This window comes from Doryrhamphus excisus, chromosome 1 (assembly GCF_030265055.1).
Source record: "Doryrhamphus excisus isolate RoL2022-K1 chromosome 1, RoL_Dexc_1.0, whole genome shotgun sequence".
Lineage (NCBI taxonomy): Eukaryota > Metazoa > Chordata > Actinopteri > Syngnathiformes > Syngnathidae > Doryrhamphus > Doryrhamphus excisus.
In genome coordinates, this window is record NC_080466.1 from 2,485,001 (window position 1) to 2,547,135 (window position 62,135).

The 62,135-nt window shown below is 39.6% G+C and overlaps 3 protein-coding genes across 9 annotated transcripts; all 3 read right to left on the reverse strand.

The window, feature by feature from the left end:
* Window positions 1–25,217: 25,217 nt before the first annotated feature.
* rps15a (ribosomal protein S15a) lies at window positions 25,218–30,762 on the reverse strand. Of its 2 annotated transcripts, none has more exons than XM_058070687.1 (5): window positions 30,622–30,762; window positions 29,732–29,869; window positions 29,568–29,647; window positions 29,337–29,422; window positions 25,218–25,352 (listed from the first exon to the last, which is right to left on the reverse strand). In XM_058070687.1, exons 2-5 carry the CDS (start codon window positions 29,862–29,864, stop codon window positions 25,259–25,261), a joined length of 393 nt encoding a protein of 130 aa, XP_057926670.1. In that variant the 5' UTR covers window positions 29,865–29,869; window positions 30,622–30,762; the 3' UTR covers window positions 25,218–25,258. The 2 variants fall into 2 exon arrangements, with proteins under 2 accessions (XP_057926670.1, XP_057926677.1); XM_058070694.1 differs by having other exon boundaries at window positions 30,502–30,622.
* Window positions 30,763–31,111: 349 nt separating this feature from the next.
* notum2 (notum pectinacetylesterase 2) lies at window positions 31,112–50,843 on the reverse strand. Of its 5 annotated transcripts, none has more exons than XM_058089843.1 (13): window positions 49,550–50,843; window positions 41,862–41,952; window positions 41,461–41,773; window positions 41,289–41,341; window positions 40,811–40,906; window positions 40,668–40,728; window positions 38,212–38,318; window positions 38,034–38,136; window positions 35,487–35,675; window positions 34,807–34,907; window positions 33,567–33,714; window positions 33,427–33,474; window positions 31,112–32,121 (listed from the first exon to the last, which is right to left on the reverse strand). In XM_058089843.1, exons 3-13 carry the CDS (start codon window positions 41,769–41,771, stop codon window positions 31,818–31,820), a joined length of 1,521 nt encoding a protein of 506 aa, XP_057945826.1. In that variant the 5' UTR covers window positions 41,772–41,773; window positions 41,862–41,952; window positions 49,550–50,843; the 3' UTR covers window positions 31,112–31,817. The 5 variants fall into 5 exon arrangements, with proteins under 5 accessions (XP_057945826.1, XP_057945812.1, XP_057945806.1 ...); XM_058089829.1 differs by having other exon boundaries at window positions 41,848–42,027; XM_058089823.1 differs by having other exon boundaries at window positions 31,113–32,121; window positions 41,862–42,027.
* A 2,402-nt stretch (window positions 50,844–53,245) lies between these two features.
* On the reverse strand, window positions 53,246–56,557 carry coq7 (coenzyme Q7 homolog, ubiquinone (yeast)). Of its 2 annotated transcripts, XM_058076991.1 has the most exons (6): window positions 56,352–56,557; window positions 55,541–55,716; window positions 54,169–54,283; window positions 53,814–53,953; window positions 53,670–53,738; window positions 53,246–53,605 (listed from the first exon to the last, which is right to left on the reverse strand). In XM_058076991.1, exons 1-6 carry the CDS (start codon window positions 56,434–56,436, stop codon window positions 53,528–53,530), a joined length of 663 nt encoding a protein of 220 aa, XP_057932974.1. In that variant the 5' UTR covers window positions 56,437–56,557; the 3' UTR covers window positions 53,246–53,527. The 2 variants fall into 2 exon arrangements, with proteins under 2 accessions (XP_057932974.1, XP_057932966.1); XM_058076983.1 differs by having other exon boundaries at window positions 53,568–53,738.
* Between the last annotated feature and the right edge of the window lie 5,578 nt (window positions 56,558–62,135).

The window sequence follows — 62,135 nt, forward strand, 5'->3', positions numbered from 1 at the left end:
TCACTGAGCTGGTGTAATGAAAGAACAGCCATTATTCCAAGCTGTGCCGCGAGTTGAAAAAGGTCCAAATATGTGAAAATTGCAGGGATGGACCCATACTGCTGTTTGTTTTTGCAGCGTAGCAATAACAAAAGCAGCAGGATAATAAGCATCAGTGGCTTGTATTTCTTCAAAGAAGATTAATAAAGCCCCCCCACCCCCCACCCCTCAGAACTCATATCTGCATGATGCCCGGCACATCTCAGTGGGCACTTTTCTTCTTCCCCCCATACATACATTTATGAATCCTGCATATGAACTCGTGTTTGTCCTCTCCGCTGGTTCGACTCCCCCTGCCTCTGTGCCTCTCTCACACTTTACTAGCAAAGTGTCTAAGTAGACACTCAACAGTTGTGCCTCTCTGGTCATTGACGTGCTTCTCGCCCTTAACATTCCGACTGCTCTTTATCGGACTCGTTGCTGATGTTTCCCGGACGTTTCTTGGTGTAACAGCAACCTGTCACCTTCCTCTGCAGCTCCCCGCGGCGTCTCTTCCTTCCATCGCATTGTTATTAAAATATTTACAGCCACTCCGGCTCTCAAGAGCGTCTTGTCTTTCTTCTGTCTGGTTGGAAATAAATAAACTCACTGGACACTGCATTAGGTACCCCAGGTACTGTTGGCGAGGCTCCGGATAAAGGTGCGAATATTTGCCACTTGAGTAACTATATTATATTACTCGTTAAAAATCGCGGATATGTCCAAGTGTTATGTAAGAGAACAGCATGGTGTGCGTTAAGAATTGAACATGTTGGATATATTACTCGTTAAAAATCGCGGATATGTCCAAGTGTTATGTAAGAGAACAGCATGGTGTGCGTTAAGAATTGAACATGTTGGATATGTGCATTCATTTTCCTTGTGCCCCCACCCGACTGGAACACATTAATTGTAACACAAGCATGACTTTTATTTATGTCTTAAATACTTTCTCTGATTACAACTACTATACAAGGTAATAAAGGTGACTATAGGGGTGTTATATCATGTCTAGAGGGCTCTAATAATGTTACAGGGTGGTACAAGTCGTTTTCTATAGATCGGACGAGGAAAATATTCAATTCACTATCCCAATTAACTTCGATAAAAGAAGGATTACTGTATTGATCTACATTGCATTGGTTTTAGCATATTTATACATATACAGTAAACCTCGGATATATCGGATTCAATTGTTCCCACTGGTTTTGTCCGATATAAGCGAAATCCGTTATATGCGTATACCGGAAAATGTCCGTTTTACGCATATATCGGATTTATATCCGGTATATGCGTAAATCGGATTTTATCCGTTATAAAAAGGCACTTCCTTGACTATGTTTCCAATGTACCTGGACGCGCAGGCAACGCTGCAAACGCTGCAAATGACGTCGTATAGCGGCCTGTCACGATTCGGCGAATCGGAGCGCCACGATGCGGCCATCCGATATATGCGAGGGAAATTGAATGGAAATGCATTGGAACGGGACTGGAGATTTTGTCCGAAATGGGCGAAATCCGTTATAAAAAATCCGATATATGCAATGAATTTTTATTGGAAATGCATTACAGAAAAATCGTTTTTTTTTTATCTGTCCGTTGTGAGCGAATTTCCGATATATCCGAGTCCGATATATCCGAGGTTTACTGTATGTACAAAATGCATCAAAGTGGCTCCTGCATCCTTAGAATTTTCTTCATTCAGCCCTCAGAAGAAAAAGCTAGAGTTGTATTTTTTGATGCATGAAAAAAGATGACATTAAATGCTTTTTTGGGGGGGGGTGCAATTGTAATAGGGCGGCTTGAGTCTTCATTGCAGTTTTGTACGTTTCGGCTTTATCCTATAGAGCACATATTATCTATCGCATTAGTCCAGATGTGGGATGTGTACTGAAGGCGTGCGGATGTTCAGGAACTATTCCACCATATTGCAGGCAGTGAATGCAATCGATGATACGAATGCATTTCAAACAGGAAAACACAAGTTGTCCACTTAATAGAGAGGCAACCTTTTTATGCAGCTTTAGAGGGAGAATGTCAGCTTTTAGGATTGCTTCAGTGCTCGTGTCAGAAATCAGAGACCCTGTGTCCATATTGAATGACTTTCCAAACAAGGACAAAGGGCCCATCTGCGGCCAGATGGACGCTCCGTGCTTTTATGTTCTTTTTCTCAATGGGCACTTGATATAGCAGACAGTTGTATTGTGACATGGTGTGAAACTTGACCGATAATGTCTTCGCAACTCTGTAGAGACGGGATATCCTGCAGAGTGAGACATCTGTGTTGCTTTCAAACAATTGGATGACTGAAAACTAATTTATAACTTCTGTATGAGACAGTTTGATTTTGTCATGGTCTATTCCTGATGTACAGATATGATTAATAAAACAGCAGTAGAACCTCCAAGGTCAAACATATTTATGAGGTTCTATGATGTTGGCCAAATTCCAGATTGTTGCAGGGGTCGTGGATTCTATGCGCTGTTACAAGGAGAAGGATATTCTAGCTTGGGACGATATTTTAAGAAGGTAGCCTATGGAGAGAAATGTGTGTCTTTTTATTGGCATTCAAAAGACCCATACAAAGACTTAACATGTAGTGTTCTACACTGGTCACTAGGTGTCAGTAATGTTACATCGATGAGACAATAGCCACCAGGAAGTACACAGTCCACAACAACTCAACAATTTTCGGTGATTATGTTCTACTATATTGGGTACTACCAGTCTAAAAGTGACTATAGGGGTGTTATTTGGTAATGGTAATGGTTTTATTTCATTTGAACATGCATCAGATTACAATTGTGTGCATCACATAATCAGTTCCCAGTTCCACATGTCCAAAAGGAGTAGGAAGAAGCAAAGCTTATTAAATCCTACCCCTCCATCTGGTACTTTTACAATCAGTAACTGTTACATTTGTTCACTTCCTGCTTTCCTAATATAGTTGAAGTTTTATTTTTGTCACGTACCGAAGTACGAGGTAATATGACCATACAATGACATAATGGGTACCATAGTCAGTGTCAGTATAGTGATATGTATAGCACTTCATGACATTTGTTCACTTCCTGTTTTCTATAATAGTTTAAGGGGGTTTTTTTCGTTTTTTTTTTAGTAATGCACCTCGTACCGAAGTACAAGGTGATATGAGCATCCAATGACATAATGGGTACCATAGTAAGTGTCAGTATAGTGATATGTATAGCACATCATGACATTTGTTCACTTCCTGCTTTCTATAATACAGTTTAAGGGTTTTTTTTTTTTTTTTTTTTTTTAGTAATGCACCTCGTACCAAAGTACAAGGTGATATGAGCATCCAATGACATAATGGGTACCATAGTAAGTGTCAATATAGTGATATATATAGCACATCATGACTGGTTCAAGACTCTTCATCCTTGTATTTAGCAAATTTATTTTATTTATTAATTTCTTAATTTATTTTGGTATTAATTTTTTTTAATTTTGAAATTTTTTTTACATTTACATCCTTGTATTTAGCAAATTTCTTTTATTTATTAATTTTTTTAATTAATTTTTTTTAGTTTTTCTGAAATGACTCTTCATCCTTGTATTTAGCAAACATCAACTGCTTGTATTGTTTCTTGAATTGGCTCATCGTTGTGCATTGTTTGATTTCCTTACTCAATCCATTCCATAGTTTGATTCCACATACTGAAATGCTATGGCTTTTTAAAGTAGTCCTAGCATAGAAGTGTTTCAAATGTAGTTTTTCCCTGAGATCATATTTCTCCTCTCTTGTAGAGAAGTATTGGATCACATTTTTAGGTAATCGGTTGTTTTTAGCCTTATGCATTATTTTTAGCTGTTAACTATAAATTAACTATATCAGCAAGTTTTTTCATTGTGAATTATTTCAGGTCTAGAAGGCTGTAATGATGTCAAAAAGTGTGTTTAGAAGGTCTTCTGTGCTCTAAGTACGGAAATCTTTACAACTAAAGGAATCCTTTTCTGCGGAAATTGCCCCCCCGAATGATTATTTCAAAAGAAAGACAAGCTACAAGAAGAGGAAAGGAGTTCATCAAAGATGTTGCAGGAGAGGCGTGAAAAGGACAGTTAAGCAGACCTTGTCAGTGATTCATTGAAGAATCAATACGATCCCCATGCAGACATCAGAGAGGTTAAAGAAAGTCTTTGGAGAAGAAGGTGAATGATAGAAGCTTTCACTTTTAATTTGGGATTAAGAGTGACACTTTTTAAGATCTCCTTTGCTTTCTCATCATTTGTTTCTTTTGGGATATTAGAATTGGAATGCGCAGGTTTCTAAAGCTTAAGTGTTGGTCGGCGATCCAAGATTGCCTTATAATGATTTGTTATCTTCAACCGAGGATATATTGTTGTGTTTCAACGGAAAGGATGGAATCCCCTGAGCCAGTCGGTGGGTCACGTGTGCCTCATCAGCGTCCGTTTGTGTGCTTCGTCCGAAGGGATGGAACGATAGATGTCACGAAGACTGATGGTGGCTGCGTTAAAGTGTGGCGACATTACCGCCTCATCGCTCGCTCTTCTTCTGTCAGCCTCTTCTTGCCTTCCTTACTGACATTTTGCCGTGCGTACGAGGCGCTCGCTGGTCAAAATGTCATTCCAAGATTTAGAGCCTTGAACACTGACTGACATTAGTGCCGTTTACACTTACTTTATCCCTGCAGTTGTACGCAAAAAAATTGGTGTGAAGTATGTGTAAACAAAGCGGGGCTAAGTGCCAGTGTGCAAAGAAACATTTTAAAAGGCACCCATAATTTTTGTGATTATTTGTGAATGCAACGTGAACGCACCGCAACTTATGAGCAAACAAACACATGACAAAAAAATATAAACATGTCATGACACTTTTTGTTTTTGCTCCCACTTTTTATGAGCGGAACTCAAGGATCTAAAACAGGGGTGGGCAAACTACGGCCCGGGGGCCACATCCGGCCCGCCAAGTGTTTGAATACGGCCCGTCCGTTCTTTCCAAAGTATTTCATTTAAACTCAACATACGAACTGGCATCATGGCTTGAGCCAACCTTTTGATGGTTTTATCAATTTTGTTATTTGATGTGGTCTGTTGTTTACAAAGTGCTCCTGAAAAAAGGGACACAAGCATAGTGATGATAATAATAATAATAATAATACATTTTAAAATATTTAAATATAAAATATTTAAATATAAAATATTTAAATAAAAATATTTAAATAAAAAATATTTAAATAAAAAATATTTAAATATAAAATATTTAAATATAAATATAAAACAATAAATAATAATAGCAGATTGCATGACACTTTTACAGATACAATAATACCAGGTGGACTGTTACGTGTAAAATATATAGTCTGCCCGCCCCGTTGTACACAAAACACCTTTCTTGATCAAATATTTTTCACAAATCTGTGTTATTGAACATTTATGATTCATAATCTAGCCAAGTGTGGCATGTCAACACGCTAATGAGACAGCATGATTGCATGATTTAATATAAAAAATGTAAAAAAAAATGTAAAAAAAAATAAAAAATGTAAAAAAAAAAGTAAAAACTCAAAAAAAGTATAAATTAATAAATTAATAAATAAAAGAAATTTGCTAAATACAAGGATGTAAATGTAAAAAAAAGTTTTAAATTTTTTTGTTTTTTTTTTAATTAATAAATTCATAAATAAAATAAATTTGCTAAATACAAGGATGAAGAATCTTGAACCATTCATGATGTGCTATATATATCACTATATTGACACTTACTATGGTACCCATTATGTCATTGGATGCTCATATCACCTCCTACTTTGGTACGTGACAAAAATTAAAAAAAAAAAAAAACTTAAATTATATTAGGAAAGCAGGAAGTGAACAAATGTAACAGTTACTGATTGTAAAAGTACCAGATGGAGGGGTAGGATTTAATAAGCTTTGCTTCTTCCTACTCCTTTTGGACATGTGGAACTGGGAACTGATTATGGGATGCATTCAATTGTAATCTGATGCATGTTCAAATGAAATAAAACCATTACCAAATTTACAACAAAAAAAAAAAATCATAAAGGTGGTGGTACAGTAACTAAATAGAGCACCATAATAAACAAAAGGAGAATAAATAACCGAAAGGCAGATTCCATGATGATTTTGTGTAGCGTTACCCCATCATGCGATGAAACGTTCTTTTATTAATGCAGGATCGGCTCACACAGACAACACATGAAAATATCAAACGGCGCTAAGAAGGCACAGCTAGGGTTAACGTAAACTCACCATTTACGAGATGGGAACAGGAATGTGCATCGGTAGGAGAATAAAACTCATGTACAAGAAAACCGCTAACAGAGATGCAGTGGAATGATTCCAAAAACACAAAGTATGGAGTCCCAGGAAAACTAAGATACTGAGATGCAAACAGGGCGCTTTGAGTACGAGCAAAAACACAATGAGCCATTAGCTGAAGCCCCAGCTGAGCTGAATAACTCTCTAATTACAATTCAGGACCAGGTGCCCTCCCAGCTCCAGTCAACAAGAGTAGACATGCTGCATATGGCGCCAGGCAGGAAGCAGAAATAACAAAACAAAAGTACCAAATAGGAAATTATGGGGGGACGGAGAAAGACCCAAAATACAAATACCCCTCGATATTAATATCAAAATATTTCTGTATCAATTATGCACATTAAACACATGACTGATATTCTAAGGTACAGAGCGTTCTTATATTATTTTTATTATCATAACAGGCAACTGTACCAGCTAACCAGTTTGTAATATTTTGTCCCTTTCATGTTGATAAATGCAGTAACCAATATGGCTCAGGGGATAATTTTTTATTTGTTTTTTTTTTGTAATTAGTCGTGCAAGTGTACCTAATCAAGTGTCCAATGCATATACAGTATAAGGAACACACTTCCCTTCGCCCCCCTAGGCTCCTCACCTTTAGAAAAAAATACTATTACCTTTATAAATGAAAAAAAAAATTATATATTTTTAAGGCTGGGCTGCACGGTGGTCGAGTGGTTACCGCGCAGACCTCACAGCTAGGAGACTATGGTTCAATTCCATGCTAGGTTAATCGCCGACTCCAAATTATCCATAGGTATGAATGTGAGTGTGAATGGTTGTTTGTCTATATGTGCCCTGTGATTGGCTGGCCACCAGTCCAGGGTGTACCCCGCCTCTCGCCCGAAGCCAGCTGGGATAGGCTCCAGCACCCCTGTGAAAAAAGTGGAAAAGCGGTAGAAAATTAATGAATGAATATATAGTATTGGCTGCATGGTGACTGAGTGGTTAGCACGCAGGCCTCACAGCTAGGAGAACCGAGTTCAATTCCACCCTCGGCCATCTCTGTGTGGAGTTTGCATGTTCTCCCCGTGCATGTGTGGGTTTTCTCCGGGTACTCCGGTTTCCTCCCACATTCCAAAAACATGCTAGGTTAATTAGCGACTCCAAATTGTCCATAGGTATGAATGTGAGTGTGAATGGTTGTTTGTCTATATGTGCCCTGTGATTGGCTGGCCACCAGTCCAGGGTGTACCTTGCCTTTCACCAGAAGACAGCTGGGATAGGCTCCAGCACCCCCCGCGACCATTGTGAGGATAAGCAGTAGAAAATGAATGAATGAAAGAATTTTTAATTTAGTCAAATACTTTTGTGTCATATTTTTCCCTACAAAAAAACATATGAGTATCGTTCTCCCTGAGATTGATTGAAAACTATACTTCATGCTTTTGGGAAGAATGACACTGAGCAATAAAAGTTGCTTTCGGAAAAGCTTTTCGGAAAGCTGTGACACATAAGAGAAATACGGTGGAAATATCACCCGCTTACTGTCACCTGACATGAATCGCCGTAATTCTTTTATGATGGAATTTATTTTCTATGGCAACAAGCAGCGATAGCAAAGTGACATCCTTGACTCCCCCTTCAATCACCAGTTCACCAAGGTTGTGTATTCACTGCCACTGGTGCCACCAGGCTGTTTTTCTTCAACGTCCCCCTCCTGTCAAAATGTGTTTTTCTTCTTTGCTCCTACAGGCGATTGTCACCGTGTCAATATGTTGAATCTGTGCAGAGTTTGACACCACTCAGATATTTTTTTTACAATCGGTAATGAAAGTGTAAATTTCCCCTGTGGACAACGAGAATCCCATTTTAAGAGTCTGATGGTGGAAATGTGACATCATACACGCTTACTTTGAAAGCTGACAAACAGCTAGGAAGTCTGCAGAGCACAAACATGGGAGACATTTGTGACGAGTAGGAATGGAAAATGGAGTCATGTTTATTTGGCAAAGAGTCTACGGTTTTTATTTTGTTTGTTTTGTTTTTCAGGACTAATAAATTAGGTAAGTCAAGTTTTTTTGCAGTGGAATCTCTGAGGTCGAACACAGTCGTTAGTTGAAGGGCATTTGTTAAGTTCTTCCAAAGGGTGCTTTTTGGGTGCTGGACTACATGATGCTCCAGAAATGATAGTGTACAGCAATGGTAGGGAAACTACGGCTCGAGAGCCAGATGTGGCTCTTTTGATTCTCAGACATTTCTTAACATGATAAAATTGATGGATTGATTTGAATTTTTTTCATTAATATTACAGAACTCACAGTATTAAATATAACATTCAAAGTAGAAAACGTTCAATCCATCCATGGGGGAATTTTTCCATCTTTGGGTCTCGCCGGGGCCCCCTCCAATGAATGTGTGGTAGGTCCCCCCTTCTGCTGGACCAGAAAAGTGTACTTTCAGCACCTATTTTGTGGAAAATAGAGAAAAATAGTAATACAAAAATATGCTTGTTTTAAATAAATAAATATAAAATAAACATATGTAAAATATTGTTTTAAATAATGGCCAATAGTTCTGAAATTATATCCTTTTACATAAAAGTTGATGCAATTATCGTTGTAGTTGCACATGGAATCGTTTATCACCGAGAGATTTCCGCTACTTATTATAGCTTAAAAACGTATTATTATTTGCGATTAAATGTGATTAACTCTGAGTTAACTATGGATGAAACATAATTAATTGCAATCAAATATTTTAATCGATTTTTTGATTGATTTAATTTAATTTAATTTAATTTAATTTAATTTAATTTAATTTAATTTAATTTAATTTAATTTAATTTAATTTAATTTAATTTAATTTAATTTAATTTAATTTAATTTAATTTAATTTAATTTAATTTAATTTAATTTAATTAACTGAGTTAACTATGGATAAAACATAATTAATTGCAATCAAATATTTTAATCGATTTTTTGATTGATTGGTTAAATTAAATTAAATTAAATTGTATTTTATTAAATTTTATTAAATTTTATTAAATTAAATTAAATTAAATTAAATTAAATTTAATTTAATTTAATTTAATTTAATTTAATTTAATTTAATTTAATTTAATTTAATTTAATTTAATTTAATTAAATTTAATTTAATTTAATTTAGTTTAGTTTAGTTTAGTTTAGTTTAGTTTAGTTTAGTTTAGTTTAGTTTAGTTTAGTTTAGTTTAGTTTAGTTTAGTTTAGTTTAGTTTAGTTTAGTTTAGTTTAGTTTAGTTTTGTTTTGTTTTGTTTTGTTTTGTTTTGTTTTGTTTTGTTTTGTTTTGTTTTGTTTTGTTTTGTTTTGTTTTGTTTTATTTTATTTTATTTTATTTTATTTTATTTTATTTTATTTTATTTTATTTTATTTTATTTTATTTTATTTTATTTTATTTTATTTTATTTTATTTTATTTTATTTTATTTTATTTTATTTTATTCTAATCATGCTAACCACTCATCCACCATGTGACCCATATCAGTATGTGGCATTAAATTATAGAAAGGTTTGAGGAAAACATGATTCTCTTAAAGGAACGGTACATCATGTATATCGTGTTTGCGAAGAACCACAGTATCTGAGATGATTACCCTGAACCTTATTGCTCCTTATGAAATCGCTCCTGTAACATTCCTGCTGTGCTAAATGAGTTTCAAAGAGCAGTGGGGGGGGGGGGATGTTAACAATTTGTAGGTTGCAAAAACAAATACGGTGTCATGGGTGCCGGAGTACGTGATGACTTCCCGTCACATCTCAAGGGCGTTGCATGAAGAACGACCTTTCTCCTGGTAAACCCTCCCGCATGACCCACATAAAACACTCAGAAGGAACAACAGTCTCCACCGATGTGCTTACTGTTTGTACACTTGTCATATATCATATCACGCTGAGTGTCATCATCACATGGCGGTGACAACTTCCTCTATAGGCGCTGCGCCGCTGTTTAATGTCCGGGGTGCATCATTCCTCAGACACCGCACCGCTTTGCACCGCGCACCACCCAATGTGAAGAAGCGAGCTGTCACACGAGGCGAGGTAGCACCTAAACATGCACTGTAAATTGTTTCCTTAATGCAGTGAACTATTGCTCACAGCCGCATTCATCACATATTTCCATGTGTGTTTTTACACTGCAGGAGCCCAAGTTAAGTTTAAGAAGTTTTACAGGAGTCACCTCCTGGAGAAATCAGCTCAGTCGTAGGAAGGCAGACGTTTGTAATCATCGTCCTGATTATGATTTAGTGTGAACTCCTAGAAACACGTCCCGGAAGCTGCTTTCCTTCCACGCATCATTCCTGCTTGAATGCACAAATGAAACTTTGCTGACTATAATTGATTATCAATAAACACACAAGCTGTTAACTATTGCTTTCTATTATATACATACACCTGCGTGCATAAACACACAATGACAATTTTACGCCCGATACGGGGAGAAATGATCACGCAGGAACTTGTGGTGTTTCCTCCACTGTGAACGCCAGTGTAATGGCGGAAAGCCACATGTGCTCCCCGGGTATGTGGTCGAGACAAAAGCAATCGATCACCGGCTAATGGATGATTATTGCTACAGAGCACAGATTCACATATTTACAGGAAAATATGACTAATAACAATGAAACATGGATGTGAGTGTGAATGGTTGTTTGACTATATGTGCCCTGTGATTGGCTGGCCACCAGTCCAGGGTGTACCCCTGAAGAGAGCTGGGATGGGCACCCAAAAAAGCGATAGAAAATGAATGAATATATAGTATTGGCTGCACGGTGACTAAGTGGTTAGCACGCAGGCCTCGCAGCTAGGAGAACCGAGTTCAATTCCACCCTCGGCCATCTCTGTGTGGAGTTTGCATGTTCTCCCCGTGCATGCGTGGGTTTTCTCCGGGTACTCCGGTTTCCTCCCACATTCCAAAAACATGCTAGGCTAATTAGCGACTCCAAATTGTCCATAGGTATGAATGTGAGTGTGAATGGTTGTTTGTCTATATGTGCCCTATGATTGGCTGGCGACCATGCAGTCCAGGGTGTACCCCGCCTCTCGCCCGAAGACAGTTGGGATAGGCTCCAGCATCCCTGCGACCCTCGTGAGGAAAAGCGATAGAAAATTCATGAATGAATATATAATAATGGCTGCACGGTGACTAAGTGGTTAGCATGCAGGCCTCACAGCTAGGAGAACCGAGTTCAATTCCACCCTCGGCCATCTCTGTGTGGAGTTTGCAAGTTCTCCCCGTGCATGCGTGGGTTTTCTCCGGGTACTCCAGTTTCCAAAAACATGCTAGGTTAATTTGCGACTCCAAATTGTCCATAGGTATGAATGTGAGTGTGAATGGTTGTTTGTCTATATGTGCCCTGTGATTGGCTGGCAGGGTGTACCCCGCCTCTCACCTGAAGACAGCTGGGATAGGCTCCAGCATGCCCGCGACACTCGTGTGGATAAGCGGTACAGAAAATGGATGGATGTTTCTTGCCACTGTTTTTTTGTTCTGTTATCCTCATAATGAGCAATTAACCAATTAACACCCAGAAACAAGACATTACTGTATTTCATCCTTATTCCCACCCACACCTGTCAATGTGTTTATTTGATTCCCTTTTTCATATAAAATTGCAATTATTCCTATAAAATCCAATAAAAACGTTGACATATTGTCCAAAGTTCAAAAATAAAAACCAAGACTGAAATGCACGATCACGTCCACGTCTCCTTTTCTCTTTTCCAACACTTAATGGAGCGTCATATCCTCTTCCTATCCTCGCGAGTCGCCCTCCTCTTGTGTGCCAAGCCCCACCCGCCTCTCAGTGGCGGCTGCTCTCAGGCATCGCCAGTCATGATGAATGTGGAACAGGGCCCGGTCCAGGCTCCTGCCATTACCCCGTGACAATTTATTACCCTTTATCTGTAGGCGCAATTAACCCAAGCCCGGGAAATAGGGACTTATCAGTCCTTCATTACCAGGACCTGCCCATGTCGCCATTCTTCTTTGTCACTTGATGCACACTCACACACACACACACACACATATAGTACACTTCTCAGCGTCTCTCTATTGCTTTGAGTCACCTCCGACGCGCATGAAACGTCTTTTTCACTTTCACCTGCCTCCCTCTGTGTTCACTGTCAGGAATATTCTCCCGAGGAGCGTATTTTAATGTGTGACATTTCTTTTTTTTTTTTTTTTTAAGTACCTCACCAAAAAGAAGTCAATGTGAAATTTGTAGGAGTTGTGACTTTATTTCCACTGTCAATCATAAAAAGGTCCAACCACCTCATTCATTCATTCATTCATTCATTTTCTACCGCTTTTTCCTCACGAGGGTCGCGGGGGGTGCTGGAGCCTATCCCAGCTGTCTTCGGGCGTAAGGCGGGGTACACCCTAGACTGGTCGCCAGCCCCAACCACCTCATGTAATTGTGTAATTGTCAATTGTGCACTCATTCATTCATTCATTCATTCATTTTCTACCGCTTTTTCCTCACGAGGGTCGCGGGGGTGCTGGAGCCTATCCCAGCTGTCTTCGGGCGAGAGGCGGGGTACACCCTGGACTGGTCGCCAGCCAATCACAGGGCACACATTGAAAGGTGTGGGTGGGAATAAGGTATTCATTCATTCATTCATTTCATTTTCTACCGCTTTTCCTCACGAGGGTCGCGGGGGGTGCTGGAGCCTATCCCAGCTGTCAATTGGATTTTATAGGGATTTTATAGGGATAATGGCAATTTCATATGAAAAAAGGAATCAAATACACACATTGAAAGGTGTGGGTGGGAATAAGGTAATGGTAAGGTAATACAGTAATGTCTTGTTTCTGGGTGTTAATTGGTTAATTGAACGTCCAACCTATGAAAAAAAGTGTGACTTATAGTCCGGAAATATACGGTAAATAAACTGACACCACAATAAACTGTGAGTCTTTGTGTATGAAAGCCGGGATGAATGCATTATTATTATTATTATTATTATTATTATTATTATTATTATTATTATTATTATTATTATTATTATTATTATTATTATTATTATTATTATTATTATTATTATTATTATTATTATTATTATTATTATTATTATATCAGGGGAACATCCTCCTCATGTGCACACAATGGCTGACTATTTGCACCACAGACCAGGTTGTTTGTCGGGCTCATTCAGAGCTAATCGTCGCCCCCCCCCCTTCCAGCGACCTCCACTGGCACCCACAGCTGGCAGGTTGCTGACATTTTAGACCGTGACAGTCTACGACAAAATGGACCCAGTGCATAAAAGCCACAGTCGATCAGGTTTGAGCTGTGGACCTGGTCCGCAGTCTTATAGTCTCAGCAGTCACATTAGCTACGACTTGTAAATATTATATAAGAGTATGACGTGAACTAATGAACATGGGGCCTGTCTAGTATGCCAGGAGCAGGAGGGGCAGGTGGGGGGGTGGGGGTGTTGACGGCCAGTTTCACCATTGCAGACATTTATTAAAGCTGTTATGTATTTTGGTATATGTGGGCGTATGTTTGGAAGGTGTTCTTCATTTGCAGCACAACAAAATTCCTGTTACGTAAACCACAGAGATGGTGGTCTCTGATTTCTTCACCATCTGAAAAGTCTTCTTCTTATAGAAGACATTGTCTCGCCGTGAGTGTTTTGTGCCTGTGTATGTCAAAATAGATTAGAGTCACATACAGTATCTAATCTGTTTTGACAATGACTTCCCTGTTAAGCTGGTGGGGAGCTGATTGAAAAGCTGGGGTTCATGTGTGAGCCGCCTGATGCGGCGAGAAAGAATCTTAACAGGCAAGACTTCCTGGAGCTAACTGATACGGACGTAAACAAAAAGTCCCGGTCGCCTTCAGCTCCGCGTGGTATATTTTGACTGCATAAGGTTTTTAACATCACCAATTAGAAGCCGCATTCAGTGTAACAACCTTGGTTTGCGTCATTAATTCATTCCGGAACATGTGTCCGTAGGTATGAATTTGAGTGTGAATGGTTGTTTGTCTATATGTGGCGATACTTTTTTTTTAATGCAAACTTATCCGTTTATTTAAGCTTATACTTTTCAACATATACTTATACAGTAAACTTCGGATATATCGGACTCGGATATATCGGAAATTCGCTCACAACGGACAGATAAAAAAGAACCGATTTTTCTGTAATGTATTTCCAATAAAAATTCATTGCATATATCGGATTTTTTATAACGGATTTCGCCTATTTCGGACAAAATCTCCAGTCCCGTTCCAATGCATTTCCATGAAATTTCCCTCGCATATATCGGATGGCCGCATCGTAGCGCTTCGATTCGCCGAATCGTGACAGGCCGCTATACGACGTCATTTGCAGCGTTGCCTGCGCGTCCAGGTACATTGGAAACATAGTCAAGGAAGTGCCTTTTTATAACGGATAAAATCCGATTTACGCATATACCGGATATAAATCCGATATATGCGTAAAACGGACATTTTCCGGTATACGCATATAACGGATTTCGCTTATATCGGACAAAACCAGTGGGAACAATTGAATCCGATATATCCGAGGTTTACTGTACTGCTTTTTCTGCACTATAAGTCGCACAAGGCCAAAAATGCATAGTTAAGTAGAAAAAACATATATAAGTCGCACTGGAGTATAAGTCATTATAAGTCATAAGTTATTTTACAAACTACTTAACCAAAACAGGCATTACGTCATCTTGGAAGACAGGTTCTAACATTAATAAAATAATAGAGAACAGGCTGAATAAATGTAAGATATGCTAACACAATAGTTATTCAGCTACACAAAAAATAAACATGAACAGAAAATGTGTCCAGTGTTTATGTAACATAAACACTTTTTTTCATTTATAAGTCGCTCTGGAGTATAAGTCGCAGGAACGTCCAACCTATGAAAAAAAGTGTGAAATACGGTAAATACAAATAGCGGATAGATATAGATAGATATCAGATAGATAGATACTTTATATCTATTTAGCAGTGATAATAGCGGTACAAGCAGCAGAGGTGTTCAAGATCCCGTAAAAAAAAGCTAAGTAAATGACGATGATGATGGCTGGGTTTGCTTGAGGTCCCTAGAGAGGAGGAGAGTATCACAAGTGGATAATAAAAAATTATGAATTTACATGGGCGGCACGGCAGTCTCGTGGTTAGCGCGCAGACCTCACAGCTAGGAGACCAGGGTTCAATTCCACCCTCGGCCATCTCTGTGTGGAGTTTGCATGTTATCCCCGTGCATGCGTGGGTTTTTCTCCGGGTACTCCGGTTTCCTCCCACATTCCAAAAACATGCTAGGTTAATTAGCGACTACAAATTGTCCATAGGTATGAATGTGAGTGTGAATGGTTGTTTGTCTATATGTGCCCTGTGATTGGCTGGCCACCAGTCCAGGGTTTACGACGCCTCACGCCCGAAGACAGCTGGGATAGGCTCCAGCAACCCCCGCAAGGAAAAAGCGGTAGAAAATGAATGAATGAATGAATTTGCATTACAATCTTTGGGTTGTAGTGATTATTGTTGTCATTTACAGTATGCCTTTATCGCTAACCATTTCCAAACCACAACCATTTGAAATATTAATGTAAAAACTGTCTCATACGGAGAAAAAAAAAGTGTATATATTATCTGGGAGCAGGTTTTTGTTGGCTTTGTGCACGATTGTAGTTGTTTTGAAGACGCACTAGATCAGTGCATTGATGGTGAACTGTACTATAGTATAGTACTTGCAGGCTTAGTGAAAACATGTCTAAATTGTCCTCACAATAGAACTTCTGTTCCCGTCTACTTTGCTTGAAAAAAAAAAACCCAACAATAAAAGCGGTGTCTTGACAAAGACAAACAGAGGCTCTTAAAGCTCATAACTCCTGCTGCCAGAGGCACACCTCTAAAACGGCACCAGCCCGTGCGTTAGTCAGTTGTTGCGCTACAGAAGAAGAGAACATCCAGGCTCGCTGGAGGCAACGTGCCCAAACAAAACGTCCGCCGGAAGCCGATGTTTTTCTTTACGACGTACAAAACCGCATCTTTAAGCAAAGATTAGTTTAAGGATTACAGAGCTGGTTGCTTTTTAGCTGCTGGTGAATGCTGAGAGTTATCCTCCCTTCTTTTTTTTTTTCTTTCATCTTTTATACTCATTAAAGAGCGCGGAGATGTGTGATAGAGCAGGAAGGGGAGAAGAAGGGAGAGATTAGATTCTCTGACACCCCGCTAATTGAGCGATCTCCTTTGCACCCAACCCCCGGCTGCCAAGTTTTAATTAGCAACTAATCAAATCAATATGGAGCTCGCCATGCAAAGAGGGGGGTACCTTGATCGTGGGATAGGTGTCTGGATCACAGCTGGCTTTGACCTTTGCACTCGCGAGCAGATGGTGTGGATGAGCAACCGACGCTTTCATTCATTCATTCATTTTCTACCGCTTTTTCCTCACGAGGGTCGCGGGGGTGCTGGAGCCTATCCCAGCTGTCTTCGGGCGTGAGGCGGGGTACACCCTGGACTGGTGGCCAGCCAATCACAGGGCACATATAGACAAACAACCATTCACACTCACATTCATACCTATGGACAATTTGGAGTGGCCAATTAACCTAGCATGTTTTTGGAATGTGGGAGGAAACCGGAGTACCCGGAGAAAACCCACGCATGCACGGGGAGAACATGCAAACTCCACACAGAGATGGCCGAGGGTGGGAATTGAACCCTGGTCTCCTAGCTGTGAGGTCTGCGTGCTAACCACTCGACCGCCGTGCCGCCCCCAATGAAATTATAATTATAAAGCAACTTTCATTCATCGTTCATAATTCAATCACATTCAATCAATTCCCACCCGTGGATAAGTTTGAGACCCTCATGGTGAGAAAAGCCACATTAGAACCCACAACCATGGATGGAGGTTGTTTATTGACGGAACAAGATCTTCTTCTTTCTTTTTGGGCTTTTCCCTTCAGGGGTCGCCACAGCAAATCAATCTCCTTCATCTGCATCTGTCTCTCTTACACCAACTACCCTCATGTCCTCCTTCACTACATCCATGAACTTCCTCTTTGGTCTTCATCTACGACTTCTACCATGCAGTATCCTTCTACCAAAATATTTACTATCTCTCCTCGGGACATGTCCCCGACCATCTCAGTGTGGTCTCTCTGACTTTATCTCCAACATGTAATGTCAATCTGATGTACTCGTTCCTGATCCTATCCATCCTGGTCACTCCCAGTGAGAACCTCAGCATCCTCAACTCTGCTACCTCCAGTTCCGCTTCCTGTCTTTTCCTTATTGGCACTGTCTGGAGAGTCCAGGCCAAACGTCATGGCTGGTCTCACCACAGTTTTGTATACTTTTGTATACTTTTCCTTTCATTTTAGCTGGAACTCTTCTTGATAGAACAGGATAAGAAAAGAAAATGATTCACTATCGTTAAAAGTATTCTTTTCAAGTAGTCATCCCATTATCGTGGTTAAATGGTTCCAGACTGCGATAAGTGAATTTGAAGTACAATTAAATATTTTTGTAGTCTAAATTCAATCTTTACCATTATTATAAGCCTGTGTACATGTGTGTTGTGGACCCCAGAGCAGAAACAAAGGCAAAAATGTTGAAAAAGAAGGTCACCAAGAAGCTAAAAGTACAAACGAAAGCACAAATAAGGAAATATAGGTGGTTCAACCACTTATAGGAAAAGCAGGAAGCAAAGAATATGAATACACAAAGTATATTGGCAAAAAAATGGTAGGTGCAAATGAAGCGTAGGCAAGGCAACAATCTGGCAAGGAACAACCAGAGTGACATGGCTTAAGAAGCACTAAATGCTAATTAGCTGCGAGTGCGCAGTTCAGGGGAGGAGTCGAGGACACACAGAGCAGATCATAACACATATCGAGTTCGAGTCAATAGAAGTACTGTAGTATTAGTAGTAGTATTAAACAATGTATGCACTGAATTTTGCACAGGTTGCCAGCCGAAGCTAGTCGTTCACTTTATTACCGATTATGCCCACAACATCCCTGGAATTTATAGTTTTCCAAAAATACAAATCCCCATAGGAACCACAGCTCCCCAGTGGAGCACTCATGCAACCCTACAGCATCATTCAGTACATACAGTACATAAGTCTTTTGTTGTCACTTATTTACACAATATGTGGAATGTGTTGAGTCATTTTTAAAACTGTTCGACTATTAAGGAATCTCCCAAAACTGAATACACCCCTGATAGTTCAGCAACCATTTTATTACATATTTTCAATACTATAGAAATTAAATGTGGCTATAAAGTCACTGTCAAAAATGAGGACACCAGTTATACTTTAATAAAATGGTAGCTGAAATATTATAGAAACACATCTGCTCCGTTTGAATACATTTTCCAAATGTTAAAATGTGTTTTATGAAGAATGGACAGCATATTATTCCTGCCATCAAGCACATCTGTCCTGCATATGAATTGTTGTGTTGTGAAGCAAAGCAGCTTTTAAGCTCATGTCTGCCTAAGGAGAATGTCAACACAATGCGAATCTGACCTCCCCTGGGGGGGGTCCAGCTGGGTCGGACGTCTTCTCAAGCCCCAGGGCCACCCCAGTTCATACAGCTGTGATCTCGCTCTGTCACAAAAATACACGTTACGAGACACATTTGAATGAAGCATTCAATATTTACATACAACTTGGAACACTTGGAACAGGCTTGACAGATATCAGTGATGTGCGATGAGGTTTATGACTGGTGAAGATAACCAAGACAATCATATACTCCTCCTATCTCGTGTGGAAGTGGTAAATTTTTGGCTTCTTATTTTGTCTTTCTTACTCACTCTGTTACCTTTTCCACTCTTTCTTACCACTTCCTTAAGTTTAAAATAAATAAATTGGAGGCCAACTAGTTAGCTCGCTAGCATGCTATGCAGCCGAGGCTATCTCTTGTATCCCTGCAGTGATCCTGTTGCCCGCATATTAGCAATGCGGTGTAAACAAGATTAATAAGAGCGCGTAAAGGTGACTATAGGGGTGTTATTTCATGTCTGCAGGGCTCATATTTAAAAGTCATAAACAGGTTTTCTGTGCTCAAACTACAAAAAATATTAAATTAATTCATATTGAATCATACTTATCTGATCTGGAACCAATTAACTGCAATAAATGAGGGACGAATGTATATCTTTGCAACTATATGGGTGTTGTTTCATGTCTAGAAGGCTCTGATGATGTTAAAAAATATATTTAGAAGATTGGAAACTGTTTTTTAATCCCATAACTATGAAAAAAATTCAATTTACAAAGAAGGAATCCTACTTTGCGGAAAATCAATTACCCCATTTGGGTTTGGAACCAAGCAATGAACAAAGGATTACTGTAATAAATTAAAGAAAATATAAGAAACATCTCACAGTATGTTACAGTAAAGTTTTACTCCAAACTGCATCCACAATAATGAGTATATTGATATCTGTCAATATATTATATTGACAGATATCAGTGATGTGCGATGAGATTTATGACCGGTGAAGATAACCAAGACGACCATATGCTCCTCCTATCTCGTGTGGAAGTGGTACATTTTTGGCTTCTTATTTTGTCTTTTTTACTCACTCTCTTACCTTTTCCACTCTTTCTTACCACTTCCTTAAGTTTAAAATAAATAAATTGGAGGCCAACTAGTTAGCTCGCTAGCATGCTATGCAGCCGAGGCTATCTCTTGTATCCCTGCAGTGATCCTGTAGCCCGCATATTAGCGATGTGGTGTAAACAAGATTAATAAGAGCATGTAAAGGTGACTATAGGGGTGTTATTTCATGTCTGCAGGGCTCATATTTAAAAGTCATAAACAGGTTTTTCTGTGCTCAAACTACAAAAATATTAAATTAATTCATATTGAATCGTACTTATCTGATCTGGAACCAATTAACTGCAATAAATGAGGGACGAATGTATATCTTTGCAGCTATATGGGTGTTGTTTCATGTCAAGAAGGCTCTGATGATGTTAAAAACCATATTTAGAAGATTGGAAACTGTTTTTTTAATCCCATAACTATGAAAAACATTTACAAAGGAATCCTACTTTGCGGAAAAACAATTACCCCATTTGGGTTTGGAACCAAGCAATGAACAAAGGATTACTGTAATAAGTTATAGAAAATATAAGAAACATCTCACAGTATGTTACAGTAAAGTTTTACTCCAAACTGCATCCACAATAATGAGTATATTGATATCTGTCAATATATTATATTGACAGATATCAGTGATGCGCGATGAGGTTTATGACCGGTGAGGATAACCAAGACGACCATATGCTCCTCCTATCTCGTGTGGAAGTGGTACATTTTTGGCTTCTTATTTTGTCTTTCTTACCCACTCTGTTACCTTTTCCACTCTTTCTTACAACTTCCTTAAGTTTAAAATAAATACATCGGAGGCCAACTAGTTAGCTTGCTAGCATGTTATGCAGCCAAGGCTATCTCTTGTATCCCTACAGTGATCCTGTAGCCCGCATATTAGCAATGTGGTGTACAACAAGATTAATAAGATTAATAAGAGCGCGTAAAGGTGACTATAGGGGTGTTATTTAATGTCTGCAGGGCTCATATTTAAAAGTCATAAACAGGTTTTCTGTGCTCAAACTACAAAAATATTAAAATATTAAAAATGCAACTTTTTAGTTTAGTCCCGGTTCCCATTGATGCTCGAGACTGGATGCCAACCGTAGTGATTTGATGGCCAAGGTGATCTCCAGCAAACAAATGCATGGCCTTAGTAATAGAACCAGCCACTCGCTGTTATTATTACATGTACATTATCAGCTTGTGTTCGTTGCCTGCTAATTAACCGATGCTTAACATGCATGGAGGACCTTTGCGGCGTCGCCTCCACAGCCCCGGCACGCCAGCAGTGGGATCTCCAAGTTAATCACATAAGATTGGACTCTGTAGGAGTATGATGCCCTTGAGGGATGGGGTCCGGGATGGATGCTTCCTAACTATGTCATTCATCATATTGCCCACAACGTGTGTGTGTGTACGCCCACCCCTCGTACCACCTTAGATCAAGCTAGTCAATTAAGGCAGACAGACAGAACAAAGTGAAAAACATGAGATCATTTGATGAGTATAGTAGCCATATAGTAGTAGCCATACTATAGCCATACTGAGTATAGTAGCCATACTGTAATAATGCATCACCCTCTAGTTCACCTTCTCTGACTTGTTTGTGACAAGAACACTTTGTTCCAAATGACTCGTTCAGCCAATTCTTGGAGAAGGTCAATTTCTGTTCCAGTATGACTGCGTCCGAAAGCAAGGTCCATAAAGGAACTGTTGGATGAGTTTGGTGTGGAAGAACATGAGAGTCCTGATCCCAAACCTCTCACACACCTTAGGGATAAGTACAGTTTAAGTAAGTTTATATTGAATTATATATCAGTGTTTTTCTGTTAAATTAACAGATATATGTGTTATAGGGCGGCACGGTGGACGAGTGGTTAGCGCGCAGACCTCACAGCTAGGAGACCAGGGTTCAATTTCACCCTCGGCCATCTCTGTGTGGAGTTTGCATGTTCTCATGCTAGGTTAATTAGCCACTCCAAATTGTCCATAGGTATGAATGTGAGTGTGAATGGTTGTTTGTCTATATGTGCCCTGTGATTGGCTGGCCACCAGTCAAGAGTGTACTCCGCCTCGTGCCCAAAGAAAGCTGGGATAGGCTCCAGCACCCCCGCGACCTTCGTGAGGAAAAGCGGTAGAAAATGAATGAATGTGTGTTATATTGCGTATGTGAGTGTACCTCGCTTCTCACCCAAAGTCAGCTGGGATAGGCTCCAGCATCAGCATCCCCCGCGACCTTCATGAGGAAAAGCGATAGAAAAAGATATAAATGAATATGTGTTATATTACGTATGTGGGTGTACCTCACCTCTCATTCGAAGACAGCTGGGATAGGCTCCAGCATACCCTAGCGACCCTCGTGAGGAAAAGCGGTAGAAAACGAATGAATGTGTTATATTGCGTATGTGGGTGTACCTCGCCTCTCGCCCAAAGTCTGCTGGGATAGGCTCCAGCATCCCCCGCGACCTTCATGAGGAAAAGCAGTAGAAAATGAATGAATTAATATGTGTTATATTGCATATGCGGGTGTACATCGCCTCTTGCCCAAAGTCAGCTGGGATAGGCTCTAGCATACCCCGCGACCCTTGTGAGGAAAAAGCGGTAGAAAATGAATGAATGAATGAATGAATATGTGTTGTGTTGCTTATGTGGATGTACCTCGCCTCTCGCCCGAAGACAGCTGGGATAGGCTCCAGCACACCCGCGACCTTCATGAGGAAAAGCGGTAGAAAATGAATGAATGAATATGTGTTATATTGCGTATGTGGGTGTACCTCGCCTCTTGCCCAAAGTCAGCTGGGATAGGCTCCAGCATCCCCCGCGACCTTCGTGAGGAAAAGCAGTAGAAAATGAATTAATTAATATGTGTTATATTGCGTATGTGGGTGTACATCGCCTCTTGCCCAAAGTCAGCTGGGATAGGCTCCAGCATACCCTAGCGACCCTCGTGAGGAAAAGCGGTAGAAAACAAATGAATGTGTTATATTGCGTATGTGGGTGTACCTCGCCTCTCGCCCAAAGTCCGCTGGGATAGGCTCCAGCACCCCCGCGACCTTCATGAGGAAAAGCGGTAGAAAATGTATGAATTAATATGTGTTATATTGCGTATGTGGGTGTACCTCGCCTCTTACCCAAAGTCAGCTGGGATAGGCTCCAGCACCCCCGCGACCTTTGTGAGGAAAAGCGGTAGAAAATGAATTAATGAATATGTGTTATATTGCGTATGTGGGTGTACCTCGCCTCTCGCCCGAAGACAGCTGGGATAGGCTCCAGCATACCCTAGCGACCCTCGTGAGGAAAAGCGGTAGAAAACGAATGAATGTGTTATATTGCGTATGTGGGTGTACCTCGCCTCTCGCCCAAAGTCTGCTGGGATAGGCTCCAGCATCCCCCGCGACCTTCATGAGGAAAAGCAGTAGAAAATGAATGAATTAATATGTGTTATATTGCATATGTGGGTGTACATCGCCTCTTGCCCAAAGTCAGCTGGGATAGGCTCTAGCATACCCCGCGACCTTCATGAGGAAAAGCAGTAGAAAATGAATGAATTAATATGTGTTATATTGCGTATGTGGGTGTACCTCACCTCTTGCCCAAAGTCAGCTGGGATAGGCTCCAGCATACCCTAGCGACCCTTTTCAAGACAATACTGGTCCTGTATTTACTTGGGTTTGGATCTATACTATACCATACTGTAGTCTAATAATGTCTTCTCAGTACTATTATCTTCCACGTCTTTTTGTTCACAGCTGAAATTGAACAAGGATTAAATGCTGTCCACTTGGAAAATAATGTGTCATTGCAGGAACCAACTCTTAAAAAGCGCCTGCCACAGTAAAATGTGTTTAATACATTCTTACCCGGCCTGTTATTAAGTAATCATGAATATTTCAAGCCCAAAACCGACTTGCTGCCCGCCTTGACTTTTGCCGATCCGCTTTTCTTCACTCTTTGGGGTTCCTCTCTCATTAGTGATTTATGGCATTGAAAGAGGTGTGGACTGGATCCACGTTTCAGACCTTTGCTGCCATTCCAATAAGAACTGTGTTATCTGAGAATCAATCATAATTAGTCTTCCTGCTTGCCAAACTGCTTGGCCTGAATTGAATGCGGGCCTTGATACGTAGCGCTGCTGCCACCCTGTGGTAGGTTTAGGAAACTACATTCAGAAGTCACCTTAAACCAGCGCGGTCAAATTATCTCCACCGAGGGCCACATATTGAAAAATAAAAGAATGATGCAAGGGGCACTTTTATGTGAAATGTTATTTTCCTTATATTACATTAGTCTAAAAAAAAATAAAACTCAGGATAAGCGGCATAGAAAACGGATAGAGATTTTTTTTTTAAAGCTTACTTCAATCTATTTTTTCAATGTGTCACCTTGGACAAAGTGTTATAAAATAATAGAAAAAAATAGAAGTTAAAATAACTGCCGGAAATGAATCGATGAATAAACACAGTAGCCCAAATATAGGATAAATGATAACCCCTTAATGATCCTTTTTTTTAAATATATCACATTTATTGCTGTAAAAGAGATGCCTATCACAATTAATTAAATTCATTAGTAGCGCTGCTGCACGCTGCCTTCCATCCCAACTGGCCAAACTGTTTACTTCACATTCTATTTAATTGGAGAACAGCTTCCTCAGCAATGTTTGCATTTAAGCATCTCAAGAGATCTGGCTGACATGGTGAAGACTGCAGAACAGTTTGTACACCACCATTAGTGTCTTGGTAGTAAGGGTTCTTTAGAAGTACACCACTGTTAAGTGTCCAAAAGCATGTGATGTAGTATTTTTAGGTACTTCAGGGAAGATGGAGCATCACTTCTATCATATTTCCATCTACTGAATTAAGTCTATGCGCAGTGTAAATGTCTCCGCAGCAAAGATGATTTTTAGTGATGGGCGTACTCCAACATCTAGTGTGCTTTAAACGCTTGCCAAATCCAGTCCTTAAAAAAAAAAAAAGGCATCAGGATTAGAGGTGCTATGAAGCCATGCGGCAGGCAGGTGGTCTGTGTGCTCCCACTAGGAGCATTTGGACAAAGATGTTCCATTAGCAGCCTGTTAGCTGCTTTCCTATAGGTCACCAGAGCTCTCACAGGATGTTTGCAGACATGACTAGATACACGGACATGGAGTCCAAGACGACATGGGTAGAAATCCTCAGCACTTTACACTCGCAGCAAAGCATGTAGCAAAGAATGCCACGGTTCTTAAAAGCATTGAAGACATTCTGGTAATGTTCAATCAATGTACCAAGTGTTGAATAAAATAAGTCAGAAGGACCAAGAGCTTTTTTTCCCTGGTTGGTTTTATTTTCAGTTCTTTACATTTTTAGAAAAAGAATCCAAGGATTTTGCCTCCTGTATGTTTCCGTCTGGCCTCTTCATGGTCCATGATGCCAGCTGAGGTGGTCAGTACAATGTATCTAGAGAGAACCCAAGAATTCAGGATTAGTTTTAGTTGAATATCAGAACTCCAGGATGAATGTGTTTATACCATTTGAGCAAGCAGTTATTGCTTGTAGAACTGCTTAAGCTAAACTTACATCAAGCTTGACTAAAGAATGACTTATACTTAAAGGGAAACTGCACTTTTTGGGGGAATGTTTCACATAATTTAATCCTTACGTGAAACAAATACATTCGCCCCTTTTCGGTGCATTATACCATAAGACAAGTTAATTTCAGCCAGCTTGCAATGCTGTCATTGGGATACACATTTCTACCATGAAGCCCTAAAAACCCCGCCAACAATGTCACATGGTTTGATAATGCGTGATCACAGCATATACGATACGTACACTGATGACATGTAATAGTTCGAGGCATATTGATATATACTTATGCTAGTTCCGTTAAAGCAGCAGCGGCAGCAACATTTACGGTGTCCGTTCTCCGTGGGATAGTTGTGTGTTCCAGCACAAGACGTGTGCTCTAGTCCTTGGGTAAAAAAAATACTGACGGCACGGCACACGAGCATCTTGTTGAGTCTGACACGAAATTGAGAGGTACGCATCTACTCTTCCATCTATGAATGCCGCCAAGGCAAGCGGTCAGCGAGGTGTCTAGTTAATATCAATACACAAAGGAATAATTTTGGTAGTGTTTTAAAACGTCAAAATATAGCAAGATACTGCAATTACCACATGCTATCACTGTACATGGCAATGTATGACCGCAGCATGTACTGTATATCAAATGATGAAACACCTTGGGATCTGCTGGACAAAGTAGGAGGGAAGTCTGGGCTTCCTTGCTTAAGCTACTTCTCCCGCGACCCGACCTTGGATAAGCGGAAGATGGATGATATTTTCATAAATAGAATCCATCGGTAAGTTGAAAAGTGTACCAATTCATTCAAAATATAAATGTGCAGCTTAGGACGTTTCTTTAAAACTTGGTACCTTGCAAAGGACTCGTTTAAATGTCAAGATCAAATGTTCTTCTGCTCCAAGTACAGGAAACCATACAACTTTTGACAATTAATATTTACATGACCAAAGTATTTTTTTCCTCAAAAGAGAAACAAATGACAGGTACACACTGCCATTCTTTTAAACCCGCTTTGATGTTTTAAAACAAACATCCACCTGAAGAGCTATTTGTATTGGCGGAACTAAATCTGTCTCAAAGTTCTTTAAAATTAAAGAAATAAATTAGAAGGCCATCTTGTTTCTGGTATGAGAGTCTCATCAGTCCGTATACACATTTCACAGCACCAGGGTAAATAAATAAATCTACGACGCCGTGGCTGTGCAGGCAAATATGGCTATTGTTTACAAGAACTTCCTGCATAAGTTAGTTATCGCGTGAACGTCTGCTCTTGCAAGCATAGCTTCCGCAGCCAGAGCAACACACTGACACTTTGCAGAAAGCCGGATTAGGATCAGGGCCGCTGCCGGGACGGATCCAGTGTGAGCCCGGGTTAAGGAGTGGAATTGAGATTCAGCTGCACGAGTTACACTTTAAAAGGGCTCCTTAGTCAACTACAGTAGATTCTGGGCACAAATTTAATACAGCTGCCCGAAGTCCACAAGTTGTATTCTTAAAAATGTGCTTACAAACTGTTACAAAAAGCATTAGTGTAGTTCTGCCAACAAGCGGTTGAATTAGGTGGGATTTACAAAAAAATTGTTGGGACAATTCTCAGTCAAGGTAAGAAGAACACTAGATACATTCACTGAGATCCAACAAAGACCACAGGCACAAAGCACAAATGTAGATCTAGCATATATATTTTACTTTTCAAACAGAAATGTGCAAAGTGTACTTACACACATCGATACTTCGCCTCAAACTATGATTCAGCCTGAGGGCTTTCCCTCATGGTTACTACAGCAACTGACATCATGCCAATATGACCAAAAAATGACCAATACTAGAGTGCCCTGCTAAAACTTTTTTTCATTTCAGATCCGATTCTGATTAGGTATGGGCCGGATAGCAGTTTCAAGCTATACCAAGGTATCAAAATATCACGGTTTCAAAACTGCTAAAACCGTTCCTGCAATATGAGACAAAGTGGAGGTCCAGTACAGCCACTATGTGTAAATACTTCACGTTCCATTGTATTCCTTGCAGTCGGAACTGGGCTTCGACGTGCTTAAACCACAGGCGTCTGCTGTGCTGCCGTCAGGCATAGATATAGCGCCAGCGTTAGCTGCCTCGGTAGCAGTGAGCGGCGCCAGTTGGGCCACGTTGTCGTCAGTGGCCTTATTACATCGACTAATGAAAAACAGCTACACAGCTGAGATCCCCCTAGTCCTTGCTAAAATTGCTGTTGTGATCACATGGTTTCTGCACGCAGTGCGGCTTCGGGATAGAAGTGCTGGCATGGAGTCTAGCATTGTATCAGAATGCCAATATAGAAGATTTAAATGCAGGTGGGTATAATTTGATGTTTTTGGCTTGCATATATCTATCAATATCAGTTTGATAGACCCCCGCTCTAAAACCACAACTGCAAAATGCTTACTAGTATACCAAATAGATGCTTGTCATTGCACACAAAAATGGTTGGTGGCTACTAAATATCACAACATCACTACAATTAAAAATATATTAAAGATGGCGACCAAGAAGTACAAACTGTGGCTCAGAATGCTGTGTTGAGGGTCGATGTTAATTTTGCCATGTCGCAAGGTGTTTCTGGAGCTTACAACATCTTACACGAAGGCAAAATGGGGTGCTTGATTCGCTCAAGCTAAGCAACCTACAGCATAGTATCGCCTCATTGGAAGCAGGGCTGGACAACAATAACGATGTACCGATGGCTCGGGGCAAGTTAAAACAAAATTCGGGCAAGTAAATCAGTGATATTCCCGTCGGGAAAGTGCACTTTGGCATGCCATACTGCCAAGAGTTTTTTTTTTTTTAAGCGGTTCTTGTTGGGTGTTGGCAAAACACAGACTGCGTAATTCCGGTGGTAATTTGCAAAGCAATCCTTGCAATGGACCAATCAGAATCGTTTTAGACCGCGGTCCGTAATCCACAGTCCGCGTTTTACCCACACCCGTTGTTCGCGATCAACCAATCAGCGATCGCTTGACTACGAAAACATTCATCATGGCGTCGCTGCCAACATCGTCTAATTCTGAAGGAAACAGCAAAAAGTGATGAACCAGTGCCTCCTAAACAAGTATTTTATTAGCGGTTAGCAAATCAAATGATGGCACAGGTGAGTGAATCACATTGCTGTGACAATTTGAAGTGGTCACAATGAAACACCACCCATTAGATCCAATACCAAGTGCTGATTTTGCACAAGCTACAAAATCTAGCGGTTCAATTTCTCTGTGGATTTTTCTCACCTTTGCTTCACAAATTATTGTTTGACCATTGAGCTTTTTTTCTGGATTAAAAACACTTTACTAGTACACAAATGTGTCTATTCAATGTTGTTTCATTGTGGTGCACAACTTATAAATATCACTGCTTACTACGACTACCATGTGTAAGGTATTATTTATTATATTATTTTATTTATTTGAGATTCTCATGTGATGCCACAAAAAATTACATGATATTATGGCAGTCTTCATTTTACATGGGGCAAGTAGTTCTCACCTTAAGGATTCCCTATGGGCAAGTCATTTTGGTTTTTAATGTAGAGCCCTGGGAAGGTTTCTTTTTTTCCTAATATTACTGGTTGCCAGAGCTATTTGTTAAATGTTATTGGAATTTTTCGATATAGCATCATAATTCCGTATATTGACCAATAAGTCATGGACCCGCACTATAAAGACATCAGACTTAGATGGGATATAAGGATATAGGAGGATATACACCAATAGTAAGAAACTGTCTGGGATAACAGTACCTCAATAGGAAAAAACAGATTTCACGTTTGTGCAGTAAACATATTACTGTATGGAGTAATGAGATGGATTGTCAGGTATCTTGATTCTCACCCAAACTGTCTTGAAGGCAACAGGTTATTCTGCCACTTCTCCAGATCCTTGAGCTGGAGATCGAAACGTGGACTGATCACGCCACACTGCGAGATACACACAAAGAACACCGGTTAGTATACGACAGACACTGTTCCCCAGAGGTCTGTTTTTACTGAATAATAACTCAGTAATTAAACAGCATTGTGACTTTAAAATTAAAATGCTCAGAGACAAGTGTCAAGTCTTTACCTTGTTCAGCCTTCCTGTGAGATTGACAACTATTTTTCCGGCTCTGTGGTCATCAATGATCTCAAACTCACCAATGTAACCTGCAAACAATATTAACATTAGTGCACTATTGAAACACGGTTTACTTTTCATTTTTTTCCAGTAGAAACATTATGGACCCCTACCATGCTTCATCATGACGGTTAGGAAGCGCACAATGACCTTGGAGCAGGGTCTGATGAGGACCTGGCGTTTCCCACGCTTCTCTGCATTGTTGATGCACTTCAGAGCATCTGCGAGAACGTTCATGCGCACCATGATGCCTATGATCACAAGAGGTGACATTTCACATTGTTAGTTACATTTAATTAATTCCTAACGTAAAAAAAGGTCAGATTCTCTCTAGTTTCTCACTGAGCTTTGTGTATTTAGATTGCATGACTTGGTGACTATTTTGCATGTATTTTACATCAAATGACGAGTTAGAGGTAAAGCCAATACTTAACATAATCCAAATAGGACATTAACACCACATGCAGGGCACTATGCTTGCTCGTTACACTGCAAACTGAAGTCGAGTTGTTTCGTATTTACTTTTATAAAATATATGGCAGCAATTTAATCCCGGAACACATATACAAGATATGTAGCAAGAAACCACATCGCAGCCCATCGCGAATTGACAACTTAAGATGGCCAACGACAGCGAGCTTTTACGAGGACATTCAGTGCCCCCGTCCCAACACGTATTTACATAGAACAGTCTAATCAAAAACAACATTTAGTAATGACCATAGCTCCGAAATAGCTTACGGAACTCCGCCTGTGTTCAACAAAAAACGTGGTCTACAATACAGGGACTTTGTCGTTCCTACGGCGCGTACTGGAGTGCTTGGGCTGGGCAGAGCGAAATTACGCTAAAATGGTATTCTTCAGAGGTGGAAAAACGCCATACCGATCAAAAAGAGCTCCCATACAGATACGCTTCTAAAATATTACCGCTCTGGGACATTTAAGGAGAAGATGCACAAGATATAGAGTAGATTGTGGTTAACAATATTGAAAGACACCTTACCGGTTCTGCAATATGGCGGAAAGAGGAAGTAGTACACGCTCGCGATGCATTATGGGATACGAGAAACAGCTTTTCTAGTTAAAATTTACCGTAATTCACCATTAAATACATGTCTGTTAGGTTATCATTCTATGTGTTGTTCCGTAAATTGAAATATATGTAATATGTAGCATATTTCCAAATATTTGTGGTCTTTATTTGTGGTTTAGTGTTCACGGGATTCAAATATGTGTAATTTAAGCGAGCGCCTCTGAGCGGTGGGGATGAATAACTACAAGCATTTGTTTTTTTAACAGTCGAATATTCAAGTAAATGTGATTTTTCACATAATTTTCACCCTCCTAAAATACAATTATAAATAAAATCTTAATCATTTTATTTTATGTTATGATTGTTTGTTTGATAGTGTGTAAAAAAATTAAAAAAAACACATGAAGCACACAATACAGGGACCCGGGTATGACCATAAATGCTTTATTCTTGATAAATCACTGACATTTGATTAAAGAAAGAAACAGTATTTTTTTAATGTTTTTTTTTACTGTCAGTATTATTTAACTCATGAGTTACTGTACACCAGAGACAACATATATAAAGAGACATCCTCTTGTTTGCCCATAGGAAACTCATCATACCTATAAATTACATGCAGTAAAGTGTGCGTATGAATATGTACGTATAGTCTAATAGGCTAAAGAACAGGTCAGGAAAGTAGGGGAAAAAATGAGTTAGTCAATGTGTGTTGGTCTACATGTGTAAAATTTAGATTTAGCAATATTATGTCCCTACAACAATGAATATGAATGCAAATTTGTCAACTCGTAATAGATCTCTGACTAAGTTAAAAAATGACAAGGAAGGAATTATAAAAGCAGTGCTAACTACCAACATGCTTCGCTCCATTTGCAATTACAAATAATATTAAAGTGTGTTGTTGTCTTTACCCATTGCTATACACCTCAAAAACGCTTACCCTGTACAACTTTAAAATACTTGAGACCTAAAGATCCTGTATACTATACAGATACTGTACTGTCCAGTAGAGAGCGAACAAAACCACTCAGATCCAGAAGCTAGGAGACACAGTCAGGTAAGCATAATGGAGCAACCAATACTTTCTTTACGATTTCAACGGTCACATAAAAATGAATCACATGCCTCAACAAATCTTCTGCATCTCTTCTCTGCTTATAATGTTAGCCGCCATTGCTGACTACGCCTGCCAGGAAATTGACATCTTCTTGAGGATTCAAGCCCAGCTTCCGGAGGTCAAGACCCATGGCTGCCAGCATCTGGAGTAAGGTGAGCTTCTGCTGCGTTGCCTCGTTCACCAAGGCGGGGCAGGTGGGGTTACACTGAGGCACCTGGCAGCTGTCCACCAGATTGAACGGACAACCTTTGGATGGAGTTCTGTTGTTGCGAGTGGCTTCCAGACTCCTTTCCCAGCAGTGCAGGGCCCGTGGAAGAGAAGTGCCTTTAATTTGGAAAGTCATCCAGTTTCTAAGGGAACAACAGGCGGTACATAAGTGGAGGCAAATAAAAAATGCATATAGTGTACTTTATACATAAGAGAGGCCAATACTATACACAGTGAATTCAGATCCAATTAAAATTTTAGTCAATGACAACACAACTGAACACAAAATGTCTTTCTTAAATGAATTTTTTTATTAGTAAGGGGGGGAAAAAACCAAACCGACATGGCCCTGTGTGAAAAAGTGATTGTCCCAAAATGTGGTTAGGCCACCCTTATCAGCAACAACTGCAATCAAGCGTTTGCAATAACATCCAATGAGTCTTTTACAACTCAATGGAGGAATATTGGCCCACTCATGTTTGCAGAATTGTTGTAATTCAGCATAAAGTGCCTTTTTAAGATCATGCCACAGCATCTCAATAGGATTCAGGTCAGGACTTTGACTAGGACAATCCAAAGTCTTCATTTTGTTTCTCTTCAGAAGTGGTTTTGGATCATTGTCATGCTGCAGAACCCACATAGGTTTCAGCTTGAAAACCATCACACTACCACCACCATATTTTACTCTCGGTATGATGAAATGTAATGTTACCTTTATGCCAGATGTGATGGGACACAAATTCCAACAAAGTGGAACTTTTGTCACATCAGACCACGTAGTATTTTCCCAAAAGTTTCGAGAATCATCAAGATGTGTTTTGAGAGGAGCTTTAACATTATTTTTGTTCAGCAGTGGTTTTTGTCTTGGAACAGGCCGTTTTGTCTTTCTTATGGTGGAGTCATTAAAACTGACCTTAACTGAGGCAAGTGAGGCCTGCAGTTCTTTGCATGTTGTTGTGGGGCATTTTGTGACCTCTTGGATGAGTCGTTGCTGCTCTCTTGGGGTCATTTTAGTCAGCTGGTCAATCCTGGCAAGGTTCAGGTTTGTGGATAATGGCTCTCACTGTGGTTTGCTGGAGTCCCAAAACTTTAGAAATGGCTTTATAACCCTTTCCAGATAGATAGATCTCAATTAATCTCAGTTAAGTTATGGTTTAACGCGGGAGGGCGGGCAATTACTTTATGTAGGTTTGGGTTTTTTTTCTCCCTCTCTCTTTCCATATTTGAAGTCTTTTCAGAAAACGAAGGCAATAATTAATTTTGGTGTATTGGGAAAGCAATTACAAAAGGCCAGTTTTGGATATCAATGATACTGCTCTAGGACGGTGCCAACAGACAGGCATCAATTATCATCGGAGATGCTTAGAAGAAGAAATACAGTTGAGGTAAATAGGGCTTCAAATGTGTCCACTGTGTCATCATTACAGGAATCGAGTACTCAATCATACCTTTTGGTAATTGCTGTATGCGAGAGGCAGGAAGGGGCAAATACCGCTCTGAAGAATCAGACACAAGCTCAGTTATTTTAGTGTACTTTGGTCAATGTTATTATATTGCAAAGCATTTTTTTTTTCCATTGGCAACATACGTGACATCTCTCAGGGAGTTCTTCATCTCCCTGCCCAGGTTTTGTATGTACTGCCACTGTTCCTCGCTCATGTGCTGTCCTCCGAAGTAGATGTTTTCCACCTTCAGAAGTTCCTCGTCAAACAGCCACTGCACAACAAACAGGGGGGCTGCAAAGAGAGAGAGAGATTAAAACATTAAGGTCTTTTAATTGAGGCCCTGCCTACCATTTGAGTGGACACCGAGTTGGCACGTGCTGACAGTTTTTTGGCATGTCGCTGATAATTATCCATAATGGCCTTCTACAGTCTGTATTTATAACTGTATTTAATGTACTGTAAGTATGACATCATTATCATTTCTAATAAAAATACATCTGACTTTCATACGGGAGGCACTTGCAGTAATGCTGCATCCTGGAGGGGTGAATACACTTGTCAAAATAAGAGCACCATTTGCCCCATGTCTAAGTGTATAAACAAAATAAGCATGTCATAAAAAAAATATCTTACATATGCAGCTGGACTTGTACCTTTGAGTACAGCTTCCTTCCTTCCTGTGTTACAGCTTGTGTTGAGATTTTGTAGCAATGTGCGCTAAGGCAATGAAGTTAGCCGGGCTACATCCATTTCTCAATTACTATGCAAAATTGTCCATTGAAGTATTGCATCAATAAATTTTAAAAATATATTTTTTTGTTTAATTAACTGACATTTTATTTACTAACCCAACAAGCACACACTCTATGCTGGTAAAAAAAGAAGTGTCAAATGTAAGAGATGGAATTCTAATAAATTAAATTAAAAAAAATGAATTTGGGAAAACTCCACCCTCGGGCATCTCTGTGTGGAGTTTGTATGTTCTCCCCGTGCATGCGTGGGTTTTCTCCGGGTACTTCGGTTTCCTCCCACATTCCAAAAACATGCTAGGTTAATTGGCGACTCCAAATTGTCCATAGGTATGAATGTGAGTGTGAATGGTTGTTTGTCTATGTGTGCCCTGTGATTGGCTGGGGGTGTACCCCGCCTTACGCCCGAAGACAGCTGGGATAGGCTCCAGCACCCCCGCGACCCTCGTGAGGAAAAAGCGGTAGAAAATGAATGAATGAATGAATTTGGGAAAACAGTAAATAGCTCACACAAGTAACAAGGGGAACACAAACATGGAAACACAAAACCACAAACAATCTTGGTGTTGTTGAATAAAAGAGGTAAAATACATTGCAAAACATAAAATAATTAATATCTGCTTTTGAAACTTACAGGTTAATGTTGGATACAGATTGTGGCCAAAGAAACACCGCCATTCCTCGCCTTTCTTATGCAGACGTCGACAGCCTTCAGGTATCATGCTGTTCCACAGCCTGGGAAGATACACCATTGCACACATATCACATAATCCTATCATTTCATGCTCAACATTACGCTTTAGATCCGGCCACCGTGCCGCTAATAAATACATATAATATTTTTTAATTTTTTTTATATATATACAAATGCCTGACGACACTGTGACTCTGCAACTTTTCACCAATCATCTTAAATTATTCATTCATTCATTCATTTTCTACCGCTTATCCTCACGAGGGTTGCGGGGGTGCTGGAGCCTATCCCAGCTGTCTTCGGGCGAGAGGCGGGGTACACTCTGGACTGGTCGCCAGCCAATCACAGGGCACATATAGACAAACAACCATTCACACTCACATTCATCATCTTCAATTAGTTGTGTGTATATCTACACATCAAATGCATTAACGTGAGTGAACAATGTCAATTGAAGAGAGAAGAGGCGAGTTCTGGAGCCGAATATAATGTAATTTAATTACAACAGTGACTTTTATTGTAAATGTCGATCTGAAATCAGAGAACAATGTCAACCTCAAGCTATAGCAGTATGCAGAAAGTGGGGTATCTACTGTCTCGTAACAGCACAATATCTTTACCTGTAGCCGAGCTTGATGACATCAGCAGGCAAACAGGCAACAGTTTCAGGGCAGTTGGGTGACCTCTGGTGCTGACTTTCAAGAAACCATCCAGAGTCCACGAGACCCCGGACCTGTGCCTCTGCACCGAGCTGCTCCAGCTGACTGGCCACTCTCTCGATGTTCAGCAAGACTCCCGTGCCCCCAGCGCTGCAGGATGAATAACAATGAGGCTTTTAGAGTGATGCCGACTGCTTATATCGGGTATCAAAATGACAGTTCGGTATTGATTGTCCACTTAAGAGTCACGACAGGACCTGACATCAATCCAAGGTAAAGGTAAAAGTAAAGATACTGTATATCAGATTGATACAAGCAAGATGGATATAGAATCATCTCTCAATTATCGCGGTTAATTGGTAAGTGAATTTCCACAATGTAGGATTCCCTATTAATAAATGGAACATTTATTAAGTAATTTTTAAACCATTATTAGACTCATGTACACGTGAAAAAAGACCTTTACAGTCCTGTTTTTCACATCAACTTTATATCGCTCAACTGTAATGTGCAGGCTACAGGATGTCGCTTATCCTCATAAGGGGTCCCAGCTGAAAGCCCCAGGTGTTAAATGCCCCGCCCGCTACTGTCATAATCATAATCCAGAGGTAGGGAACCTATGGCTCGGGAGCCAGGTAATCCAATCCAATCCAATCCACTTTATTTATATAGCACATTTTATAAACAGAGTTTCCAAAGTGCTGCACAGACGAGTAAAAATAAAAAGTAATAATCCAAAACTAAAAGAGCATTTAAGAAATAGAATAGTAAAATAGATATTAAAATATTAAAAACAAGAAACAAAGCAATAAAAGTATAAAAAATAGAACCAATTACAATAAAAACAAAGAACTAAAAGACACAGGACCATACGACTCACTCTGAGTTAAAAGCCAGAGAATAAAAGTGGGTTTTAAGACGAGACTTAAAGCTTTCGATATTGGGGGCCTTTTTTTACTTGGGAGGGCAGAGAGTTCCATAGTTTGGGGCCGACCACAGAAAAGGCTCGGTCCCCCCTGGTCTTAAGTCTCGTCTTGGGCACCACAAGTTGGAAGGGCTCTTTTGATGACACTATCTGGCTCTCAAGCATTTCTTACCACAATAAAAATGTATTTTTGCTAACATTTTAAAGTAAACATCACAGAAATCACTGTTAAAAATAATATTAAAAATCAAAACTTTCTTATGCATTTTAATTCGTCCATCTATTTTCTACTGCAATACGGCCGACCATATCCATCTTTCCTTATGATATTTTCCAGGTCAAACACCAAAACTTGATTATTACTGGGTAATGCGGTAGTCTACCTCGGTCATTGAGATGTAAAAAAACATGTAAATGTAAACTTTCCTCCTTTAGTCAAATAGCTAAAGCTGCAGAACCAAGCCTTCTGGTGAAGATGGCCAAAAGAATGAAATACGTGTACTGAATACGGTTCAAAACTGTGCAGCAGCAGAAGTTGCATTAATGGCAGCAAGTATTTGATTTATTATTAGACACTGCGCTGCTCACGAAAGTGTGCTGGCCACACCCCATTGGCGTGGGGTAGTGTGCCTGGTCTACGTAATTAGAGCCCATTATATCTAAAACTGTTGGTCTTACATAAAAAAGCACACATTTTATTGCATTCAAAATGTATATGGCTCTCACAGATCCACATTTTAAAATATCTGGCCTTCATGGCTCTCTTAGCCAAAAAGGTTCCCGACCCCTGTCATAATCAATCACAAAATTATTCACTAATGTTGAGTAATTTTAACAAAAAAGTGTCATTGTCGGTAATACATTCTGTGTATTTACTTGGTTATTCGATGATGCCAAAATTCGAGGCATCGCCCACCCCTAATGTGAACCAGGGTGTCCTTTAAGAGACATTATGTCACTGTACTGTTATGTCACAGGGACAGGATGTCTGTGAGGACTGTGACGGTTAGAGGCAGCCTGGTAATGATGCCATTATGAAGCCATTATTTTTTTCATAACTAAGTAAGTGCTATAATACAGTAAACCTCGGATATATCGGATTTGGATATATCGGAAATTCGCTCACAACGGACAGATAAAAAAGAAACGATTTTTCTGTAATGCATTTCCAATAAAAATTCATTGCATATATCGGATTTTTTATAACGGATTTCGCCTATTTCGGACAAAATCTCCAGTCCCGTTCCAATGCATTTCCATGAAATTTCCCTCGCATATATCGGATGGCCGCATCGTGGCGCTCCGATTCGCCGAATCGTGACAGGCCGCTATACGACGTCATTTTCAGCGTTTGCAGCGTTGCCTGCGCGTCCAGGTACATTGGAAACATAGTCAAGGAAGTGCCTTTTTATAACGGATAAAATCCGATTTACGCATATACCGGATATAAATCCGATATATGCGTAAAACGGACATTTTCCGGTATACGCATATAACGGATTTCGCTTATATCGGACAAAACCAGTGGGAACAATTGAATCTGATATATCCGAGGTTTACTGTATGAAGCAAAATGAGCTCACCTCTCGCCAGAGAGCATGACAACCTTGGCCTGTTTGATTCCTTTTGGGACGAGATCTTTGATGACCTCTCGGATGATGAGTGATCCCAGGAAAACATTCTCAGCTGTCAATGCAGATGATGTACAAAAATGCTGTAATTATGAACAAATGTGTTTTTTTTTTAAAACAGACAACATACTTGCGTTTCTACTGCGTTCTTTTTCTCTCAGTTGTCGTGCTTTTGGAGCTGGGGGCGGGACAGGCCCATTGCCACTCCAAACATCGCTGGAGCAATATGGGATGAATCTGCAAATAAGCACATGTTCACATTTGTTAGCTCTTGTGTACAAAGGTAATAATTCCTGTCTTCAAACAAGACAAGGGAAAAAACAGATGTAAATATTCTTTCCCATTCAGGAAACAGAAAACAGCCACAACAAATCAATCTCCTTCATCCGACCCTGTCTTCTGCATCTGTCTCTCTAACACCAACTACCCTCATGTCCTCCTTCACTACATCCATAAACCTCCTCTCTCCTCTGGACATGTCCCAACCATCTCAGTCTGGCCTCTCTGACTTTATCTCCAAGGCCTCGAACATGTAATGTCCCTCTGATGTACTCCTTCCTGATCCTATCCATCCTGGTCACTCCCACTGAGAAGCAATATATTCACTATCTCTCCTCTGGACATGTCCCAACCATCTCAGTCTGGCCTCTCTGACTTTATCTCCAAGGCCTCTAACATGTAATGTCCCTCTCATGTACTCCTTCCTGATCCTATCCATCCTGGTCACTCCCACTGAGAACCAATATATTCACTATCTCTCCTCTGGACATGTCCCAACCATCTCAGTCTGGCCTCTCTGACTTTATCTCCAAGGCCTCTAACATGTAATGTCCCTCTCATGTACTCCTTCCTGATCCTATCCATCCTGGTCACTCCCACTGAGAACCTCAGCATCCTCATCTCCGCTACCTCCAGTTCTGCTTCCTGTCTTTTCCTCAGTGGCACTGTCTCTAGACCAGTGGTCTCAAACACGCGGCCCGCGGGCCAAATGCGGCCCGCAAGACGCTAGTTTGAGGCCCCCACCTTGATGCCAAAGTTTAATGTTGAAATGACAGCTTAAAGCTGTGTGCACACCGGACACAATTAACATGATTTTGTCCCGCCCGTACTGTTACCCTACCCTGTTACCCCGCCCTGTTTTGCTTTGGATTAGCAATGAAGCTAAAGGCTTATGACGCTGGGTACAAATAAATGCAGGAAATGATTTGGAATAAAAGGGAAAATACACGTCAAGATAAAGCATCTCATCAAACATGTTGTTTAAGTTACGACGCTGCTCCCAGATGGAACTGAGTACGATGCTAACTTGCTAATTGGGTAAAATTAATAATAATAAAATCCCTCTGATGTACTCCTTCCTGATCCTATCCATCCTGGTCACTCCCACTGAGAACCTCAGCATCCTCATCCTCTGCTACCTCCAGTTCTGCTTCCTGTCTTTCTCTCAGTGGCACTGTCTCTAGACCAACAAAATTCTCAAGTTCACCTTCTGTATCTCTTCTCTCTGTAACCTCACTCTTCCACTTGGGTCCCCTCTCATTCACACACATGTACTCCGTCTTGCTGCGGCTAATCTTCATTCCTCTACTTTTCAGGGCAAACCTCCACAAAATGCAAATCAAACATGTACATATAGTAACACAATCAAATAGCGACAACAAGCCGTCAACATTGAATATCAAAAAAGCCATATGTGTATCAATTTTGTAGTTTCCAGTTTAGGAAGGAGGAGATTTTATGTTAAAAGTCCAACGGTGCTGTATCTTTATGGCTCTAAAAATATATAAGGACACCACTACTATTACTTAAGATGGTTGAAAACTCATTAAGATTCTCGTAGACTGCTGTCACTCAAGCATGGATATCGTTACCATTGTGACATTAAAAGATTGGAAATTTACAGCCAACTATTTAAACGGGGCGATACAGGGATGACACTGGCATGGCCATTTCCTCAAATATGTAATACAGTAAACCTCGGATATATCGGACTCGGATATATCGGAAATTCGCTCACAACGGACAGATAAAAAAGAACCAATTTTTCTGTAATGCATTTCCAATAAAAATTCATTGCATATATCGGATTTTTTATAACGGATTTCGCCTATTTCGGACAAAATCTCCAGTCCCGTTCCAATGCATTTCCATTCAATTTCCCTCGCATATATCGGATGGCCGCATCGTGGCGCTCCGATTCGCCGAATCGTGACAGGCCGCTATACGACGTCATTTGCAGCGTTGCCTGCGCGTCCAGGTACATTGGAAACATAGTCAAGGAAGTGCCTTTTTATAACGGATAAAATCAGATTTACGCATATACCGGATATAAATCCGATATATGCGTAAAACGGACATTTTCCGGTATACGCATATAACGGATTTCGCTTATATCGGACAAAACCAGTGGGAACAATTGAATCCGATATATCCGAGGTTTACTGTACATTATTAGTACATTTGTACTACATTATTACTTTTGATGATGCCATTAACTCGGTTTACAGTAAGTCCAGTTTTTACAAAACCTCATGTGCACACAATTAGCCCACAATTCCCAGTATAAGAGTGCATGGAGGTTCTTACACAATGTTTGCATTATGCCAGTAGGGATTCTCTGCTGCTTGGGATGACAGTATTCCACTCCCTGTAAATAAAGCATTCCGAGATGAAATAGTTCCTTCCCTCTAAAATATGCCAGTGTGTACAACAAAACACAATAATCCTACCGCTTTTCGTCAAGGGCCAACCCGATGAGCTCATCAGTCGAGGGGTATTTTGGTATCTGGAATCACAGGTCTCTTTGCTGTAGCAGAACCAGCCACCTAAAAATAGCAGAGACTAATATTAATGGGAGCCGCGTGCAACTTCATCAGTCTTATGTGATGAATGGGAGTCAGAGGGCGATGCACCTGCAGCCTAGGCTCAAGCAAGTGTCCCTTACTTTGAAGACTATGAATTCCGATTACATATTTAGCAGTTTTTCTTAGGAATCTGCGTCAAATTAACACCGTCTTATTGAACTTTTAACATTAAAACAAATGTAAAATAATAATGCACAGTTCTCACAGAAGCCAGACAGCAACCAAAAAAGGAGAAAAACAGAGTATGACATCCCCATCTAAATTCCAGTGGGGGTGTCAACGCCCGAAGAAGCTGACCTCCAGGGGACCAAATTAACCAGAGTGTTTTTTTTTAAATACTCACCTTCCAGAAATACCAACCACCTGCGGCTTCCTCTGTTCTCTTTTAGGTAAAACCTGTAGAACCACAAATAATCTTCAACATGCACACGCAGGCAGCCCAAATGTATGTGAGGTCATATTAAAGCCTGGTGTAACATCTCAAATTGTATTTCTAAGAAAAGTAAATATCTTACCCAGCCGGCGTCCCATCATTACATGTAACGTGCGCGTTCTTGAGAAAGTTCAGCCTTATTTCATCTGATGGTTTTTTGGCTGCTTGGGCTCCTGCAGCAGCGCTATCCTGTGTCGGTTCGCCTCCACCTGGACCTCCGGTTGTTCTGCTGTTTGAAACACTTCCAGCAGGGAGCTGAGGCACGAGTGAAGGCTGGACCGCATTGCCTGCTTGGCTTGCATGTGTAGATTTCTTGCTGGGTTTCACTTTTGTAACCCCGTTGGAGATTTTGCACAGAAGAAGCAAAACAACGATGTGGCCAAGTAACCTCATATCTGCGGACCGTGCAATGTAGAAGTTATTTTTCACAATCGGATATGAAGTCTTAAAAAATAAGAAACGGACATACTCTTAGTGAAGTACCTCAAAGGTTGCCTTGAGGAGACGCTGAGAGGAGAGGTAAATCTCAAAGAAGGATGCCAGTCATGTGCGGTGATGTTGTTTTCAATGAAGCCTGCAAATTACCGGTGAGCTTTATAGTAGCACCACAAGTGTCAAGAGTTCCTCCCATTTTTTTTTTCTGAAGCTCCTGCTGACGACACACAACAAGGGGAGGTACTGGACGATGAGTGGTGAAAAGAAAAGTATTCATATTTGAAGCCTTTGCACACCTTCAACAGCAAAGCGCTTTGCCATCTGACCACCACGACTCAAGAACATGCCTGCCTCGCCCCCGTTCCTACTCCGATTGTCAGCGTTTTGATTTAAACATCTATACATGGTCGGGATAGCCAATGCATGGTATGTGACCCCCCCATAGGTCACACACCTCATATACTGTCCAACACAGCATTCAATTGTACCATTCAAACGGCATAGCATTAAGACTAATGGTTTTAATAGCTATTTTACTATGCACTCAAATATAATATAATATAATGTATATAACCCCACTTCCTATTTTCAATTAATACCTCAGCCAGCTGGCCTATTTGGAAATATAGGCAAAAAACGAACACTGTGCGCTGGCATAAAACGAACAAAATTGGTCTACTGGCTATTGGCCTGGTCTGCGAAATTAGAGCCCACAGAGTGCAGATCTCCACCAAGTGCCGTAGTTTCCCCATATTTTGATTTACACCATAAATATTAGTCCTACATTTATTTATTCCACTATCTGGATCAGTCTTGAGAACCTGTTGGAAACTGTAATTTTTTCCCCCAAGTGTTCTGACATTTTTTTTGTGGAATTATACGCACAAATGCCAAAAAATGGTACTATCTTGCGATGTTAAAGAATACATTAAAAAAATTCCTGGATCCAGACGGTGATCCGGGTCACCTCCAAAATGTAATCAGTTCTTCCATATTCTGTTTCCGCCAGTTCCTGAAAATTTCATCCAAATCCATTCATAACCTTTCAAGTTATTTTGAACACAAACAAACGGATAAACGCCTGCAAAAATATATACAGTAAACCTCGGATATATCGGACTCGGATATATCGGAAATTCGCTCACAACGGACAGATAAAAAAGAACCGATTTTTCTGTAATGCATTTCCAATAAAAATTCATTGGATATATCGGATTTTTTATAACGGATTTCGCCTATTTCGGACAAAATCTCCAGTCCCGTTCCAATGCATTTCCATTAAATTTCCCTCGCATATATCGGATGGCCGCATCGTTATGCTAATCTTGTTGATGTCACTGGCTATTGTCTTTCTCCTGGCTCCAGATTTAGGACAAATATAAAAGTGAGTGACGTCAATAATACTAGCACAGCAGTGAATGAGATCTTAACCTCACTATTGGAAATAACGTAGGCCTGACGGGCGTAACAGGGCCTAGCTTAATTAACAATTTGTTATGCTCAGAGTCCAATAAAGTTAAATTCTCATTACCTTACGTCTCTTTTCATTGCCCAGTCCAGGTACATTGGAAACATAGTCAAGGAAGTGCCTTTTTATAACGGATAAAATCCGATTTACGCATATACCGGATATAAATCCGATATATGCGTAAAACGGACATTTTCCGGTATACGCATATAACGGATTTCACTTAAATCGGACAAAACCAGTGGGAACAATTGAATCCGATATATCCGAGGTTTACTGTACTATCTTGCGATGTTAAAGAATACATTAAAAAAATTCCTGGATCCAGACGGTGATCCGGGTCACATATCGTAATCAGTTCTTCCATATTCTGTTTCCGCCAGTTCCTGAAAATTTCATCCAAATCCATTCATAACCTTTCAAGTTATTTTGAACACAAACAAACGGATAAACGCCTGCAAAAATATATACCTATATGTATATTTGAAGAGCTTGCAACCAAAAGGCGCTAAATCCAATTTTCACTAAGTTGCATGTTTTTCATGAGTTTAATAGACCTCTGTCATGTGTATCCAAATCACATATTTTGGTCTTGAAATCATTTTAAAAAATATGAAAAAAAAGTGATATGAAATGTATGCTTTCAACCAAAAGGCGCTATTTCCATTTCAGATTTCAACCAAAAGGAGCTAAATCCCTTTCTTTATTCTGATTGGCCCAAGTTTCCCATCTATTGATAATCTGACCAATCAGAGAGAAGAATACAATTGGCACTGCACATACAGAAAGCCAGTATCAGTGATAGTATGATATATGATAGTTACAGTATGTTATGCAATTCAGGAGAACACAAATTGTGTTTTTACAGTATTCTGTAACATGGAAGTTTTTTTTACGCCATAAAAGGCATGTCTCTACCTTGACACCTCCAACTTTCATGAGAAACATTATTTTACTTGTACTAAAAAAACATACAATGTAAAGAGTTTGTAATGAGATGATTTTTGTCAAATTTATTTCAGCCAAAAGGCGCTAAATCAAAAAAAAAAAAGAATTAAAAAAAATATATAAAATACATGGTGTGTGCAGGATTTTTATAGCATGCATTTTTATGACCTATATTGATAGCTCTTTCATTTGCAATATAGACTTGATGACCAAATAGATTGATATGTGCGTAATTAAAAATCATTGATTTTCTCGAAATCAGTCAAAATGGATTTAGCGCCTTTTGGTTGCAAGCTCTTCATTTATAACCTAATTGGCGCCCATCATTTCTACACGTTGTTTTAGCGTATATAGGCATTTAGTATAACTTTCGTATATAGTTTATTTACCTTTTGTATATCATTCTTGCATTCTTCCAATTGTTTTATGATAATTGTTGTATTTCTGTATTACTATTATTTTAAAAAAAAACTTCCATTAGAAAGGCAATAACAATGCTCAATTTTGACTGTCAAAGAGAGATTAATTAATATACGTATAGTGTATGTTTATTATTTTGGTTATAGTGATTCAACCATGTTTTAAATATTTTGACTGGCTCATGTATTGTAGCTAAATAATCTAAAAATATATATTAGAAAGACATTACAAGCACACCCTAATTTGCGTTTTTTTACCCGACGGGAAAAAAAATGTCCACAGTTATTGCGTTGGTGACATTCCTTTCCTTGCAGATTGAGTTGTGTCATCCGGGTTTTTATCTGTAACTGTGTCTCCATCCCACAGATTCTTGGAGACAGAGAAAGACTATTTGAAACGGATCCGCTGCCGTTCCCCTTGGATGACTGCAGGGGTGACATCAAAGGATCAAACCCCACGAGCCTCGGAGCTCTGAAATTCTCATCAATGAAATGCACGCCATCCCAACTTGTCAATCACAGAAAATGATGGATGTTTGGAAGGCCAAGTATAAAAAAAAACTGTAAAACTGTAACTTTCAACTATATCAGGAAAGAAAACAAAGCTACTACAAAAACATATCAGTATGAGCTATGTGCAAATGGATCACTGTACTGAAATTGATCTACTGAACATTTCTTCATTCCTTCAGTTGTCTAGACAATCTTCCAAGAAATCAGCGCTAAATCTTTTCAACAGATACCTCAAGTAGCTGAAAAATGACAGAGGAAGCAGTAAATCCATCACATTTGCACCAGAATGTCAGGAACAGAAATGGTATTGCTGCTATTTGCCTTTTTTTTTTTTTTTTAATATATTGGAATATTTTTACTCCGATACACACAAGTGAACGTGTGCTTTGACTGACTCAATCTTTCCAGCACATTTGTGCTTATTTTAGTTATTTTATGTTTTTAACCCTTGTATTATGTTACGGGTCAATTTGACCCGTTTCAGTTTTTGTGTTGACCAAAGTACTGGTTATCCTTTCTTTTTCTTCATGAAATTTTGTGACTTTTCCTCATCTAGGGTCATTAACACAAAAACTGAAACGGGTCAAATTGACCCGTAACATAATACAAGGGTTAAATGTATTTTTAAAAATTGTAATTAAAAAGAATACCTTGTGTTATTTTTTATTAATATGAACAGTTCAGTTTTTTCTCATCACATTATGATTTTGCTCCATTTATCCATTTATATACACATGGCTTTCATTTCAATGCAGACCTACCAACATGTACAAAAATATAGTACTCAACATGTGACTCTTGAATATGCTTGTTTGCTCTCCATTTTGTTGCATTTTCCTGGTTCAGATAAATGAATAATATCATCAGTTTCTCGAGTATAGACAATGGTAATTAAAGTCAGTAGAGTAGCTGGAACTAATCGACATTTCATTCGTTTTATTGCAAATGTTGATCGTAGATTGAAGAAGAAGGCATTCACAGAGGTTGACTGTACGCCCTCTGAAGGATGGGAAATGTATGTATTGTATTGTTTTTAAAGGTGCCTATCTGATAAACTGTGCCCCTCTCAGCCAATTTACCATGACACAGGGTGCGCTTCGCCTGCGCCCCGAATAGACCAGGTCGGAACTGGCAAATTTTCTCCACACTTTTGACATGCTGGTTTGTCATGAAATTGTCACTGCACCAAGCTGAAAATGTGGACACCTCCCTTGGTGCGCCGCCACGCCCATCTTGGTGCAGTCCAGTCTACCAAATTGGCTGCGTACAAATAATCACAGCATGGGCAGCATGCGGCATGCTCTGTCACCACCCTGCGCCTCGCCACAAAATTAGTCTTAAAACCGTAAATCTGGACTAATAAAGGCAATAAATCTTATCTTAACAATAATTCCATGCAGCAGCATAGATAGTCTCCATAAGGGGGCTAAATGTTTATACAAGTACAGTACCCATTTCAATGCCCTAATAGGCAATAAAATAAAAATCCATAAAAATAAAATAAAATCCACCGTCCTGCACACTCGGGGGCTCACACCTGTGACTATGCAGTCCAACTACATGAGAGTTAAATGGAGTAGTACTAGCCGGTGTGCAAAATGCCAATGACAATCAATCCTCCAAAGCAGCTCTAAAGTGTCGGGGAATGTGGTTCACTTAACAAGAAACGAAAAGCTGTCCTTAAAACTAGGCATTAAAAGACATTTTGAGTTGTGGACACATTATGATAACAGCAATAGATGGAATTATATTATATTATTATGGTGTAACATTCAGAGAAAATAATACATATAGACACTCGCTCAGGGGTGGGCAAACTTTTTGACTCATGGGCCGCATTGAGTTAACAAAATTGTGCGGGGGGCCAGAACATATATTTAACACACATGATTTTATGCTTATAATTTTAATAAATTTAATAATTTTAATGATGTTTAATATTTTTTAATATTTTTTAATAAGTTTTAATAAGTTTTAATAATTTTTAATAATTTGTAATAATTTATAATAATTTATAATATTTTTTAATATTTTTTAAATAATTTTTAATAATTTTTAAATATTTTTTAAATAATTTTTTAATAGTTTTTTAATAGTTTTTTAATAATTTTTAATAATTTTACGCCTTGAATTATTTGTCTAATTTTAATTGTCATACTATCAGCTATATGTTCTTGTTTCCTTTTTTTCAGGAGCACTTTAAACATCAGACCACATCAAACTACGATTTTTTTTAATTTTTTTTTTTACTGAATAAGACATCCGACTTGAAAGTCATGTTGCCAGCTGGTATGTTAAAAGTTGAAATACTTAAAAGCAACTGGCGGGCCGGATTCAAACGTTTGGTGGGCCGCATGTGGCCCCCGGGCCGTAGTTTGCCCACCCCTGCACTAGCTGAAGCTTTAGCTTCATTTTGAAAGCATACTAAACACAAACATACACTTGATGATAGATCATTTGAAAATATAGTCGACAGAAATGTACTATGGACTTGAAGGGAGCATGTGGAAGCAGAATTTAGAGAATGATATTGTGAATGATATTGTATATATCTTGTATATATCTTGTTAAATTGTCTTTTTTTACTCTATTTTTATATATATATTTTTTTTTAATTTTAATTTATTTATTTATTTAGTTTTTTAAACTTGACTACTGCACTGAAAGGAGAAGCTCTGCAATCTCGTTGTACATCTTGTATAATGACAATAAAGGCCATTCCATTCCATTCCATTAACCGTATGTCACAAAAATGATGAAAAAAACGGCATGTTCACCTCATACCAGAAATTCCTGAATTTACATGGTGTCTGGAGGCCTATAATATCCCATATCCCAGTCTGCAGTCTGCCGTGAATTGAGTGAGCTACTGTTCTGACAAGGGGGGGACACAATGTACTCCAGCAGGGATCAACGACCTTTTTGAAACCCAGAACTACTTCTTGGGTACCGATTCATGTCTTTGATACACACTTCTGAAATTTACCTCAATTTACCTTGAACTATATACGGTATTATTAATGATTTTAGTAAAGATTAATTCTAGTGGTTAGCGCGCAGACCTCACTGCTAGGAGACCAGGGTTCAATTCCACCCTCGGCCATCTCTGTGTGGAGTTTGCATGTTCTCCCCGTGCATGCGTGGGTTTTCTCCGGGTTTCCTCCCACATTCCAAAAACATGCTAGGTTAATTAGCGACTCCAAATTGTCCATAGGTATGAAAGTGAGTGTGAATGGTTGTTTGTCTATATGTGCCCTGTGATTGGCTGGCCACCAGTCCAGGGTGTACCCCGCCTTTCACCCAAAGACAGCTGGGATAGGCTCCAGCACCCTGTGAGGATAAGCGGTAGAAAATGAATGAATGAATGAATGAATAAACACTGTATGGCCGCACGGCGGTTGAGTGGTTAGCGCGCAGACCTCACTGCTAGGAGACCAGGGTTCAATTCCACCCTCGGCCATCTCTGTGTGGAGTTTGCATGTTCTCCCCATGCATGCGTGGGTTTTCTCCGGGTACTCCGGTTTCCTCCCACATTCCAAAAACATGCTAGGTTAATTAGCGACTCCAAATTGTCCATAGGTATGAATGTGAGTGTGAATGGTTGTTTGTCTATATGTGCCCTGTGATTGGCTGGCGACCAGTCCAGGGTGTACCCCGCCTCTCACCCAAAGACAGCTGGGATAGGCTCCAGCACCCTGTGAGGATAAGCGGTAGAAAATGAATGAATGAATGAATGAATAAACACTGTATGGCTAGCAAGTGGTTAGCGCGCAGACCTCACTGCTAGGAGACCAGGGTTCAATTCCACCCTTGCATGTTCTCCCCGTGCATGCGTGGGTTTTCAACGGGTACTCCGGTTTCCTCCCACATTCCAAAAACATGCTAGGTTAATTGGCGACTCCAAATTGTCCATAGGTATGAATGTGAGTGTGAATGGTTGTTTGTCTATATGTGCCCTGTGATTGGCTGGCGACCAGTCCGGGGTGTAGGAAAAAACGGTAGAAAATGAATGAATGAATGAATGAATAAACACTGTATGCTTATGATTTGGACCAGGTAAGGGAGGACTAAGACAATACCTTAGAGTTTAGCCTACGTTAGCATGGTGATATAGCCACTTTAAAAGACAGCCACCCTCATTGAGCAGGCAAGCACAGTCGTACACTGAACACACCTCGCTTCGCAGTATACGCCCTAATTTACATCTTAAATGGCTTAAATTTAGCCTTTGGTTTATTATAATGAGTAATATGAGTGTACAACCACTTCTCAATTTAAATAGCGCAATATACAAAACCGCTATTACAATAGATTGATGCATTGTGGTGGCACAAATACACTGTAAATGCGCTGTCCACAACATAAAAAACAAAGGAACTGCTTTTTACCTTAAACAGGAACACATCGGTGATCATGTCTTACAGTATTCATGTCTTCCCACCATTGAAATCCACTCAAATGGTATACGCATGCATGAAGCTAACGACAAAGTGCTCATTGATAATGTCTATTATTATTATCTAACTATTGTTTCTAACAAGAGTGGATAAATTAGAATACGAAATAACCAAGTTATTCACGTTTTTAAGTCCATGCTGTTAGCCAAACATGAAATGTTAAGTCAACTCTGACACCTGCGGGATTCCCCTGGTGCATTCAGGTGCCCGTCGAGTGTCGTAAATGGGAGCTGCATTTAATCACATGTTAACTTAAAGCAGTAGAAGATTATGGACACTTGTAAAACAATCTTTGTATAAATGTTTAAAGTATTTTTCAAATATAGTGTCATTCCCTGTTTACATGTAATTGTGATTTAAACAAGAATAACAAAGGGAAAAAATGTCATGCAGCTCGCAGGTAAGTGCTGCTATTTGGACTATTTTTAGAATAAGCTGGCGGGAGACTCATGTGGTTTTCGGAGCGACCTGTTGCAAGAAGGCACATTATGGGTGACCCCTGATTCAGACCATACATGCACGAATAATAAAGACGCTAATGTGATGTTCGAGGTGTCAGTGAAAGCATCTCGCGATCTGTGCACAGACTAGAGGGGTGCTTGTTTTAGAGTTTCTAGTCACTGAGTCAAACAATGTGGCTCTTCCGTCCTTCCCCCTCCTCTCTCTGTGTTTGACAGTCTTTAAGAATGGTAAAAGTTATGTTAAATGTGGCATGTGACCAAATATTGCAGTTTTGTTATCCATCACCTGAAGCATGCAATGACATCATGTACCAGGTATGACTACTGCAGGCGGTAAAAATGTTTACTGTTTACTATTCATAGAAATGCCTGGCTGAGTGTGGATGTTTTGAGGCCCTTGCTGCTGTATATGAATAGTTGACCTGGATAACCCAAAAGGAAGAAAAAGGGGGTGGTGGGCAAATTGGTTGAAATGACATGGAATGACCCATTGGCAGGTTAGCATTCGTGTTACATAAACATGAATAAGAACCCATTTACGATTTTAAATTGTATGAAGAAAGGATTTCATAAATGTAATATATGGAGTGTTCTCCTCGTGCATTTTCTCCGGGTATTCCGGTTTCCTCCCACATTCCAAAAACATGTTTTTAATTGGTTCGTTGGCGACTCCAAATTGTCCATAGGTATGAACGTGAGTGTGAATGGTTGTTTGTGTATATGTGCCCTGTGATTGGCTGCCGACCAGTCCAGGGTGTGCCCCGCCTCTCGCCCCAAGACAGCTGGGATAGGCTCCAGCACCCCCACATTCCAAAAACATGCTAGGTTAATTAGCGACTCCAAATTGTCCATAGGTATGAATGTGAGTGTGAATGGTTGTTTGTCTATATGTGCCCTGTGATTGGCTGGCGACCAGTCCAGGGTGTACCCCACCTCTCGCCCCAAGACAGCTGGGATAGGCTCCAGCACCCCCGCGACCATTGTGAGGATAAGCGGTAGAATATGAATGAATGAATTTCGTCAACTTTTATAATGTAGTTTGCAATAAACCAACATAAAAAAACACTTTTTAAAATGAATCTCTATTTAAAAGTACGTCTTAAAAAATTAATGTAATTTGTTGAGAATTTTTTAATGCAACTGATATTTCACAATCACAAAAACGAATAGTTGGATGATCAGATTAATACCGCTTGTTTGTATAATCCAATGCAGGAAAAAAAATCATACAAACGACCTGATGCCGTGTGGCCACGCAGTGCCCGAGTGGTTAGCATGTTGGCCACACAGTCAGGAGATCGGGAAGACCTGGGTTCGAATCTCCGCTCCACATTCCAGAAACATGCATGTTAGGTTAATTGGCGACTCTAATAAGCCCCAGCATACCCTAACGACGCTAATGAGGAAAGCGGTATAGAAAAAAAATTAGAGCCATTCTGAATCTTACTTTTTGCCCCTCTTGTGTAGACTCAAAATATGTGTAATGGTTAATTTAATAAAATTCAAACAAAGAATATACTCCATCTACAGTATACATTGTGCTTTGCTGACATTATAGCTCAAATGTTTAAAAATAATCTTTATTTTACGACAGAAGGAAAAACACCATTGTTATAAAAGAATCATTTCAAGAGCGCTACAATGAAATCAAACCTTGTATATATAAAAGTCTATTCACAAAGAATGAAAGTTGCCAGACATATAAAATAATATATCACATATAAATCAGTGCTTGGAAGATGAACTTGATGCTCCCTATTAGTTACTATAAACAGTCTGCCAGATGCTGAAGCCAATGGGCATTATACCTGTATCCGAAAAGATTTCATAACTTATGCGCTTTGCACTATTTTGCTGAAGCAGAAAATTTATAGGCACAATTATTCACGGATGTCCTAGACTGCCCCAGTTTAGTGAGTTTTATTACTACTTTTCAATTCCCTGTTGACCATTTCTCCATTTCAGAAAATTCCTTTGAAAGTAATTCTAAAAAAAAAAAAAAAGGAATGTTGACAATTCTTACACACACACAATGAATACCATATATATATAAAATATACTGTGAATTTCTCTTGGAGATGAATAAAGTATCTATCTATACTGATTTATATAGTATTTGCAGTCATCACGAAGTCACTAAGTGTCAGTTCTTCAAATGAAGATGTACTATACAGGTACTTTGGTTTCTAAATCATGACCAGAGACAATACATCAGTGGTGTCCAAAGTGTGGCCTGGGTGCCATTTGCCATTTTTTACAAATTATTTTCATCTAAAAAATGCAATAAAAGACTTTGAGTGCACTAAAATTGTCTCATAATGTCATCACAAGACACGACAAGCCAGTATTTGTGTTACTTAAAGATGGACAGTAAAGAGTAAGTTATTTTTAGGAAATTGGCGCCATACTACATGTTGACCCTTTAGGTCAGGTCTGATGTTCAAACCACGTCAGCTGAAATAACCAGCATGACTTCATGCAACACAAAATAGATCAAAGCCTATAGAGAAGGAAGGAACCAAGGAAGGAAGATCCGGAAATGCTTAGAAGGACCAAAATATGGCAAAATACTATAAGTATTACATGTTATCATAAATGAACCTGTTACTACATGGTCACAGCATGTATATAAAATCATCCAACCTTGTTTTTTTAATAAGTCTTTGTAGGCAGCATACAGGTGTGTCCCATTTCGTGCTGTAATGAGCTGTCTCTTTTTTTTTTTTATCAGTTTTTATATCTGTAGAATGCACAAAAAACAGAAAGACATGTGTAGTGTTCTTACATAAGGATTGTGGACCATGTACTTAATGTCTTGTACCACTCGGTTACATACTAGACCAGGGGTGGGCAAACTTTTTGACTCGCGGGCCGCATTGACTTAACAAAACGGGGGGGGGGGGGGGGGGGACTATATATTTTACACGTAACAGTCCACCTGGTATTATTGTATCTGTAAAAGTGTCACGCAATCTGCTATTATTATTTATTATTTTATATTTATATTTAAATATTTTATATTTAAATATTTTATATTTAAATATTTTAAATTTTATTATTATTATTATTATTATTATTATTATTATTATTATTATTATTATTATTATTATTATTATTATTATTATTATTATTATTATTATTATTATTATTGTGTCCCTTTTTTCAGGAGCACTTTGTAAACAACAGACCACATCAAATAACAAAATTGATAAAACCATCAAAAGGTTGGCTCAAGCCATGATGCCAGTTCGTATGTTGAGTTTAAATGAAATACTTTGGAAAGAACGGACGGGCCGTATTCAAACACTTGGCGGGCCGGATGTGGCCCCCGGGCCGTAGTTTGCCCACCCCTGTACTAGCCTGATAACCACAAATGCGTAGAATACACAACTTATTCCAAGTCAGTCAAGGTATTAAAACAAACATGTTTATTATTTTTTATATACAATTAGACACGTTGAGAAACAAATATGGCAGCTTTGCACCCCAGCTGGATGGCGTTTTTAAGTAGCCAGTATCCAGGTACCTAAATCAGGAGGAAAAAATGTGTATTGCACACTGTATTGTGGCATAAAATTGTTGTTACTTACTGATTCAGCATCATGTTCTAATCCTGTATCATGATGGTCCATCTCATCATCTCGGAATTCCTTTATGACCTAAATATTTTCACACATACAAATTATGAATATAAATATGATCATATTGAACCATCACCAAAAGAGAGCAATCACCTTTAATAGTTCCGTGTATCTCTCTGGGTCCTTTTCCATCAGAGCTCTTATCTGGCTGTTGTAATGTTCAGAGATGCTCTCCTCCACCGCCACTGTGCAGGCCATGGCCCCCTCTTTGCCCAGCAATGCAGTAGATGCCCCTTTTGGACAGTGATGGCATGACAAATACCTTTCAAATTCAAGAACACAACACCTGACAAGTGTCCTAAAAGCAACTGCGGGGGGAAACAAATAATTATTAAGTTATATTTTACAACTTTGATATGTGATCAAACACAGTTTAGCATTTGGTCACATACAGACTTCATAAATAAAACTTTACACTAAAATAACATATTGCTATTTTCACACCAACCTAATAAATAGCCTGCAACATTCCAGAGGGGCAGCAGTGCCGTGGGCCGGACTCTGCTCTCTGCAAGTATTTCGTTAAACTTCTCGAGGTGTTTTTTCTCTTGATCCCACATTTCCTGCAATTAAAAATAAAGAGCAACTCAAAATTTGAATTTAAAGAAAGAAAATGGACAGGGTGAACACATTTTTTGGCCAATGACCTTTCAAGAACATTTACTGAAGAAGCTTTCACATTCACACTATAACTCCTGTCCCATTCTGATGCTGTAGTCCAGGGGTGCTCACACTTTTTCAGCATGCGAGCTACTTTTAAAATGACCGAGTCAAAATGATCTACCCACTACAAAAATGCAAAACATCTATTTATTTTCAAATGTATTGAGGATTATTTGTACGTACAATGTATGTTGATGTACCTTACATAACCAACTGAGCCAATATTGCAAAACACACATAATTAACTATTAACATTTTTTGTAATTACCTGAGTTTACTTTGATGACTTGCACTGAATTGAACCAGCCAGGGATGCATAGTCCGGACAGTAGCTGCTGATAGCCAGCCTCAAGCACACTTCCAAATGTTTATCAGTCATGGATAATATCCGTATCACAATATCCGTATAATATTCCATATCCGTATGGAAGTGATATGTTTTTTGCCTTTTTACTTGGTCCAGTTTTTGCCTTTTTACTTGGTCCAGCTCCTTCACTCATTTTAGTGACCATAAACTTTAGCAAGGGCTTTAAAATCTCGCAATTCGCCGACTAGCTTAGCACTTTGCATCGTTGGTTACGCATGAGCGGTGACCTAAAGGTCAAAATTCAGTTGTCATCTGATTGGTTGTCCTGTATGTCAATCAAGTAACGGGGCTGGATGATAGGCTGACATCGTAAGTTCTGCTGCACTTAGAGACGTTGTTTGATTTGATTGGTCGCCCGAAGGGCAACAGTCAGTTGTCATCTGAATGGCTGCCCTGTATATCAATCAAGTGACGGCATTGATGCTGGGATGATATTTTTTTAATGTCACGCCGCGATCGACCAGCGATCGACCAGTACCACCTCCGCGATCGACCGGTAGCTCGCGATCGACTTAATGAGCACCCCTGCTGTATTCCATGTGTGGCTTTAACAGTGACGTGGCTAATTCATACTTCAGAATTTTGTGCTCATCGTGGACAACACATGAAGAAATACATATGATGCAGACAATCAATCTAGCGTATTTTGCTCAAGTTTGCCAGTGGATCTCGACAGTGTGAAGCAGTGTCCAAAAATACGCTATCACCAACAGGTTTCAAAAGGCTGGACTACTTCATGATCGCACGTCAGAGTCCTGTTCAGCCCAGCAGAGACAAGCTTTGCTCGTACCTGAATGAGAGGGCCAGTACTAGACCTCCCCAGCACTGCCATCTGTCCGGCGTAGATTCGACTTGCACCATATTCACCCGCATGGTCGACGCGCAGGATGCGATCAAGCATCTCCTTCTCCTCGCTGTCAAGTGCTGGCGGGACCACACTGTAGCAACGTGAGCTCCATGGGGATGCTGCAGTCACCCACACATAAGAAAGCAGCTTTTCAGTACCTCTTTCAAGCACCTTTAGGCCTTCGTAGACAAAAGTACACCCATCCACAAACAAAACTTAATTTATGTGTCTCAACTGCTCTAAGCTGTTACGCACTTCCACACTTAGATCTGGTATTTTAAGTGCATTGAGTGTGGATGTTGCACTCAGCATGCCCCAAATGAGTGTGCAGGATGGACACTCACAACCTCAATCATTGCCATTTGTTTGTGTAGTGGAAGAAGAGGATCTAACTCCAGCCATCCATCCATTGTCTATGCTGCTTATCCTCACTATGGTCGCGGGGATATGCTGGAGCCTACCCCAGCTGCTGGGGTACACCGTGGAATGGTCGCCAAGGATCTAACTCACACTGTTTACACTGTGTACTATAGCATACTATTGTTAAAGCGTAAGTATGTACATATCAGTACGGGGATTTAAATGTAGCCTCGGTTAATTCACTCCCTCACGTTGCTGTTACGACATAATCATTTGGCATTCACGTTACATATACTACATTATAAAAAATAACTATGTAAACCCCATAAACAGTATTTGCGGACGATAATTCTTTTAGCATGATTAGCATGATTAGCTCTAAACTCTTGCTCACCTCTGCTTTTCGCTCTCTGCCGTACAATCACTGGGAACGCCTTTTGTGACCACTCGTGTAACGCGACGTATGCGGATCTTTGCATGGTCGTCGATTTTCGGACCGAATTTCCCCAGCTTTCCAAAAAGTCAAGTAAGATGAACGTAAACTGTCATTGAAAAATGTCAGCGGCTGTCCGTGTGCGTCGGTGGCTGATGACGTCACTGTGTTTGCACAACATTGCTGCTGTCACATAAGAATGACGTCATAACTGGTTAGCGGAAATACTTTTGTTACCTAAATTGCCTTTTGTAGAACTACGGTGCATTTTTATGTCTAATTTAGCTTGCTTTTATCTAACTTTCATTAGAATACAACTACACAACTAGTACTATGAGTAGGTCACATAATGTGTTAGGTGCGATCCAGATAAAGTTTATTGGTTTCCTTTATTTTCTAGTGAGGTCTATTTATATATGGTTCATACCATTCGAAGATGCTGACTGGTCACTTTTGCAGTGCTCACTCATCACAGCACAAACAAATCCAAACATTTTTTAGAATTCACATAGTTGGCCTAGTTTATGCATATGTCTGTGGGAGGAAACCAAGCATTTAGGTAAATAAAGTCCATTCATTCATTTTCTCCGGCTTATTCTAAAATACAGTAATTACATCTTGGCAGGGTACTGTCTTCTTTTCCATGTCAAACAAATCCGGAGTGTTTCTTTAGTTAACGATTGTTATGTAACACACAAAAAAATGAAGTTTGAAATGTATTCTCCTGAATGGTCTGCAGATGGCAGTGTTGCACAAAGAAGGCAGCCTTATGAGTTGTGTTTAAAACTTCATTTGATTTGGTCTGTGAACCAAGTCAAATCTCCCTGAAACAAACCAAAGTGGAACCGAGGTGGTGTCTCTTTTATCATCTTAAATCAGCAATGCCTAAATCAGGTGCCTTTCAGCACAAGACATACAAATAGTCATTATGTGGAATGATGGGGTGCATATGCTGCAGAGCTGTGAATCTATGCCTGGGTTTGTCTTGTGTTTGTGTGTGTGCTTGTGGTGAGACACCGGTTATGTGCTTCCCTAACTGTCTGCCTAACTGTGGGCGACTGAGCATGTGCGGTTATACGCACAGCAGGTAATGTGGGCTGCCTGTTGTGTCCTCGGGAGCGTGTGTTTGTGTGGATGCAACAGGTAATCAATCACGGTAGCAACCCAGAATGCCCTCTATTCAAACAGTGGTTTTGGGTAGTTGTGACATCTGCACATAATGTTAACTTGGCACTTATTCCTTATGGTTTGCGTAGTGTCCAATTTAAGGCGTACGCACACTTGACCAATTGTACTGTGCCATGGGCCCGCACCTTAATCAGGAGGGGTGTGAGGACTTTCAATATTAGTGCAGACCTGCCAAAATGTATGAATATGGTCATGGTTTAATTTCATTTGAACATGCATCAGATTACAATTGAATGCATCACATAATCAGTTCCCAGTTCCACATGTCCAAAAGGAGTAGGAAGAAGCAAAGCTTATTAAATCCTACCCCTCCATCTGGTACTTTTACAATCAGTAACTGTTACATTTGTTCACTTCCTGCTTTCCATAATACAGTTTAAGTTTTTTTTTTGTTTTTTGTTTTTTAAAAAATGCACCTCATACCGAAGTACGAGGTGATATATCCATCCAATGACATAATGGGTACCATAGTAAGTGTCAATATAGTGATATATATAGCACATCATGACTGGTTCAAGACTCTTCATCCTTGTATTTAGCAAATTTATTTTATTTATTAATTTATTTTTTTTTAGTTTTTATTTTTTTACATTTACATCCTTGTATTTAGCAAATTTCTTTTATTTATAAATTTTTTTTATTATTATTTTTTTTTTAGTTAAAAAATTTTTTTTTACATTTTTTTTTGGTCCCGTACCAAAGTACAAGGTGATATGACTATCCAATGAAATAATGGGTACCATAGTAAGTGTCAATATAGTGATATATATAGCACATCATGACTGGTTCAAGACTCTTCATCCTTGTATTTAGCAAACATCAACTGCTTGTATTGTTTCTTGAATTGGCTCATCGTTGTGCATTGTTTAAGATCCTTACTCAATATGAATATGACCTACGCTACATATATTTTGACCCTAAAATATGCTCGTATGCTTCACTGCTCTCCATTCTGTTGCATTTGCAGGTGTCAGTTTCAAGTTCAGTCTGTCCGGATGAATAAATAGATATTATCAGTTTTTCAATAGTAGTTAAAATCAGGGGGAGAACCCCTGCCCTAAGTCAATAACTCTGTGTTCTGTTGTTACATAAGTTTTAAAAACATGAGCTAATGTCCCACATTTCCTATGGTACAAACCAAAATTTGGTGTTACTTGTCCATAAACAAACACTGAGTTGTGCGTCATGGCCAATTACGCAAAGACGATGGCGCTCAACACCACAGATAGTTTGCAGTCCTGTGGGAAACAACGTCACACCCTAGTGACGTTCAGGTTTCGGTCGCTCGCTCGGTTGGTAGCTGGTAGCAACCAAAGCCAATTTCCACACATGAACAACTGCCGCCCCCTGAAAATACGAGCCCAAGAGCGGATATGTGGACATAAGTGTGTGGTTTTCACACTTGATGGTCACATTGTTGGAGAGTTGTGGAGAGAAGTCCACGCTGTCGACATACTCCACATACAATGGAAGCAGCGGGTTTGAAACTCGTTCATTTTCTACTGCTTTTCCTCACGAGGGTGCTGGAGCCTATCCCAGCTGTCTCCGGGCGAGAGGTGGGTTACACTCTGGACTGGTGGCCAGCCAATCACAGGGCACATATAGACAAACAACCATTCACACTCACATTCATACCTATGGACAATTTGGACTCGCCAATTAACCTAGCATGTTTTTGGAATGTGGGAGGAAACCGGAGTTGGCCGATGGTGGAATCGAACCCTGGTCTCCTAGCTGTGAGGTCTGCGCGCTAACCACTCGACCACCGTGCCGCCCCAGATTTGAAACCAACTCACCTAATAAAAGGCCCAAACTACATGTTTACCTGCTCCCAAACCTGGGGGGAAAAGTGTCACTGTGCATCTCCGACCTGTTTTGCGTGCTTCTGTGGACAAGTGTAAGTCTGCACAGCCTTGCTCTGAGGCTCTGGTCAGACGAGTGCATAGCTGTGGTGGGACGCAGGCAAAGAGCCCCTAGACTTTAGTGAGTCAACACTGTCTGCTTTCACTGAGAGGAGACGTGATAGGTCTTGTCTCATTTGGTCTCTGACTAGGACACCTAAGTGTGTGTTGCACGTCAGTGTCTGTTCTCTTGTATGTAATATTGTTTATGACTGCTCATTTAACAAAATTATGAGCCTCTCTGGTCTCTGTGTTGGGCGTTTATGCGATATTTATTTCAGGAACCTGGTAACCTTTATCATTGTTGGTAGAGTTGGCCGTGTGTGTTCGTGAGGGCATTTCACACATTGCTGAAATACTGTACCAAGAATGTTTTCAAGCGTTTCCTGGTAAATATCTCCCAGCAACTACTTTAGCCATAAAACTCAAATGCTTATCATTCGCTCTCACATTATGTTGACTGACTAGACTCACACTTTCCTCACCAGAAATGTCTTTGTGACTCATCTGTTTTTTTTTTTTCACTTCTCATCTTTTCACTTTAGAGTAGGGTTGGTTTTGTTTTGTTGTCAATCTGATGCCAAGTAAATACAAGGCCAATATTGCAAATACCGATATGATTACAAATAATTTATAAATGGAATCAAACTCTGGAATGGATTAAGTAAGGAACTCAAACAATGCACAACAATGAGCCAATTCAAGAAACAATACAAGCAGTTGATGTTTGCTAAATACAAGGATGAAGAGTCTTGAACCAGTCATGATGTGCTATATATATCATTATATTGACACTTACTATGGTACCCATTATGTCATTGGATGCTCATATCACCTTGTACTTTGGTACGGGACCAAAAAAAAAAATGTAAAAAAAAAAATTAAAAACTAAAAAAAAATTAATAAAAAAAAAGAATAAATAAAAGAAATTTGCTAAATACAAGGATGTAAATGTAAAAAATAAATAAATTAATTAATCAATAAATAAAATAAATTTGCTAAATACAAGGATGAAGAGTCTTGAACCAGTCATGATGTGCTATATATATCACTATATTGACACTTACTATGGTACACATTATGTCATTGGATGCTCATATCACCTTGTACTTCGGTAGGAGTTGCATTATTTAAAAAAAAAAAACAAACAAGCCCTAAACTGTATTATGGAAAGCAGGAAGTGAACAAATGTAACAGTTACTGATTGTAAAAGTACCAGATGGAGGGGTAGGATTTAATAAGCTTTGCTTCTTCCTACTCCTTTTGGACATGTGGAACTGGGAACTGATTATGGGATGCACTCAATTGTAATCTGATGCATGTTCAAATTAAATAAAACCATTACCATTACCATTACCATTACCATAAATCATATTTTTTGAGATACTTGAATGATTTTTTATTTTTTTCATTAATTTGTTGATTTCAGTAAAAAAATATATTTTTGACAAATTAAATAATATGTAAATAGGTGCAATGAAATAATGAAATGAAATATTGCAATCTACTAATTAAATTTTGGCTGCATGAGTGGTTAGCACGCAGTTCAATTCCACCCTTGGCCATTTTTGTGTGGAGTTTGCATGTTCTCCGGGTTTTCTCCGGGTACTCCGGTTTCCCCCCACATTCCAAAAACATGCTAGGTTAATTGGCGACTCCAAATTGTCCATAGGTATGAATGTGAGTGTGAATGGTTGTTTGTCTATATGTGCCCTGTGATTGGCTGGCCACCAGTCCAGGGTTTACCCCGCCTCTTGCTTGAAGACAGCTGGGATAGGCTCCAGCACCCCCGCGACCCTTGTGAGGATAAGCGGTAGAAAATGAATGAATGAATGAATAATACAAGTCAGCGTTCTATCAAAATGATATTGATGCTGATATGTTATCTCCCATGTCTTTCCCTGATCCTTGGGTTTCTTCCAGTTAGCCCTTTCCCCCTTCTCGTGTCTAGTCCAGGTGTGCCTTGTTGTGTTATTAATCTATGTATTTAGTTCCCACTTTTATGCCTTGTCATCATATGTTGTCGTTTTGTAGCACAAAAAGTTAATTTTGTACCACTCCCTACCCCCGCAGATTGCGTCCTCAATGCCCTCCAACTTTCAAATAACTTTTTCATATTACATAACAAAGAGAAAGAGAGTTGTTGACATTCACAAATATTGCTTAGGCTGTCCAAGACAATAAAATGTAATCTTCTTCAGAAAACATTCCAGTGCATCCCATTATTCATCCAAACATGTGACAAAACTGGGTTAAAGAAATTGCTCAACAGCTTCGAGCCAACCATGTTTATTTTTGCATCATTCTGGCAAAACAATGAGCTCTCATAAAAGGCAACGTTAAAATCTCATTCTGAGATTACCAAAAAGCCACCTAACAATTTTTAGAGAGTGTACACAAATAAAACGAGAAGAAAGTGATTTTTCATGCATTATTGGATTGTTTACACTCCGCAGGCTTGTGTGGCGCAGAGTGACACAGTCAAACCGCTGCTTTCATGGACGCTGGGGAGTGTATATAGCAATGTCTGGTACAAGTTAAATAGCCCATGTCTGTCTGGCATAGTTCCTTCAGGGGGTTTTATATGTGTTTTTTATTTTATCCCCACCAAAGAGGTAGGATACCTGAATGGATGCACATTTTTAAATACTTTGAT

What these genes read in the sequence shown, in the direction of transcription:
- rps15a (XM_058070687.1), bottom strand. Translation starts at nt 29,864, where the DNA reads ATGGTGCGCATGAACGTTCTCGCAGATGCTCTGAAGTGCATCAACAAT. An exon ending in TCACAGGAAGGCTGAACAAG is followed by an intron (nt 29,423 to 29,567) that starts GTAAAGACTTGA and finishes TGTATCTCGCAG; the next exon opens with TGTGGCGTGATCAGTCCACG. An exon ending in TTGCCTTCAAGACAGTTTGG is followed by an intron (nt 25,353 to 29,336) that starts GTGAGAATCAAG and finishes GGTTCTCTCTAG; the next exon opens with ATACATTGTACTGACCACCT.
- notum2 (XM_058089843.1), bottom strand. Translation starts at nt 41,771, where the DNA reads ATGAGGTTACTTGGCCACATCGTTGTTTTGCTTCTTCTGTGCAAAATC. An exon ending in GTGGTTGGTATTTCTGGAAG is followed by an intron (nt 40,907 to 41,288) that starts GTGAGTATTTAA and finishes TGCTATTTTTAG; the next exon opens with GTGGCTGGTTCTGCTACAGC. An exon ending in CATACAGCAATTACCAAAAG is followed by an intron (nt 32,122 to 33,426) that starts GTATGATTGAGT and finishes TTGTTCCCTTAG; the next exon opens with AAACTGGATGACTTTCCAAA.
- coq7 (XM_058076983.1), bottom strand. Translation starts at nt 56,436, where the DNA reads ATGCAAAGATCCGCATACGTCGCGTTACACGAGTGGTCACAAAAGGCG. An exon ending in GTACTGGCCCTCTCATTCAG is followed by an intron (nt 54,284 to 55,540) that starts GTACGAGCAAAG and finishes TTTTAATTGCAG; the next exon opens with GAAATGTGGGATCAAGAGAA. An exon ending in TGTTGCAGGCTATTTATTAG is followed by an intron (nt 53,954 to 54,168) that starts GTTGGTGTGAAA and finishes ACTGTCCAAAAG; the next exon opens with GGGCATCTACTGCATTGCTG.